This window comes from Melanerpes formicivorus, unplaced genomic scaffold (assembly GCF_026170545.1).
Source record: "Melanerpes formicivorus ecotype bairdi unplaced genomic scaffold, bMelFor1.0.p_v2 SCAF_7, whole genome shotgun sequence".
Lineage (NCBI taxonomy): Eukaryota > Metazoa > Chordata > Aves > Piciformes > Picidae > Melanerpes > Melanerpes formicivorus.
The window spans coordinates 9119573-9178615 of record NW_027142359.1 but is presented as its reverse complement, the minus strand read 5'-3'; the positions used below and the strand labels follow the sequence as shown (position 1 = coordinate 9178615).

The window sequence follows — 59043 nt, the reverse complement described above, 5'->3', positions numbered from 1 at the left end:
TGCAATGTTCAGTTCCTAATTAGATAGCTCAATGCAATTCTTGACCATGATAATGTGAGAGGATTATGGCCCCTTTCCTGGTGTTTATGCAAGGTACACCTCACCACATGCACTGACATGATACTCAACAATTTGATAACTTATGCCCCTTACACAGAAGTTTATAAGAGGAATGAAAGGATAGCTTCTCTTATTGGAAGTTTCAAAGGTTTTAAAAGAATCAGCAGAATCTGCCATAAGACAGATGAAGAAGGGAAGAGAATACATTTGCATTTGTTCTTCATATTTTAAGTCCTTTGAAGACTTCCTAAGCACCACACATGGAGAAGTTGCACAAATTCACATAATAATTCAGCTGGCACGAGCAAATCGAAGTCTTGATAAGATTAAACCCAGCTTCTGCAAGTCCAACTTTGAGTCATCTTACAACACAGGCCAAAATCTTAGCTTGCATTAAGCAGTATGTCTCTATACAAAGTGGCTGCAAAAATAATTACCTTGTAAATGTGTTCAGAACAGAACTGACATAGCGATATCACTCCTACACTCTAGAGACTCCAACTTTGATATACAATAACTTCATCATCCTGGAGCTGTTGCAAATTGAATTTGGACTCTAGCCATACACTGTCTGCAGCACTGACATCTTAGTTGTTGTTATCCTAGACAAAACCAGGATAACAGAAGGGCTGAAGCGTGCCATCTGATTAATAGTATGCATGATGATCCTGTGGAGAATTTCACATAAAGGTTCCCAACAAGAACCAGGCACCACTTTTACCTGACCTTCCCCAGAAGTTTTCTACAGTATCCACTCAACTTTTTAGGATGTGTTTGCAAGATATATTCTTGAAGAGTGGACTTTTTCTGGCTGTGTGATATTTACATAGCCTCCCTAGCAACATATTACCTATATTATTCAGTAATAACATCACACACTCTACCCATCACCCCATTCGGGTTTAATATTATCACACTTATTTAACAGTTGAGAAGCCATAAACTACCAGCTGTTAAAATTACCGGCCAAAGTTACGTATGAAACTCATGGAGGAGTCAAGACTCAAGTTGCTTATTGGAATAGGCTGCCCGAGGGGGTGGTGGAGTCGCCATCACTGGAGGTGCTCAGGAGAAGACTTGATGGGGTGCTTGGTTGCATGGTTTAGTTGATTAGGTGGTGTTGGATGATAGGTTGGACGTGATGATCTTGAAGGTCTTTTCCAACCTGGTCCAGTCTATTCTATTCTATTCTATTCTATTCTATTCTATTCTATTCTATTCTATTCTATTCTATTCTATTCTATTCTATTCTATTCTAAAGTCTTAGTGAGGCACTAAGAGGTGCATTAAGAGAAATATGTCCAGCAGCCCAAGGAAGGTTCTCCTCCCCCTCTACTCTGCCCTGGTGAGACCTCATCTGGAATATTGGATCCAGTTTTGGACCCCTAGTTCAAGAGGGACAGGCATCTAGTCAAGAGAGTCCAATGGAGGGCTACCAGGATGATTGAGGGACTGGAGCACTGCCTGATGAGGAAAGGCTGAGAGACCTGGGGCTAATTCAGTCTGGAGAAGATAAGACTGAGAGGGGATTTAATACATGGTTAGAAATATCTGAGAGCTGGTGTCAAGAGGGAGGGAACAGGCTCTTCTTACTTGTACCCTGTGATAGGATAAAGGGCAATGGATATAAACTACAACACAGGAGGCTCCACTTCAACATAAAGAGGAACTTCTTCACAGTGAGGGTCACAGAGCACTGGAATAGGCTCCCCAGAGGGGTTGTGGAGTCTCCTCCTCTGGAGACATTTAAGACTATATGTATTCCTGTGCAATCTGTGCTAGATTCTATGGTCCTGCTGTCAGGGGGGTTGGACTCAATGATCTCCTGAGGTCCCTTCCAACCCCTTAACATCCTGTGATCCTGTGAAGCATTAAAAAGAAAAAAAAAAAAAAAAAATCTTTCTGTGAGCAGATTCCACAATCAGCAAATTATTTCAGTACCCATTTTCTGTCAGTGAGCCGTTGCTCTGTAACTGAGAAAGACCACCTTCACAGAAATTACATAATGTCTTTGATTTCAGATTACTATCAGATATTTTCATATTCTCTGCTTGTAGTGCATCTAAACTACAAATCCCAGTAGTCTGTCAATTAGATAGTTGTCTGTAAGCACAAGTAAGGAAGAAGTAAAAGATATTCTGGTACTAAAAATTGGCTTTTCAAAGACTAATTATGAAGCCAATATTTTTACTGAGATATGTCATATACAATTTAGCCACTAAGTCATCAAAACAGCTGCATATCTGGCCTAAGGATGAGGAAGGAAATGTGTGACATAAAGCAAACTCTCTCAAGATATCTCCTCTCATCATAAACCTTTGAAAGCAGTTAATTGTCAACTACACAAAAGAAGCTAGGAGTTATACATAAGAAAGTTCAGATTTAAACAAAAAAAAACAACAAACAGAATCAGCCAAAGGGAAGAAATATACTCTGCTAGTATTTTCATTAGGCAGAAAAATCTAAGTGTCGTGGGATATAAAGCTGTGCATGTTGGAGAATTTCAGAACTGACAGAGCAATCTCAGCTCTACTGATTAACAAAAGAGGGCAGTTTAGTTCCTTTCAGCCATAGGGAAGGTCAGAAAGGGGTTGTTGTAGGCTTGCTGTGTGGAAAATATGGTCCATAAAAGCAGTTGCTACAGATAAAGAAGAAGATGATTTGAAGGGGAAACTCCAACTATGTAGGGCTGCCTAACGGCCAGGATGTAAGTTCTTCTGTTTCACTCTTCTGTCAAGCAGAGGTTGCTTGGTTTTGCTAGCTAAGATCACAGCACTGTGAGTAAGCCAAAGAAAAGACTAAAAGAATGGAAATTCCAGTTCTAGTGTTGTTCAGACCCATGCTAAAAGCAGTACTATAAATATGCTATAGTGCAATTTTACACCTATCATCTTATCTTGAGTTCTGTATCACAGAGAATCAGTCTGTGGCTTTCTAAAAGTTAATTTTGTAGCTACACCAATGTATTTAAATCCCAAGAATTATTTCCTATTCATGGCTCACCTAGAATAATTGTGATATACAGGAATATACACAGGTTATATTTGGCTTCAACACCTAAAATACAACATAATGGGATTTGATTGGCCATTGCCCCAAACTGTTTGGTTCTCCTGTGAGAATACAATTCTCAAAGAAAGAACCATGCTATTAGATCCTATATATTCAGATCATCTATCCTTGCATAAATTTATGAGAGAGATCATGTAAGGAGGGAGAAAAATCAAATTATTCTGGGGAAAGATGCAGTGAAATTCCTACATTTTTTGATTTTCATTGATTTACACACAACTAAGATATTCCATAGGAAAATAATAACTGATGAATAAGGAAATGATGATAAAGATATCATCAACCTTCATTCCTATTCTCTTTCTTTTCCACCTCTGCAGTCCTTTGCTAGGTCTAGTAAATGCTCCTAGCATTTGATATGAGCCCTCAAACCAAGAGTGCCCCTATGCAGATAGATATTTCCCTTCTAAATACATATTTCACTATCCCTGGCAGCTTGACTTAAATTAGATGGAAAAAGAAGTCTCATCATACTTGGCTTGGACCTTTCAGTGCCATCCCTAAACTGTCTCCCTAAATGGGGGATGGGGGCAAAAACTGTACTTCTCCCAAGGCTGTCTTAGCCCTAGAGCTAGTCAATTGTTCCCCTGGTTGAACCAGGATGGAGGTCTGGTCCTCTCACTGATAATGAGAGAGCAGCATCAGAGCAAACAGTTATGATCCCTGAAACATGACAAATGCCCATCCTTCTGAACAACCTCTCATAACACGTCAGGTAAGAATGCAGTAATTACTCAGTGACTGATTCTAGGTAGTCCAAAAGCTCTGCCCAGATCCCAAGCAATCTTACACTTTGCTGAGAGACACCAAGATTTCAAATACCCTTCACAGTCACTGCCATTGCCAACTTCCTTTCTATTAGAAGGAGTTTCAGTAGCTCTCTTCTGTAAGCCGTGCTACACAAAGGCATCAGATCACAGGAGTGCACTGGGCACGATGTGATCCTCAAACACTACAATGCAAACCATTTTATATTTTTGGCTTCTGAAGGCACCGTTACTTAGTGGTGGCCCTGCCTGGCCAAGTCTTATCACACTGTGTAGGCAAAACCAAGGCAGAGTAAGAAAAAATTCAGCTGAACTTACTTGACACAAATAGAACCAAATGGACAGCCTGGGCTGTACCTGCTCATTCAGCAGCTCACAGGGCATGAAGTCATTCATGAAAGCAATTGTGCTCAAGTGCAAAACTTTCCAAAACGGGCCACAGCATTTTCAATACATATAAGAAAGGGGAAGGATGAGCAACAACTGGATAGTACAAAGGTACTCATGTAGGCTAGATAAACATTAGGACTTCTGCATAGCCCTGTGCTCTACAATAGTTTTACCAGGAGGTGGTTTAGCATGTGTAACATCTTGGTCTTTTCAGTCGAGATTCTTGCCTTATTTTCCCCTTCCAAGTAACACTGACATCTGTTTCTCTGCGTGTGTGAGAAAGCAGGAAGGAGGGAGAACTCCATCACATGCTAATGCAGCTAAAAAGTCCCTTACTATTCTTTGGGGCAAAGCCAAGAAGCTGGTTCCTATTTGAATGAAAGGCAGGGAAAGTAGAGAATAGCCATAAAAAAACCACCACTATTTACGCTAGAGGCAGGAACAGCATGAACTCTTCATCCATGGAAGTGACTTTGAAACTTCGCTCATTCGCCACACAGAATGCTCCCAAAACTGTACTGCAGGGCTAGGAGAAAACAGTCTGGAAAGATGGAGGAAAGGCAAAAGTATCAGTAGCAAGTATACGAGCAGTAGTTTCATACAGACACAAGACAAATAAATTTCTGGTTTTAGTTGGATTGTTGCAGACTACTCCCAAAAGATCAGGCCTCCCTGTATCTACTATAAGGTATCAAGTAAAAGCTATGGTTACCCTGCATGCCAATACTTGCAGGGCCTGTGCCACCCAAAAACTATCATTCCTGGTGCTTGCTGTGTTTGATACTATAGGAACTGTGTCTGGATATGCCAGTGTTCTCCCTTCATATGATTTCATGCTGCTTGGTTTCACTCTGTGTTCACTTCCCTAAGATTTTACCCAAATGATGTGGCATTCATCTTCCTCAACCAACACAATTTCCAAATCCATATTTTCAAAGTTAATACGGTGTCACTTTGGCATTCATCACAAAGAATTTTATCAGGGTTGCTCCTTTGATTTTTTTATTGTTATTATTTATTTAATTCTGATTATGGTACCTTCTACTGGTACCTAAACCTGATGATTCTTTGTGTTATTGCATTTTCAAAGTGTTGTATAAAATAAGGTATTTTTCAAGAAATGTATTGTCGGCAACACACATTTTTTAATTTCTCTTTTTTGTCCAGAGTCTTTGAAAGAATAAGGCACAGACTACAGAACTCAATAAAAATTAAATTCTCTACATATTCCACACATTGCTTGGATGTAAAGTTATGCAGACTTACTCTATTTTGCTTCATTTTCCTCGCATGGAAGTCAGCTTATATGGCTCAGCTCAGTTACGCTGATATTCAGCATGGCTGCATATCAGAATTAAGCAGTTCCATGGACTCTGAAATCACACACCTTAGCAAACACTAATGTACACAGGAGAAATTCATCCCAAGGGCAACTCTATTTAAACCAAGGGAGATACCTCCATAATGAATTTCATCTTGTAAAATTAATCTGACAGCTTTATTGTGGAAATATTGTTAATGCTAAAGAATATTTGTTACAATACTTCTAATTTTTTTTGTTGAATATTTGTTGAGGAATCTATTTTGCACATGCTTTTTCAGGCTTGTTTGCAATTGCCAAAACTATTTCATGAAGAAAGAAAATATTTTTACTTAATATGTCATATTGGATCAGATTATTTTAAGGTCAAGAGTAAACAAAACAGTTCTTTGTGCAGGCATTCTGCTATGCTGCTATAAACCCTCAGGCAATAATGATTTGACATCTTCACTTCATATGTTGCCTGCATGATCTATGCTGTACCTGCTCAGGACAGAGGTCTTTTGGGATCCCTGAGGCACTGTTCACAATCTGGCCCAAAATGAGCAATAACTCTATTATAAGCTCTCAGAAGTGCCAGACAATTACTTCTTGCTTACCCATGAAATCATTCCAGGATAATCCTAGGCACAGCTACTGTGCAATGAATGCTCTTGAATAGCTGTGTTTAACATGCCCCCTTAGAATATGCTGCACTTAAACACTGGCAGCGTACCCACCAAGTCAGATTTGTGCTGAACATCTGCTCTTCCTCAAGGTTTTAAATGAATGCTGGATGCTGAGAATAGCTCAAGATTTATCTTCATTTACAGCATTCAAAAACTGCACAATTAATCAATTCATTTCACACTATGAAACACCAAATGAACATTTTTACCAGTAGTGTCTTTTCTTCATATCCTTCCATCTTCTTTCCATCATTCAGTTTGAAATGGAACATGAAAAGGAGGGACAAGATTTATTTGCTAACCATGGATTACTCCTTGCTGAACTCTCATTTACAAGAGTCCTTTAACAATGGTAGATTTTTCCCTCTTTTTGTCCAATTCTCCTTTTTTTTTATTTTCCTTCCAGTTTCAGTTCGGCTACTAACCTCTAGATGATCATATGACTTTGTCTCAGCAAATGAGCAACCACAGCTTTAAAAAGCAGGGAGCTGAATGCCAAGCAGGGAGCTGCGCTCTGCACAGTCACACTGAAACTCAGGGAGATTACCGCAGCTGGAGGTATTGAACAAGTTCCTTCTGTGCAAGCTCCCTCTATTATCTTCACCAAACCTACCCTGCCCTTAGCAAAACTGATTACTTGCTGATTTTTTTACTTATTGGCTAATCTGTGCCTTCTAGTTAATTTATCCCAAATTATATGCAAAATTATACACAGCTAAATGACAGTCTGCAAGAAATGTTTTCTTACACCTGCACTGTGCAGAAAGACATAATTGTGCCATATTTGCAGAAGGCCTCACAGAATATGAGTCAAAGGAATAGTAACACAAGCCAACACTAAAGATCCCACACAGAAAAAGAGGAAAATGCTTATAGCAACAATCTTTCCCAAAGTATTTCCATGATGGTTTCAAAATAGCACTCGTGCTTCATTACAATTTGTTGGATATTTCTTTATCTCTTGGACTCCATTTCCTGTGTGCTCTGTAGCATACTTAGAGACATGTCTGTTTGTACTGAACCTAGTGCTTGAAATAACCACACAGGGTGGGGATTTTTAACTTCTTTTTTGTCGTTGCTGTTGAAAGCACAACTGATGCTGAAGCAAGTCAGGACCAGCGTTAGGGTATCACAGTATCACAGTATAACTAAGGTTGGAAGAGACCTCGAGGAGTCTACTGAACCTGTGTTTTGGACTATCCTTCTACACTGATACACTTCTGAGAGAAACTACCAGTTAGTATGTGTCATAAATGAGTAGACCAATTTGCTTTCTGTGAGTTCTCTGTCCACCTTTTATTTTTTCCCAAGTAAGTACCTTCTGTGACATTATGTATTGCTTGCTTCCAGCAGTGTGTTCTTCTTCCTTCCAGCCTGCTTCCCACCTAGGATGCCTGATTCATTGTCATACACTATTAGCTGTGGTCTGCATGTCCTCACAGTGTTTTGCTATCTGTCAGATGACAGTGCTTATATCCAAGAGTATTTATATTCATTTTTGCCAGGGAAATAAGGGATAACTTTATACCAAATCCTTTCCTAACATCCAAAGTATTACTTCTTTTTTTTTTTTTTTTTTTTGATGGAAATGTATTTCCACATCTGATTGTAATTATTATGATACAAAAGCACAAAAAAAGCCTTTGAGCAAGGTATTTACAAGCATAAGCCACAAATATTTACCTAGAAGGCTGGTCTGCTTACAGTGATGCTGTTGGCATCTTCTGATAGCCCATCTCTTAGCCTTCTCCACATTTTGACATGATTTTTCTCTCTGGGGCTGTCCAAATGGGTTAGATAGATGTCTCCAAAGATAAGCATGTGGCAGGCATTACTTCTTCCTCAGTGGCTTGTCAAGAAACTACAGCTATAAAGCTAAAAGAGTACAGATCTCCATAATCATAACTCAAAGATCCATTTTTTAATTTGGAACCGTTAAGAAGCGAGACTGGACCAACAGACTTACCTTGCACCTCACAGTCTATGCCACATCTCTCACCCACAGTTTCCCCACCTGTAAGTTCTTGAATTTAAAAGTTTCACACACAGAGTGACACATCATAAACCATCTTAAAATGTGATAAGTTCATAATGCTGACTCTCAGGAAAAGTCTCTCTGAAGACACACTGGTTGCCTGTGTTTCTTCTCACACCGTAAAAACAACAAAATATTTAGCCCATGCAGCAAATTAGAAATTTCTTTAAAGAAAAGGACTTATCAAAACTGGAAAAAAACATTGACAAATTGGTCACTATTAGCAGAAGCAAACTTTTCTCAGAGTTTTCTGCAAAACTGAAAATCCCATGAAGCTACATCCTGGGACATACACTTTTTTGAGATGTATTTTAGAAGTCTTGTCCCAGAAACATTTTCTGTTCAGCCTTGTGAAAGTCCACATTCCTTGCTTATTTGATCCTTTAAGTAGAAGTGCTAAAATATATGATATTACCATCCACCTTCCTTGATTGGCATAAAATGAGTCAGTGTTTAAAGAAAGAAAAAAAAAAGAAAGATATATTTCATACTACAGGTAAGTAATGGAGGAAGTGGAAGGGGGAGATGTGAAAATGTATGTGATGCATTGCAGTAGCATGAAAAGAAGGTTACTTGCTGCATGTTATATGTAATTCTGGGTCAAATTATTCGTTGTCCGTAACAACGATTACAATAAATCCAGATTTACCAAATTTTCAGTCCTCTGCTGCCTCCAGACTGACTCTATCCTTTCTTTTGATCAAGGATTTTATTTATCTGGGGACACAGAAAGCACTTACTGCAGATTTAAAATGACAATGGAAGAGAGAATCTGAAGACAATACCAATTTATTCAGGAAAAATGGTATCTCCAATTAGGATCTACCAATTTGAGATGTCCTTGCTGATCTTTTTAGATGACATTAAATTGATTATTGTAGCACCTCTGCCAGAAGGACAGGCTGGGGGAGCTGGGGCTGCTCAGCCTGGAGAAGAGGAGGCTCCAGGGAGACCTAATATTAGCTTTCCAGTACCAGAAGGGGGCTACAAGAAGGATGGAAAGAGACTATTTGCAAAGGCCTGCAGTGATAGCAATGGCTTTAACTAGAAAGGAGCAGATTTAGATTGGATATTAGGAACAGGCTCTTTACTACGAGGGTGGTGGAACACTGAACCAGGTTGCCCAGGGAGCTGGTTTAGGCCCCATCCCTGGAGATATCCAAAGTGAAGGTCAACAGGGCTCTGGGCAGCATGATCTAGTTGAGGATGCCCCTGCTGACAGCAGAGGGGGTTGGATTGGATGATCTTCAGATGTCCCTTCTAACCCAGACCATTCTATGATTCTATGGTTTAGTCTTCTCCAAATTTCCAAATTTCTACAGTATTCAGAAAACTCAGTGAAAAATCATGCTACTTGGGTAGCCTGGTATTTAGTCTGAGTGAGGAGTGCAGGAAGTAAATCTGAGTAAAAGTCAAAGAGAGACACTAGCATTTCAATTTCATTAAAAGAATTAAAATCAGTATTATATAAAGTGATTTATGCAATTTCAAATGCTTCTCTATCACTTCTTGCTAATGGGAATAATTAAAGTCAGCTAACAGAGGAGCAGAAATATTGGAAATGTATACTTTTAAAGTAACAGCCAGGTAAACAGTAGGCTCTTGTGTGAGAAAAATTGTGGCAGAGAGCCAAGTAAATATTTCTGTGATTTAATGATAGGTAAGAGAAAAGACAGGAGTGGGAAATTAAACACTCTGAAGTAAAAATATTTGGTTTATTATTTTTGGTTTATAGCTTATTTTTATTTCACTGTAAGGTATTTTGTAATAAATAAAGACATTTAGCACAAATTGGCTATTTTAACTTGGGCAGAAAAACTCAAGAAACTTATTGCTGGGGCCTTACAGATACGTACAATCTGTTCATTGCCTACAATGAAAGGGGGTAGCCAAAAATAGACAAGAGAGGATGGTGGAAGAGAGAAAGCTTGTAATGTGTCATGCTGAAAGAGTAAAACACTATTGGATTTCTTTAGTTTAATTTAAAAAAAAAAAAAAAATTACCCTTTCCTACCTCAAAGAAATAACACAATTTCACAACAGCTAATTTTCCAATTTATGTTCATGTATACACTGCCAAAAATCTAGTCCCTGTCAGAAAATAAAAGGCCTCGTATCCCTATTGTTTCTTCAGTTTGTTTTAAAATCTGATTAAATGTTTGTGATACATACAGGCATAGCAAGTATAGCTCATAGCCGCCTTAGACTCAGGCTGACATACTGAGGCAATGTGCTCTTTCCCTCCCAAGATGAGCATAGAATACTTGCACATCCTCTTTCTGCCTCACAGCAAGACTTATTTCCTATGCTCAGTACATTAGGAAATATCACAGAAGACGAAACTCCATGCAACAATTGTTTAGCAAGAGGCTCTGCCTGGTGTATTCTGCTCATAACAAGACCTGCTTTAGAGTTTATGAAATTCTGGGATAAAACAGAGAGGCACTGTTTATAACTGGGGTTTATGCAAAACAAGATATTGCCAGTTCCTAGAGCAAAGTCAGTTTACGAGCTTCTAAACTGGTAAATGAAAATAAAGGGTTTTCCTCCAAAAAAAAATGCATAATGAGAAAGATATCAAGCACATTTCAGTTTGACATCTCAGCTTTATTTTTGGTTTGCTGATTTTCAGCAAGCTGCTCCACAACGATCAATGGAGATGAATTTTGGAGGGGTGAAGTTTCTGACAGATTTTATCCCCTCCTCCAGCATATTGTCATTTTAGGTAGAGGGGAACAACCACTATGGAAAATACAGATTCACAAAAGAGTTTTTGTAAGAAAAGCAATTAATTCATTCATTTTCCTTTCCTCCTCCTACATAATTTAAAGGCAGATGATGATAGTAAACAAAATAAGACCAGCATTGCCTCCACAGTCTCTGAGCCAGAAAATTCTTTGTGCTATTTCTTGCTCTTGGAACCTTCCCTTCTCCAAGTTGCCCACATTACCCTGAAAAAAAAAAAAAAAATAACTAGTGATGTCTAAACTTTCCCTCAGATAGCTCATCTTCTTAAATCATAAATTTTTAAGGTCAGACTTACACTTCCTTCCAGCTGGAAATAATATCTTTTACATACTATAATATTCAGGCAGTGAGACTGCCAGACACCAGTTCTGAGAAAACTGAGCTCCAACCAAGCCCTCAGCTTTGGAGTGATGTGGAGTGTTCAGTCTTCGTTCAATTTTGCTTGCATGAGGAACACAAGTAGGGTAAGAAAAGAGAAGTACCAAAACGAAGTGGGAAGAGCCTTTCTCAGATTTTCCCTGTTGTTTCCACAATAGCCTGTGTTCTGCTCTAAGGGGTAACAGGAAGTAGAACAAATGGTTTCTGAGAAAGTCTGGGTGTGATATATATATGCCCTAGCTCAGTGTTAGAAAGTTGGGCAGGCTCCAAATGCACAACCAGCCAACTGTGTGAACACTCTGAAGATCGTGCACCCTTATTTTTTTACCTATTTGAAGGAGTTTCATGGTTCCATTAATAGTCAAATTCATTAAGCTACGCTACTGCCAGCACTATTTTTTTATGCCGTGTTTATCGATAGTTTAAGCATCAGAAGCAAGTTTTAACTGCAACATCAGATGTTGCCTTTACTGCCAATTACACCACAAGAGATCAGTAGCACTATTTTCAATACTGTTAGATTAAGACTATTAGACCAAAAAAAATATACAAATTAAGTCAATATAGCTGAAAAATAATAAAAACTCCTGACATTTGCTTTCTGTTTTTGCCTCAGCTTGGCCTGCAAAGTGATACTTTGCTCAGCTTTCCAATCTGGTTTCACTTTCTGGTTCCTGTATGATAACTAGGAAGGCTCAGCAATTGGGCAAAGCTGCAAAATTCATAACTGAGGGCCTGAATATATTGTTCTTTTCTGGCTAAGTGAAATCTAAGCTGCATCAGTGAAATCACAATTTCACCCTCATGTTGCCTCTGGGAGATCACTTTGAAGATGGACTTTCTGAAGATCAGCTGAGGAATTTTGATGAAGCCCACTGTTGGTCCCTGAAGTTAAAAAATACTCTAGGAAAAGAAAAAAGCACCACTCCCCCACTCCTCAATCACAGTCTAACAAATTGATACCCTTTATGCCAGTGCATGTCTTCTTACCTTTGGATTGCTTGGATTAAAAGACTGTTTTCATGTTGTACATCAGAGGTACCAAGCTCCTTGTCAGCAGCCTGGCTTTGTATCTCAAGTGCCACAGGAGCCAGCTATTCATTACTGAAAATAGAATGGCATAGTGACAGACAAATACTAGCCAAATTCTCATCTAAGGATGACTTTAAAGATTCAGAAAAACTTTTTCAGTCAGTTGCCTCAGGTTCTTCTAAATTGATAAGCTGGTTTCTTAGCTCTTGTCATGATACATTGGATGATTTGAGGTTTGCACTGAACTAAAGCACACATGACACTGACTCCCAGGTCCTGCAGGACCAATGAACCCTGCTCTGGGGCAGTGGAGGGGTTGCAGAAGTGTGCAGAAATGTGAAGTTCTGTCCAGTCCAAGTGCTGAGAGCACATCTCTTGCTCCATCTGGCCCCTGACATCTTTTTCAGTTTTTTGATGTCTTCCAGTTGACAAGGCAGGACTTGAACATGTCATAGAGAACAAAATGGTCTCCATTAAATAGCCCTCCCTAACACCACTTTTCAGCAGTAGATTCAATGGGATGCACACTATGCCCTCAGTATGTTTTGGCTTGTGGTTCAACCACACATTTCAATCTACTTATTGTATACACAGTTAGTAGGACTTCTTCCTTCCCTTAACATTTAATAAGGTGTGAGATTGGATTTTCTACATTTCAAAAGTCAGAGCTGTGGCTTTATGGCCATTTCTGCAGCAATCTTTGGAATAATTTTAACATTTTTGTCTCTGACTACTTGACCAGTGCAGGAATCTACATTGTTCATTTCCTCAGATGGGACAACTACTGACAGCATCTTCTTTTTTCACCATGCGAGAGAAAAGTAGAGCATGAAGTAAAAAGTGGTGATAACAGAGCACTACAAGTGAAAGCAAGATGCTGGTAATAATCTCAGCAGTGAAAGCATGAACACTGGTGCAATGTGCTTCACTATTTCCAGCTCCCTTTAGCTGTTACATCGCTCTTCTCTACGTATGGTTCTACAAGCATTCGTGAAATCCCAAGCAGTGTTCCAAAGGAGCAGTGATACACAAATCCTCAGTATGTGTGTAGGTGTATATAGGAACATATCCACAAGTATATGCACATGTATGAAGCGCAAAATAGTTGTCATCTTTTAGAAGGAAGTGTAAAAGGTTCCTTTTGTGTTCCATGTTCCATAAAATCCTTTGTTTTAAGTAACTCATACTGCCCCAACTCAGCAAGGCTAATGTTCACATTTTGATGCTATAATTGTAGATAGCACTTAAACATTTAAAGCATCACTTCATGGGGCTTTAAGCACCAGAGGAAAATGCATATGTAGCAAGAGAACTGGTAACTAAGATTTATAGCTTAACCTTGAATTATTGGGAAATATTTTATAATATTCTGGATTTATGATTCTCCTTCCTGGAGACTTTGACTTTAAAAAATGAGGCTGGACTTCAAGAAGCAAGTTCACTTCTGGTTTTCTTAACAAGATGGTGTCCTTGAACTGTAGGAATCTTCTAACAATATGACATAAACCAGACAAGCCTTCAAGTAATCTGGGTGCTCCCTTAATTGTCTTACAGCTGAAGGCTTTGACTCCAAAATGAGGTACATGCTTCCTTATATCTGCAAATGTACAGAGACACTGAATGAAAATTCTACCTTGTATTGTGAAGCTTACTTAAGGTTAAGATATTCCTTTCCTCTGTATCTAAACTTTCAAAATACCTTTTCTGTTTCCAGATTTGTAGCATATGAAACCTTTCCACTCTAGAATATTGTAATTTTCTTTAGCTAGAATAGCCTTTCTTAGCTACAGAAAAAAATAATTCAGAGGCAAATTCTTTAAAGCCTTAAAGTCTCACACCGCACTTCTTCACTGTGAGGGTCACAGAGCGCTGGAACAGGCTCCCCAGAGAGGTTGTAGAGTCTCCTTCTCTGGAGACTTTCAAGACCCATCTGGATGCATTCCTGTGCACCCTGTGCTAGATTGTATGGTCCTTCTCTGGCAGGGGGGTTGGACTTGGTAATCTTCAGAGGTCCCTTCCAACCCCTAACATCCTGTGACCCTATGATACGTGAAACAGATTCCTTGCCCTGCAGTCTGACATATAACTTGTTCTTCAAGCTTACATACAACTATTCATTTGATGACTTAAACTGATAGACATGCTTATAACAAACTCTTTCCTCTATTTAGGAGTGAAAAACATGCCTATAGGCTATTACATTGTTTTATGTTACAGACCTTTGCACCTCTCAGTTATCTTAGTTATAAAAATATAGAGAATTGGAGCACATGATGAAGCAACAGATATTGAGAAAATAAAGTTTTGTCACTTTACACACACACACACAAAATTGAAAAGAAAAACAAACTAAAAGGGGCTGTTATTGCTGTTTTCAATTACCTGGTGGGTGGTTATAGAGAAGACAGTCAAATATTTCTCAGAATTGCAAAATGGAAAGATGAGGAACAACAGGTACAAAATACATCAAGGAAATTTATGTCTTAATATTAAGAAACAAATTTTCACATGGACAGTCATCCAATGGAATGAGTTGCCCAGAGCAGCTGTGGAGCATCCATCCTCAGAGCCAAAACTCAATTAGAAAAGGCTGTGAGCAACTCCCACTGAAGTAAGCCCTGCTCTAAGAAAGAGATACAGGCAGATGATGTTCTGAAGCTCTGCTAGCCTAGGTTTCTCTCTAACTCTGAACATATGAACCAGAAGAGTTTCAACAAGTATTTGGGGAAAGAAATGGGGGTTTGGTTTCTGAAATCTGGGGGTTGGGTTGCTTTGGGGGTTTTGAGAGATTGTTTTTTTTGTTGGTTGGTTTGTTTGTTTGTTTGTTGCTTTCAATAGCTTAAAAACTTGAAAGATTATTTTACAGCTACTTTCCTTAGTGTCCAGGAGAAACTACAAAACTCTCAGATTTTTTTGTGTGTGTGGGGGGGGGGGGGGTTGTTTGCTTTGTTGGTTTGGTTGGGGGATTTTTGTTTGGTTTGCTTTGCTTTGCTAGGAATAGATTTTAAATTATCAGAGGCTCCCTTTCGTATTTAGGGCCACTAACTGATCAGACAAAGAAAACCACTGAGGCATTAGGTGTATGTGTTTGAAATACCTGATATATTGAAATTCAAACAGGTTTTTTTTCAAGCAGAATTCCTAAGAAGGAATTGTGACAGGGAGTCTACATTATTTGCTTTGAAGAAAAAATTATGAGACCCATGAACCTTCAGAAGAACAACTCCTTCAAAAGGGCTCACCTCATGGCTGTATGGGATTTTGCAAAGTTAATGTATATACGTAAAGTGGAAAAACTTGCAAACTGTACTAGGCAATTTCTGGAAACAGTGGTGTAGTATCGAACAAAATGCTCCTGATTTTCCCTTTTTTGTTTTTCCCCTCAAAGAAACCCATTATTTCTTTCATCTACACTAAAACTATGGGCCAAATCCTGTAGTCCTTAAGAAGAAAAAAAATTAAAAAAAAAAAAAAAAAGGAAAAAAAAGGCATTTTACAGACCTCCTGCTGGTCTCCTGTACAGAGTAAATGAGTAGTCCAATGAGGTGAAGGGCACAAAGAAAAGGAGCTTTAAAATACAGTCCATATGGAGAGAAAAACTGCATATGAAATGCACCAAATAAACACTAGAGATCTATCAGAGCGTATTGGAGCAGCTTTTGCTGAGACACATGTAGCAATTTGTATGCACATGCCTACAAACACACTTCATTCCACATACAGCTACCCAGATTAAAATGCTTAAGCCCGTCTTGTTTTTAGACATAACACATTGAAACCCACATACCCTTTGACATGATTAGCAGATAGTTGCCTTGAGATAGTACCCTATAGTCTCTTATTGTTGCATCTTTCAGATCAGCTTTACAAACATATCAGAACTATATTCAGGAAGAGAAGGGCAGAAAAGATAAAAGATACAGATAAGCAAAAGTATCTACTTAGTCAGATCAAAGTGATCATTGCATGTATCATTTGGGGTTTTTTTCTTACAAAAAATTCACTTCAGTAATTCCACCTTTTGCAGCCCACCTTTATGTTTCTCCTTACCTCTAGAGTTAGCCCTAAGATGATACAGGGACAGGGGAAGAAACTTTAAAACTGCTTTTGCATTACAGAGTAGGGCTGATAGTGCTTTTTATCAGCATGTGTGTGCTGGACATTATGAAATTTTTTTTCCCAGCAAGTGGTCAGGCATTGGAATGTGCTGCCCAGGGAGGTGGTTGAATCACCAACCCTACATGTGTTTAAAGGTGGTTTGGATGCAGTGCTTGGGGATACGGTTTAGGGGTGAGCAGTATATTTTGATCTGGCAATGCTTTCCGATGCAGCAAGAACACCTAAAAGGCAAGATAAGGCTACCCAACATCTGCATTCATTCCCATTAAACTCCTTTAGTAACTAGGAATTTTTAATTAACTAAAAATTTGATTCCTTTTTAAAACTACAGTCAAGAATTTTAAAATATTACTATCAATCAGTTTCCTTTAAGTAAATTATGGAAGCCAAATGCTTCATACTGTTTAAAATCATGTTTCATACTTGAATAACAAAAATAGAAGAATCGAATTTTCCATGCATCATGCTCAGCATACAAATGCTATGAAAAAAAAAGCAAAGTTCTGTAGTTGCAAATATCAGCATAGCTGACTAAGAAAACTACAGACATGCAGACCTTCTAATTATTCTATGCATACTTAACAAGTTAGCTCTGAAATGCTAGGACTCTGTAGAGAAGTTACTTCTTGTGGATGGTGAATTCTGAGGGTGGCTGTGGGTCAACACAGTCTCAAGCTGTGCCAGAGAAAGTTCAGGCTCGAGGTGGGGAGAAAGTTCTTCATTGAGAGAGTCATTCACCATTGGAATGGGCTGCCCAGAGAGGTGGTGGAGTCACCGTCCCTGGAGGTGTTCAAGAGGGGATTGGATGTGGCACTTGGTGCCATGGTTTAGTCATGAGGTCTGTGGTGACAGGTTGGACTTGATGATCTCTGAGGTCTCTTCCAACCTTGGTGATTCTGTGATTCCATAACTGAATCCAGTTTTCTTTTAATATCTGGAGTTTATAGATTTGCATACAGAGCTATGACTGAAAGCAGTTTGCAGAACTGTGCATGAAGTTTGTTTGGAGCACCTTATGTTTTCCTTTTTGTCTTTTCTTGAAAATCCAGTCCTCCATAACTAATAGTATGTTTTTTTAATGTCTTTTTTTGCCTTAAACTTCCATTTGCTCTTTTGAGTTTTGTAAAATAAATTCTTTGACAAGGGAATGTATTAAGATGTTATTAATATTTGTGGGTGCAATAGTATCACAACATACATCTAGCCGCAGGCAGAAGTTTATTTTCCACACAAACCTTTGGTTTGTTGCTAACAAGCCTATCAGATACTGTCTACGGAGGGGGGAAGGCTCCCATAGCAAAGTCATCCCTTTATATTTTTAATCTGCAAATTGCAAAACAGCAAAAAAAAATTATAGAGGAAGTTAAAGTTACTGTAAAGTGTCAGGTTTTTTAACTTCTTACCGTAGCTCCCTTCCCACCCTTTGATTCACATACCTATTGACACAACTTCCTACGCAGTACAGCCTTTTTTGTCTTTAGTATCATTCTTGCTGTCATAACAAGCATTTCACTGGAACTGGAAAACATAAAAAGATAAAAAGAGTGAGAGGACCAGAAAAAAAACACTGATGTCAGATAGTACAATGAGAGGAGGTAGCTGTGGTAGTTTTAGGCTGTACCTTTAAAATTTTCCACAGATCTTGAACAGACAGTAGTAACATGTAAATAAATCACTATTGGATGTAAAAAGGAAAACAATGATAAGTTCTAAACAATCCATTAGACAGATAACAAATGTAAGCTAGTAATGAAAACAATCTTTCTCTCTTTTTGTTTCTTTGGCTCCAGCTGATGCTTCTCCTGGCTTTACTGACCTTGGCTGCATTGCTTTTGTTGTGACTGCTATTAACAACTTATCTGCTCGCTCTTTTGTCACTTTTGGGTCCAAGGGGAGTAAAGAAGTGGGGAGGGTGGGGGAGACAGAAGCTGTTGCAGCTCCCCTGTTTTTTTGGCCCGCAGGGGGGAGCTTGTGCTGTTTATTAATTGTAAATGTTGTATATTTTGTACATATTCATTGCTTTCTCATTGTAGATTGTAGTTTTGCTTGTAAATACAGCTTCATTTACTTCCAACTGGGCTGATCTGGCAAATTTCATGTTGGGGGGAATTTTCAACCCACCCCATTAGTTTATGCTTAGAAACAACAGGAAATTGATAGTGCTCTACTTGTAATGCTTTATACAGTCCCCAGTGTAATAATTGGACTATATAGGACATTTTTGGACGTATTATGCACATTATGAAAAATACATCAACCTGTTGCTATTAGAGCCAGTTTGCACAACATCCAAAAAGCCTGACACTGTAACACTAAACAGATATCATATGTACACATGTGAGTTTTTCCCACCCTACCTCACTGTAGCTCACAAGCAGAAAGCCTTGGCCTTTTATCACAATTTCCATCCTTCTTCCTAGGTAGGACTATAAAAGTCTGGCTAAAGGAGCAAGTAAGAGAAATGGCAGTGCTGTGCATACAGATGAGTGCAGTAGCCTGCCTGAAGGTTGTACTGAACATAAGGCTCTGGACAGCCAGCACAGAGAAAGCTGCTGTCACCTACAAAGTGCAGGTGTGGCTCTCCATACTATCACAGGCTATTGTACAAAGCCAAAGTCATCTTTGATCTGAAGGCAAGGAGGAGTTGAGTGGCCAGAAAGAGTCTGTAAAAGAATAATTTCTGAGATTCTGAGTACTTTGGAATAAGGTATTCACTCCTTCTAGAAAAGGGAGAGAAGTAAAATGGGCAGCTGAACTGCTGTAATATTCTGAATTTTAGGGCACACATCTATCAACACCTCTGCTATTAAGAGGAGGATCTCAGATGGCCTGGAAGGGAAAGATCCAAGAGGTCACACTGACAGAATAAAAGCTATTACTTGCTAGGCCTTTACTAAAGGATTTCAAGGGATTTAATTTAATTTCAAGAGGGCTTTGAGAGCCAATATTGTGTAGTCTTTTATCAAGGGATGCTTTGCCACAAGCATGAACATTCTTTTCTTTTTTAAGGTATCTTTTGAAATTTTTCAAAGCAATGATTTTTTCTTTTGAGACACTTCTGTTACAGCTTGTGCCATGCTCTGGGATAGAAGGTTTAATCCATGCTGCTTCTGCTGTCACCTTTAGTTTCAAAAAGGAACAGTGCAAATATCTACAATATCCTTAGGACAAAATACAGAGAATATTTTTGCGCTAATTCCAATTGTTTCTCTAGAAAAAGAAATCTTTCAGGCAGTTATTTCAGAGACAAATTACACAGAAGCTCAGAACTACCAAACTGATGATAATTTGTCTGCATTGCTCATGCTGATCACTTGCTAATTCTGGTTCCATGTTTTCCTCCACAAGTTCTCCCATAACATTTCCATCTTAAAGAGTGCTATGTACATAAAGCAATGATTTCAAAGCGATAGTAAATACTGATCAGTGGATGACACATTATGACATTGCCCAAAATATTCACCAGAGCTGGCTCAGAGAAAATTATCTGATGCAATTTTTTCTCAGTGGCAGCCCTGGAAATATAAAGTCTTAGATACATCTCTTTGCTGGACAAAGCAGCAAAACTCCTCACAGTGGGAAAATGTGAAAGGTGCTGTGCACAGACATGCTGGCATTTTTTAAACTCTCCACAGAGCAGCGTAAATCAATTGGCTTTTAAAGTAGTCTGATACTAGAAATCAAGACACATCTAACATGCTATAACTGTTCTTAGTTTAGCTAAGCTCTGAAATTAGTTGCAAGTGAAGTGTTTGACAGAAAACCAAAACTAATGGTTGATCACCTTTTTTTTCCAAGCTCCTAAGAGGGTCAAGTGCTTTAACATGATCCTCATCAACAGAATTATTTTCTGCAATGCAAAACTCAAACTCTTATGAGTTACCCACACTCTGGCTTCCCAAAAAAAAGAAAAAATGTGATTACTGCATGAAGCCTGACAAGAAAAGTTCTTTCTCCTCTAAGATGAGGAACTGCCTGACAGGCAAGATTTGCTACTCTTATAGCCATGTGAGGAGTGAGAGAAACAGAGAACAGAAATACCAGAGACATGATGTGGAGTGGTGAATAGGCTAAAATTAGCTAATGTTCCAATTTCTTTTATAAAGGGAGGTTATGTTTTCTGTTGTTGGGGGGGTGGGTTTGTTTGGTTGGTTGGTTTTTATTAAACCAAAAATCCTAGAAGACACTAAGAGATTTCATATCTCAGTGCACAAACACATCCTTGTGTATGTATGCTTGCAATAGCATAAGCACATATGTATGTTTCTTGGTTTAAAAATACCAATTTAAAAGCAGGTCTTACAAAATAAGGAGAAAAACAACCTCATCAGCTTCATAATTATATGAAGAACAATATCAGGAAATTTTACAGACTAGCTTAGCTAAGGCAAACCTACTCTGGCCTTAAAGACATATTGCCAGGATTTATCATTTTTGCATCCAGTTTTTGTGTCTTAACTTTCCAAACAATCACCTGATTCATGAAGGAAAAAAAAAAAAGGGGGGGTGGGGGTGGGGGTGGCGAAAGGCAGCAAGTTTTCCTTCTTCCTATTGTAGAATTAGTATTTTCACTACGAGGAAAGAATTCTTGTTATTCCTTTTATTCACTTTCAGTTTAAGCTGGTGTTGCTCAGCACTGGAATGAAATACAATGAAATGACTGAGTAGAAAACTAAGATTTTGTCAAAGGTCAGAAATAAGCCAAATGACCTTGATATATATACAAAGCAGCAGCACAGAAGCGCAGTACAGAGGACTTCAGGTTCAACTCCTCTAGGCTGCAAAGTTGAACTGCTTTCTTTGCAGCATCTTTGTTTATCTTGGTAAATCTAACTTAAGGCAGCACTGAAACTTTCTGATACACTACACTTGGTTTTCTTCAAGTGCATGCTGAGCTGTGACACAGTTGCAAGTTGTTGGTTAGCCTACATAGTTCAAAATACACCTACATGACTCCCCACTTCCCCTCCACGCCTGCCTGCACAAACACACACTGGTGAAGCTGAAAGCTTCTTTCAGGAAGGCAGCAATTCTAAAAAGTCATTGGGAGGATGTAGTAAGAGAAGAGGCATATTCTTTCTGCAGAAGGATGAGAAAGAAGCAGTAAATAGTTGCACTGAGAAAAAAAATGTAAAAAGAGAAAACATTAACTGAAATGAAACATTGCATGCTGGGTTGTGGGGATTGGAACAGAAATGGCAGATGAAACAAACAAAGGAGACTGCGCAAGTAAGCTCAAACCCTTGAAATGCGGTATAAAGACAACTTACTATCCAAGACAGTCCTAACTTTGCAGATAAGAAAGTAGAAAGAATTTAGACTAGTGAAAGGAATGCATGTTTGTTATTCTAGTGTAGCAGCAAGAGTGTTATCTTTACCGAAGTATTATGTCAATGTTAGAATAAGCTAATTGACACAGTTCTGGTCTTTGTAACTTTTATGCATTACATCACCAATCTTCAGGCAGGTATATAAGGCCCTCAGATGCTCTAAATAAATGTCTTCAATTATCACATTAGAGTCTGTGACCAGTCTGCCATGTCACTGGGTCTGGCTGGGATGGAGGTTGTGGATTTGTGACTAAAATTGTGTTGATAGCACACCGATACTTTAGGTGTTGCAGGGTGTCAAAACTTTCTCTGTTCCTCATTCTGCTCTCCCCCCAAGAGCAGGATGGGGTAGGCAAGAGGCTGGGAGCCAGGACAACAATCTGGGCTGACCAAAGGGGTATTGCATGACACGCAACTCCACACTCAGCAGTAAGACTCGGGATTCAGTTTTTCCACAGTAGCCACTACTTGGAGGCTGACTGAGTGTTGATCTGCACGTGGGAGGTGATGGTGTGCGTGGCCGTTGCATCACTTGGCCTTTCCCCAGCCCTTTCCCTGCATTTTTATTTAAGTGTTTTTATCTTGACCAACAAGTTTTCTCTCTTCTGTTCTTTTGATTCTCTCCCCATGCCACTGTGGGGGAATGAGCAATCTGCTGGACAGAGGGAGGCTTGCTTGCTGGCTGGGGTGACCATACCATACACTGAGAATAGGAAATAATCACAACTATACTAAAGGTCAAGTTAAAAATTAACATGGCCGTTTTAGGGACTGTGTAGGGTTTTTAACCTTTTTTTTTTTTAACAGTATTTACATTACCTGAATTATCACATGGGTTGGGGGTGGGGAGGGGGAGAACCCAACTTTTTTAAAATTATTTTTCTCCTGAGAGTTGAAGAGACTTACAAAAAAATAATTAAATACACAATTCATAGTGATTTTCTGTGAAAGTTATACCTGCTATAGTTTCAAGCATAATTACTCATATCCAGACACAGACCAAATTTAGGAAAAACTATGAGCTGGCTTTACAGGTATGTGTTCAATATAGGGTAAACAGACGCTATGCCAGATGAAGCTGGGGCTGTGTTGGCAGACTTGGCCAGCAGTCAATAAGCTCACCCAGACAGTATGGCATCAACCTTCCTTTGGCAATATTTTAATATTTATTCACTCTTGCTTACCTATTTGTTCCTCTGTTTTTCAGGCCTCTGAGTGAAATTCAGCCTGCTGAGATCAACTGCACTGATGCCAACAAAGCAAGACCATCACTGTCAGAAAATGCTGTGGTGAGAATCCTACCTCACAGACATAAGTACAACCTCAGTACAAATTTCACAACTATTTTTATTTATTCTTGTTGATGTTATTATTTAACATAAGCAAACATGATTATTTAATTCAGAGAGGAGAAGCCATGATATTGAGAAATGTGTGATGGCTTTCACCCCACACACATTAATTTATGCACCAAGACCTTTTGACCATAATGCTGACAGAAGCCCTCTACCCTTTCTCAAGATGGCAGATCTTACACCATTTAAAGATGCTCCATTTTCATCAGAAAAGCAGGCCCCATCATGATGTACAAAGCTACACAGGTGTGCATCCTGCTTTCCTTACTTAGACCTTTCTAGAGCAACAGAACAAAAGGCACACACCGACACACAAAAGCACCTGTGCCAGCTGCCCTATTTAACACATTATCATCAAATCAGTGTTGTTGCTTTGAAGCTGTGGCCTGAACAAAGCTTCTACTTAGTAGTCATAGCATCTCATTTGGAAAGAGTGTTATATTTTTATACAAAAAAAAAAAAAATGTTTATGCTTTGGGAAGCACAGAGTCACAGAGGCAATGCATGGGAGACCTTCAATTTAAACCCATTTCAACAAAAACTCTGCCTGCTCCCCTCCTACATACAGGAGAACCAGTTCATGCTTAAACCACAATAAAAAGGATGTCACAGCACTACCTTTACTGCTCAGCAGCAAATAGACTGAGAAGCTATATTCATGATCGGTAAGGCTCGATCTGAGAAACAGCAAGCAGTTTTTCTTTCTCTAAATAAAATAATCTGAACTACCTGGAGGCAACTTGCCTGCTGGCCCTGACTTTGCTGTTGCAGAGGGGAGACAGGAGCTGCACAGCCTCCATCTAAACTCGAAATGCCTGATTTAGAGTGCTTCTGCTGATTAAGCTGTGGATGAGCAGGGGAAGCTCATCAGGCTCTCTCACCCCTTGTAAAAGTCTTCATTGCCTTGTTCTAAGGCTTTGCTTTGGTGGAAGGAGAATGCCAGAACTGAGCCCATATTTCCTTTTCTGTTGGTGGGGATAACCAGAAAAGGTTCAAGCAAATTCTGAGGATCAAGATATCTGGATGAAATGCTGAGAAGAAAAGAGACAAGTCTTTAAATACATAAGAAACAAAACCCAAAAAACAGACAAAAACTTGTCTCTGCCCTCTCTCCCTCTGGTAGCAACTCTCCTCCCCCCATCACCAGTCACCACATCAGCTTCTCTTCTCTAATTAAACAAGTCTGGAGCTGACTTGGAAAGAAAGCCAGCAACTACTACACAGAGAAGTTTATTAGCTTGTGTGATGAAGTAGGAATCTCTTTGGTCAGTTGGTGGCTTAACCTACTTCATTTTAATGAACTATCCATGAAGTGGGAGACACAGAAGTACCATGTCAACATAGTCTGAGATCATCACCATCATCATGATGACAAGCTTTGAAATCAGTTCTAAGTAGCAGTACTTTGTGTGCAGTCCAACAAAATAGGTACAAGCTCCAGCCAAAATAAAAAATCATCTCCCCTGCAGAGGTGGGGCAGTTTCACACTGATGCCTAGGAAATTTTCCATAGTAGAAAGTGGTAGAATGCAAATAAAATTACCATTGGATGCAAAAGAAAAGTAATGATAAAGTCTAAATAATCCCATTGGTCTGATAACTCACATAAAGTTAGTTGTATAAACTAACTTGCTCTCTTTCTCAGCTCTTCACTCTAGCAGATAGTAGCTGGTGCTTCTGCTGGCTTGCTGACCTTGGCTGTGTTTCTTTGTTGTGGCTAAGTACTAACAAGCTACTCTCTCCTTTTCTCCTCTTTCTTCTTGTCCTGGGGGGCGATGGGGAAGCTATTAGGTAGTCGCTGGTTTCGTCCAGGGTGGTTCTTGTATTGTTTATAATTGTAAATATAGTATATTTTGTACATATTCATTGCATTTCATATTTCTAGATGGTAATTGTGCTTCTGAATAGAGCTTCAGTTGCTTTCAACAGAGCTGGTCTGACAAATTTTATTTTGGGGGTTAATTTCAACCCACCACAAGAGGCATTCTAGTACCTGCCTGATGCCATGAGGAGAGTCAGCATGGCATGTCACCACATTGCACATGAACTAACTACACAGAAAATTATAAACTGAGATTTTATTTTTTTTTAAATTCAGAAAAATATTGGAATTTGTGACCTGTAATACCTGCAGTTCAGCTGATCTGCTTAAGAAATATGTGGCTTCTTTAATAATGGAAAAGCTTTGTAATGTGTCCAGGGGTTCATTCTTTTTTCCATAAAAATTCACCTTATAGAACTATTTTCTGTGAAATATTAATTAAAATCAATAGCCTGTAAATATAAATATTCAGATCACTACTGAGGCCCACATAACATAATTACAGTATTGACAACTGCTCTGAAAAATCAAATGCTCTGACCTCTGATGCTTTCAGCCAAGTCCAGAGATTCTGAAACAGTTTTGTTTGCTAGAATTTTGTAACATTTCTCATAGCAATGAGACTTGCTTGACAAGACCCCTTGCCTGCAATGCACTTTTGATGTCTGAGACAAGCCTGACATTTCCACTTCCTATTTAATTTTTACGCTTTGAAGTTCTGAGACCAAGTTTCCTGCCCCAAGTAAACCAAATCTCTTCATTTTTTTACTTTCATTTTCCACTTCTGCATTTCTTTGACAGTCAGAACATTTGGAGCTGAGCCCCAGTGACACAACAGCCTTCCTAGCTCTACAGTTTCCATATTTTCTCTATGACTGATAACCACTGCTTCTTTTATGTATGAATAAAATAAACTTCAAGGCTGTGCATTAAGTTCTTCTAAAAATAGTGCTGTGTCAGCTACAGCAGACCTCTGATTTCAGTGCTGAAGATGAGGAGGTATCTCTCTCAGGTTTTGGATGAAGGAAGAAACCTGATGACTAATATGCTGTAAGAAACAGACATTTTCCCAAGAGGAAGCCTGAGTAGAATTTGACTACGCAACATCACGAATCAGAAAACAAAACTATTTCCTTTTCAAAGTTTTAGGGCTGCTGTGATTCAGAACACAGATGAAAATAGTAATAGGTCAAGATATTTCTCCCTCCTTTTTGCCTGAAGCCTGTAGCTACTGTAGGAGAAAAAGCCTCCAACTTCATAACAGTACAAAGTCACTCCTAAGGACCAGGTAACAGCCTTGCAGCAAGAGAGTACCATGACACAGCTGCCCTAGGAAGGCCCAGAAAAGAAAGGACCATTAAAAGAGAGAACCTAATAATCTGTATAAGTACACATTTGATATTTTTATGTATAGATAAACATATATATAATTGCAGCCAGAAAAACCCATTTCCACGAGAAGGTGATCTCTCCTACTCATACTATGCAGTATTAAAAAAAAAATAAAATAACGATCTATTTTAATACTGTATCTGGACACATAGCCCTTCTGGGCAATGTCCAAAGTACCTGTGACAAGAGGATTTCTTGTTTGGTTGGGCTTTTTTAAAAGAGGGATTCCAAATACAAACATGCTGCTTATTGATGCAGAGGCTCACAGGTATTCTTTCCTAATGCAGGGAACAAGATATGCATCCACAGCCATGGTTATGTATTTATTTGACTGTTGTATGGCTTAGGAAGACCAAGAACACAGAATCATCCCAAAATTGTCAGGGTTGGAAGGGACCTCTAGGATCATGTAGTTGCAAACCCCCTGCCATGGGCAGGGACACTTTCCACTAGATCACGTTGCCCAGAGCCACATCCAGCCTGGCCTTAAAAACCTCCAGGGATGAGGCTTCTACCACCTTCCTGGGCAACCTGTTCCAGTGTCTCACCACCCTCACGCTGAAGAACTTCTTCCTAACGTCTAATCTAAATCTGCCCTCCTCTATCTTGGATCCACTCTCTCCAGTCCTATCACTACCTGACACCCTGAAAAGTCCCTCATGAGCCTTCTTGAAGGCCCCTTTCAGATACTAGAAGGCCACACCATCAGTCAAATCTTTCAAGAGTCTGGATCTTAGAGCTAATCCCATAGCATCCCACCACAGCACACATCTTCCTCATGGAAGATTACACCTCAGCCACCACATGTTCTTTTAACCCATAGTCCCCAGTGGACTAATTTCCAATAAAGATTGTTGTGCTTTTGCTTTTTTTTTTTTTTTAAGTGAATAAAACTCTAAGAAATTATGCCAAGAACACCAAAGAGAAACCTACAACTGGTTCATTGTGTTCAACTAAAAGTACTTGTTGACTGAGTCCAATTCTTCACAATCCTGGGAAGTTTTATTAAGAGGACATTCCAAGAAATAATGGGTTTTATTTCCTCAGTTTCTCTGACAAGATTACCTATATTCTGTTTCACAATCAAAAATCAAATAAAACAAAACACACACACAAACAAAAAAAAAAACACCAACAAACAAGAACAACTGAATCAACAAATCCCCATTAAGCTACGAGCCATTTGGAGTGACTTTCTTTTCTTTTCCCAATGCATTAATCAGGCAACAGCTTTTCTGTGACCCTGAGAAGAGGAGAACCTTCCTTTCAACCTTGCTGCTGTGTTTACCTGATTGCAGTAGCACCTAGCAGCAATCCAGGCATTGCTGGCTGGTTTGGTATGATCTGGAAGGCTGTTGTAATAACAGACAGTAAAACAAAACCAAAACAAAATAAAAACAATTAAAAAAAAAAAAACCAAGAGCATGGCAGATGTATAAAACTCCCTTTAGCTCCAATCCCTGCAGAAGTTCAACAGCCTCAGCAATCAGCATGACCAGCCAGTCCCAGGGAATCCAGCAGCTGCTGCAGGCAGAAAAACGTGCCAAGGACAAACTGGAGGAAGCAAAAAAAAGTAAGTAACTGGCCTGCTTTTACTGCAGTTTTTAACTGTAAGCTGCTCAGAATCAAAGTGCTCAGACAAGACATTATTTCATCTGTGTGTCACAGCAGTGCTGCTCCTGCTTTTCCTTCTCTCTTCCACTAGTGCTGTGCCTTGACTGCAGCCAGGCATTTAACCAGACCTGAATATTCAGACTTGGCTTAAAATTGTGCACACACATACCTAATTACATTGAATAAGGTTTTCTTTGTTATACTCATCCTGACAACTAGATTAATTCTTGTTTATCTCAATGCCAATAGTGTCATTATCGCCTTCCTCAGATATTTAAACCAGGAGCCTATGTGCCCCTGGCTGCCAGCTCTAGAGGATGAGATTCTAAATTTTCTATTTCTCTTCATAGGTCTTGCATAAATTTTCCAGTGTTCCTCTTTTCTTACAATATCTAGTAACTTGCCTTCTAATCTCAGCTGAGCTTCAAAAAATATGTATATGAAAACAAAGGGAGAATTCAGAACAATGAGAGTAATTAAAGTCTTGAAACCACAAGCACTGTCAGTGCTGTAATAGGTCGTTAATATAAGTCTTATTACATGCCACAAGTAGCCAGTAAGTGATTAAATGTTCAATTTAAAATAAACACCTTGTTCACCAAATGTCTAAGTGCTCATGGCAAAGCATGCAAAGTTCTCCAATACTAATAAATTCAAATATATTTATTCCAGTCATATATAAGCAAAAAGTTAATAAATATGAACAATTATGGTGTCTGCTAGGATTATTTAAATCAAAGAAATAATTCTCTTGGCAGAGTCTTTCCATTACCTATTTCCTTCGTTTTCTGCATTCACCTCCCAGTGATTTCATGCAAACTATGATGACCTTATTCTCCAGAATGTAGGTACCAACCACATGAGTCACTGACCTGCATTAGCACTGAAGCATTAATACTGTTCCATGGAGTTATCTTGATTTAGAAGCTAGCAGCAGGAAACAACATTGTCCTGCTGGACTCAACTGAAATGTATGAAGATAATGTGTGGAGCAAGGCTACAAATGTAAAAACTTGTTTAAAAAATAAACAATCAAAAAAGAAAATGCACACACACATAAAGGGGGGGAAAAAAAGGCAAAATAAAAAGTTTCCATGACATCCTTGAATGTTTCAATATTCAGTATTTCACTATTTTCTAATAGTAATGTCACTATGCCAGCTTGGACATTTAACTATGCCAGAATAATTTAAACAGTTCCCTGGGAGGACAGAATGAGGGAGTTGGGACTGTTCAGTCTGAAAAAGAAAAGGCTCTGAGGAGACCTTATTGTGGCCTTCCAGTATCTGAAAGGGGCCTACAAGAAGGCTCATGAGGAACTTTTCAGGGTGTCACGTAGTCATAGGACTGGGGGGGAGTGGATCCAAGATAGAGGAGGGCAGATTTAGGTTAGATGTTAGGAAGAAGTTCTTCAGCGAGAGGGTGGTGAGACACTGGAACAGGTTGCCCAGGGAGGTGGGAGAAGCCTCATCCCTGGAGGTTTTTTAAGCCAGGCTGGATGTGGCTCTGGGCAATGTGATCTAGTGGAAAGTGTCCCTGCCCATGGCAGGGGGTTTGCAACTACATGATCCTTGAGGTCCCTTCCAACCCTAATAATTCTATGATTCTATGACAAGGAGAAAAGCCTATTTATGCCAAGTCAGAATTATTTCATAAGTCTCTTCTCCAAAATGAATCTGCAGTTAGATCAGCATAAAGGATTGTACACTTTGTCTCTGAGTAAAAAAACTCAGATAAAAGGAAACACACAAAATGCAGCCAATATAAACATTTCAACTGGTTAACCTCTACACACAGTTTGGTGAAACAAGGCAAGAACATACTGCTTCAACCCGGCAAATGCGAGCCCAGATCCACCTGTTACTGGTTAAGATCAGCAGCTTCTGCTCCAAGCCTGGCACTCTGCAGATCAGGGCTGCAAGTGAAAGCAATGAACCAATCCAGTAAGCGCTAATGCAGACCCATGCCTGCTAAAGTGTACCTATGACCTCCTTTGCCATCTCAAAGTCACTGCACAACACCACCAGAGGAATGAGAGGAATGAGTCTGACTATTCTCTTTACACTGTCACTTGAGAAGAATGAATAGCAGATTGTTCACAGGCACAACCAGGAAAAGTCATGCGCAAGAAAATGTGGTTGGCAAAACTCCCCTTATGCAAACCCTTTGGTGTTTACAGTTGATACTCACACGACCAGATCAAACTGTAGTGTGAACACACACCAGATTATATATAAACAGATAATGGGCCTAGGTTTTGCCGATGTGTGCAGTTGGTCATGATGCAAAATCCCCCTTGGACAACTGCAAATTCGCAAACAAAATTATAGACATGAAAGTAAGTGAAAATACAGTGTTAGGGCTCCTCTGTGTATGGCTTTTTTTTCCAGACTTCTTGCTCATTAACCTTTATCCTGGCTTGTAATATCTTTGCTATAATGTTGGCCAATGTTATTCATATCTGACAAATTATTCAAGGCTTGCTGGTAAATGCACACAGAAAAGGCTGAAACTTTAATTTAATTTACTTTAATTGATTCAATATAAAAAAGAGTCAGTCTGCAGTCCTTTGGCCTTTCATGCAAGGCACTGTCAGTTTTACTTTAAGCATAATTTGGACCCTGGAAATAACCAAGAGTTGTCAGAGCCAAGACACCAATTCCTGAAAATCATTTTGGGCAAATCAAAAGAGTGACTGAAGGAGCAGAGGAGGGCAAGGAAGCTGCTGGAGGACCTAGAGAACAAATCTTACAAAGAGTGACTGAAGGAGCTCAGGCTGTTTAGTTTGAAAAAGAAGCTGAGGGGAGACCTCATTGTTGTCTACAACTACCTGAAAGGACATTGTAGAGAGGCTGGTGCTGGTCTCTTCTCCCAGGTAATTAGTGACAGGTTGGCTTGCCTATCCTCCTGTAATTCTTGCTGGTTTTGTATGATCTTGGCTGAATTTCAAATCTTCGCCACCCAAGTGTGCAAGGTTGGATTTTTGACTCAGCTGTGCTCTAGAAAGAATCCCTTCAAGATCAGTAAAGACTTTGAAAAGGCAATCCTGTATTGCAAACAAGTGGTTAATAACAGACTGATTAATTAATTTTGGTTTATCTCTAGTGAGACAGCAGGTTAAGCTCTAGTTTCTGCTTAACTTGATCAGGTGGAGCATATGCACCAGCACATATGTTGGCAGTTGCCTATTCTGCCCACAACATTGTTGAACTAGCAGTAATTTACTCACAGCTTTTTCCACTTAATTAAATAGGAAGCAGCACGTTCCTGCTGTGCCAATCCTAAAGGCAGCAGGGAAAAATGAAATAGCTGCCACCCTACAGTGAAACCCTATAGATTGTGCTTCCTCCAGTGCACTCTCAAGATCTGACATGTATATATACACATACTTTTTGGTGCACTAGCTGTGCTGTCAGAGGCAAATTAACTGTTGTTTTCCAGTTAATCTCTTTCCATTCTCTGTATTGGAATGGATGTATTTATCTATCTGGTGGCCAAATATTCAACATATTTACTACAGATGGCCCCCCAGATGGAATTTGAAATTAAAATCCCACTGATTTTGAAATAATTTAATTTGCTGTAGAGATCCAGTTCCTCAGCTGGCAAAATTGGCAGAGCTTCACTGTAGTCACTCCTCCTCGCAACTTCCAGCTCCAGAGAATCAGCCCCCGGCTTAGCTCCTGAGGAAAATTCTATAAAAAGCTGATCAGCTCCAAATTTGGAGAGGAAAATAAGGGAAAGTTCAAAATACAGAGCTAAACCTGCTTTCAAGTTTTGCTGTCCAGACCAATGTCAGGCTCTTACACAATCCATCAGTTCACACCTACTCATCCCAAGACTTCATATACTGAGTGGCAGAAGCTGAGGGAATAGGTCCTAATGAAACAAATTAAAAAAATCTAAGAAAGTACATTCATGGTTTTAAACTGCCTCTCTGCCCCTTTAAAAATAATCACAGTGCCTCCACAGCAGAAAGACTCTGAAAAATAATTCCCTACACAAGAAAATACTGCACTGATGAATCAAGAGTCAGTAAAGCTATCTAGTTCCTCACTTGATACACACACACCCAGGTCCCATAATAAGCAGAACCACAAAATCAGTCCAGGAATCAAGATTTTTAAAAGGAAAGTCACATTTCAGGAATCTCTCTTTTTCTACTCACCCATTTGCAGATAATGACTTCAGAAGGAGTCATCAACTGGCCAAATAGTTTACCACTGGATGAGGCTTTCTACCCAGATGTATCAAAACCAACAGTCTTCCTCCCAAGATTTAGCTTCCTCATTGCACCGTGCTCAGTGGAAGTGTGCCACATCTGATAAGGTTTCAGAAGGCCAGCAGAGCTGTAACCACAGTGATGTATGAGCCTGGAGAAAACAAATCAGAAATACTAATGCTTGTCTCTCCTTTTACCCTTATCCTTTACATAACATCCCTGCTAGACCTAGGAACTACCTTATGCTCCATGCTTCAATGACTTAACATAGGCTTGATTTGACAAAACCTTAGGACTTTACTTACTACAAAGTTCACTTCACAGTGAACAACATTAAGTATGTAAACAACCCACCTTACAGATCACCATCGTATTTAAGAAGAAAGGGGGGGGAAAGACTTTTAAATCACTTTCATATTTTCATGCATTAGCAGAGAATACCATTTACCTCCTTTTTGCTCTGAATCACTTGCTTCTGAATTTAATAATTCTTAGGGCAATAGGGTGGGAAAGAAGAGGACAAAGCCTGAAGGTTGCAACTTGGTTTGATAGTAGTGAAGATATATCTTGCACACTTTGGAAGTCTGCCAGCTCTAAGCAGAATCCAGTTGGTGTGGGATTAAGGTATGCTGGCAACCAATCAATACAGCAAATCTTACAGAATAACGTCTTTTCCCCATCAGTGACAACTAAAATCTGTTTTCTAGCTGCTACTAGTGCTGATGAAGGAGAGAGAGAGATGTATTTAAACATCACACTGTGGTTTAAAAAAAAAAAAAACACACACAAAAAACCAACAACAAAACACCACACACACACCACACCCCAAAAAAAACAATCCTGCATTTGTGTTATGAGAAAATGTGTACTTGCAAAAAAGACTTCTGCTGTTAACACACCAAGAAGATTTTCATTTGATGCGTGCTTTCACGCAGGGAGCTGGTCTCTGAAGATGGGTACTGGCATGACTGGCTTTCAATCAAAAAGTACCCTGCCTAGATCACTTTGATGCCTCTGACCAGTTTTGTAGAAATAAAGCTGCTGATGACTTTGCTCAAAGCTTTGCCTTTTTTTAGTATGCTACATAAAATATTCTGTCCCTTTTTCCTGTGGAAAAGGATTTGGAGGTGATGATGAATGAGAAGCTGGTCATGAGCAGGCAGTGTGAGCCTGAAGCCCAGAAGGCCAATGGCATCCTGGGTTGCATCAAAAGATGCTTTGCCAGCAAATCCAGAGAGGTGATTCTGCCACTTTATTATGCTCTGGTAAGACCTCACCTGGAGTACTGTGTGCAGGTCTGGAGCCCTCAATATAGGAAAGACATGGACCTGATGGAGCAGGTCCAGAGGAGGGCCACAAAGATGATCAGGGGGTTAGAGCACCTCTGCTATGAGGACAGGCTGAGGGAATTGGGGGTGTTCAACCTGGAGAAGAGGAAGCTCCGGGAAGACCTAATAGCAGCCTTCCAGTACCTGAAGGGGGCCTACAGGAAGGATGTGGAGACTGTTTACAAGGGCCTGTGGTGACAGGAGAAGGGGCAAGAGCTTCAAACTAGAGAAGGGCAGATTTAGACTGGATATCAAGAAGAAGTTCTTAACTGTGAGTGTGGCGGAACACTGGAACAGGTTGCCCAGGGAGGTGGTTGAGGCCCCTTGCTTGCAGATATTCAAAGTGAGGCTCAACGAGGCCCTGGGCAACCTGATCTAGTTGAGGATGACCCTGCTGACTGCAGGGAGGTTGGACTGTGTGACCTTTGGATGTCCTTTCCGGCTCAGACCATCCTATGATTTTATCTCTGTTTTAGAGAGATTCATCTTTTGGGATTCTATGACAAGTGTGATGTCACTGTTTCTTCCAACCATTAGGAAAGGGAAAAAGGCTAAAGCAAGCCAAAGAAGAAGCCACAGCTGAGATAGACCACTACCGCTTGCAGAGGGAGAAGGAATTTAGAAGCAAGCAAACAAATGTAAGTAAGAAACCTGCATGTGTTCTTTAGTTGCATCAAGCTGCTCAATGGGAAAACCATTTGATTCTAACAGTTTTACATGGATTCTTCTATAAACCAACATGGTCATACTGATTAAACACAGGGATATCACCTATAATATGTATAGGCTTCATCCTGACTTTTTTTCCCAGGATTTGTAAGCATTTATAGAAGGAATTGTAAACTTTCACCACTCAAATTCAGATTGTATATCTGATTCATGCTTGAAGAAACATCTTATTTAAGGAAAAAATATCTCTGGATCCTCTTTGGATCTTCAGACCTGTCTCGGTCTGGAGACACAGTTCTTTTAAATATTCCCGTGTTGTGAAATTAGAGGCACAAACGAGGCCAAAATATCAACAGCTAGACTATTTATTACATAAACAAAGTGGAAATAAGAAGGGGAGAGGGAGAAAATGGAAAGGGAGAGAGAGAGGGAGAAGAGGGAAGGAATTAGAGTGAGAGAGAGAGAGAGATAAAAGGAGAAAGTCAGAAAGAGATTATATTACCAACAGTCAGGGGTGGAGAGAGTCCAAGGTGTGTTGTGTTGCCCCGTGATGTTCCAGCGTGTGGTGCCATCTTCTTTCTTCTGCTTTGACAGTGTCACTCAGGTCTTTTAATACAGTTTTTAGTCCTTAGGTCTGTATCCAAGTATTGTCCCTCAGGAATTCCAGGGGCAAGGAAATAATCCTTAGGTAAATATCCAGGTATCGTTCCCCCGGAAATCTTTCTATGTATTTCTGTGTGTTTGGGCAAGGTTCTGGATGGAGGTGGGGGGCCTCTGCCTCCTCCGTCTCCATCCAGACAAGCCCCCACACTCCTTACACATCAGGAAACAGGTGGTAAAAACCATTGTGTCACCCTTCCCAGGGTACTTGATGGGTGGAGATTATCTTGCCCTGAAGGCGTGATGGCTGAGTCCTTGGGTCCATTGTTGTAGTCCAGTGTTATCATGATGTAATCACAAGCTGATTTGCATCCAGGATTGGTAGACAGGATTCTTTGTACCTTCCTTCCAGTGGCTCTGCCCAACACATATCAGCTATTCTCTCAGGGAAGCAGCAAGTGATTTTATCTTTGTTGAGTCACACCAGGAGAGCCAACTTTTAGTCTCTCACAAGACCTCATTCCCATCTTGAAACCAGAGGTTTCAGCAAGGTGTATATTTCTGTAGAATCATAGAACCATAGAATTGTCAGGGCTGGAAGGGACCTCAAGGATCATCTAGTTCCAACCCCCCTACCATGGGCAGAGACACCTCATATTAGATCAGGTTGCTCAGAGCCACATCCAGCTTGGCTTTAAAAACCTCCAGGGATGGGGCTTCTACCACCTCCCTGGGCAACCTGTTCCAGTGTCTCACCATCCTCATGGTGAAGAACTTCTTCCTAAATATCATTATTATTAACCTGTTCCTGGAAGGCAGTCAAAGATTCCTGCTAAGCTACTGCAGAGGGAAGCCTGATGCCAAATTCAGTTTACTGGCTCAGGTAGTCAGACACAATTCTTTCTAATTCTTTGTCACGGTCTTATTTATCTATTCTTCCTCTTACTTTATGGTGCTATATCCAAACTGGTGGGTGTAAATTTTCTCATACTAGGAGACATTCTATATCAGTCCATAATGAACTAGAGCAGCAACAGAAACAGCTCTCTTTACAGAAGAAAAGTTTAAGGCCAGATTTCCAATCAATTTTCTTAGCATCAGTGGTGTTTGCACTCAGGTCTGAGACCACCAAATGCCAGAGGTGTCCTAGTTCTGAATTTTGTGGATTCCAAGGCATGTAATGTCTTAGCAAATTTAGAATGACATAAAACTGGTACGGCCAAGATAAGTGACAGACCTTCAAGGTCAGAGGAAATCATAGACTAAGCAGAGCATCATCTGCATGCTGACAAGGAGAAGGTCTTTTAATTCAGCTAAAGAAAGGGGTGGGAGAGGGAGGAAATTAAAAGAGTGAGAATGAGCTATCTCAATTTACAGTATTAGTACAAACTGAGAAAGCAGGTTCCCAGTCTACAGAGGCTCTTTTTAAAACTGTAATACTTTTCTTGAGGCTTTAAAAATTTATTTAGTAGCTGGATAACATGCAAGCATCTGGGATCTCTGGAAAGTAATTTTCCCCAGTTGGGGGGGGCGGGGGGGAAACAACAACCAAAACCAGCTTCATGAATCTGGTCTAAGCTATACAATCTTTTCCACATGGGACCCTTACAACTTGTCTAAAAGCTGAAATACAATGCCAGCTAAAAATAGTTACTGTAAAAAAAGCTATAACCTTTTCCTGATATTTACAGTTATGTCTATGTCTTGTATTTCTTCCAAATCGGAAAGTGTTTTACATCTGGACTGTAGACAACATTCTTACTGCATTGCCAGGTACCAATAAGTAGAATTGCAAAGGTAATTTGTGCAAAAGTCCAAAATTCAGTTTCTTCTCCTTCCTTAAAGGCAAATTTGGGCTGAAATTACAAGAAGAATAAAGCTAATGACTCCTGCCTTTTTGTGGTCATCCTCTAAGTATCTCAGTAACATCACAGGTTACCTTCAGTTGCCATTCCACCCCAGAGAACCATGGAAGGAACAAGGAGAATACATTACTTATTCCTTTCTTATTCTGTCAGCACGTCTTCTCTTCTTCCCTGTGGAATTCTTCAGCTGGAAGCCAGTTTCTCTGCTGATATCTGAAAGACTTTTCCATAAGGGAAGAATTTGAGGGATGTTGGGGCAGTGGGGGAGGAGAGAACAAAGTCATAGATTTGGAACGTGTGCATCTGTTTATAACATAACCTTGCTAAAATGTTCAAGTAAGTCTAGAGTCAATTAAATTCTAAGCGAATGTCCTGATATTAACTGTGCCAGAAGCTGTCTGGTATGTCGCCAGATAAGAAAATGCAACATTAAAAGACCTTGTCTGAGGCCTGTTGAAGGTTATACATCACTAACTGTTGAAGACATTTCAAGTATTCTGAAACTGTAATTATGCATTGTCAGGAAGGCTTTCCCACATTTTGGTCCTTACCCCCATGCACATTCACTCTTAGTGAGCCCACTGGTGACGGAACTTAGTTGACTAGTCATTAAAAATAGAAAAACAAAATAAAATGAGAGCTAAAAAAGATAAAATGTGTGCAGTGTTGCTCCCACAGCAAGCTGGGAAACTTTCATCACAAGGGATGATTCCCACTGCTAACGAGCATATGAAAAGATTCCCTTTAACCTGCTTTTGTGCATACAGTTCAACCTAGATCATACCTTACAGTTTATGACATGTTTGTGTTATGTTTATGCTAGATGATGAAGAAAAGCACAGTAAACTTGGTCATATATTACCCTTCATTTTGCTCAGAGGACTTTTCCTTTCCAGGTAATGGGCTCCCAAGGTAACTTCTCTGCTAAAATAGAAGACCAAACGACAGAAACCATCCAAACCATCACTAGCAGCTACCATAAGAACATGGAGAGTGTGATGAAAAAGCTTTTGAGCATGATATGTGACATCAACCCTGAAGTACACCCAAACTTCAGGCATGCAATTTAAGATCCACTGATATGCTGGGAAAGGGTGTTAGTAAAAAAAAAAAAAAAAACAGCCTTCCTTCTTAATTGTATAAGTATTTCCTCATTTATTTCGTGTGTACATGTGACCAAAAAAAAACAAAACACCAAAACCCACAACACTAAAGCCAAAAGCACACGGCTCCACACAGGCTTTTGATGTGACAAGAATTTTACAGGGTTTCACAAGATTTGCTGGAGTGCTGTTGGTAGCTAAGCCCCTGTCATTTAGATGGGAGCAAGTCAGCAACAGCAGAATAAATGATTATTGACATCAGCAGCTTTTCAGTGTGAGTCTTTATTCCTTTTCTCTTATAAAGTGTTCTGTCCCAGGATACAACCTTGTATAAAGTTTGTTTATCCCAATTTGTTATTGTGCTTCAGGTCACATGAAAGAGAACATCACAAAAACTTAAAGTATTTCCATTCCCTGATGCACACTGTGTTCAGGTTATAGAACACATGGGAACTCTAGTTTTTATCCAAAACTAATAGGTCAAAAGACTTTCATGTTTTGTGTGACCATTTAAAGCAAAATATAGCTTCCTTGTACACAGTTGTGTTCAAATTCCATTCTCCAAGTATTGTCCTGTTGCTTAACTACACCACAAATTTTATACAGATTTAAGTCTGAAAAATGAGAACAGGAACAATCATTACATACAAAATTGGCCTGGTTCAAGGTGCAGAGTAGCACATCCGTCATTACCTATAGAGTTAGGTCAAAACCATAGGAATCCACTGGCTCAACCTCTACACCAGTCATACTAAGTGTTACCTTATTCCACAGATTGATCATGGAAATCATGTCACTTAGAGCTCAGTTCTGCTGCCCTAGGTGACCTTGGGTAATAGTACCCTCTGCAGTGGCACAGATTTCCCTTGGAATAGATTCTAGTAAGTTAGGAAAATACAATATAGTCTGGTGCTTTCAAGGTGAAGTCCATTAAATCTGACGGAAGGCACTGACAAATAGATGTTAGTCAATTAGAGGGTAGAAAGGCTCTGCAGAGGGACCTCGACCGACTGGAAAGATGGGCAGAGTCCAATGGGATGGCTTTCAACAAGTCCAAGTGCCGAGTGCTGCACTTTGGCTATGGCAATCCCATGCAGAGGTATAGGCTGGGGTCGGAGTGGCTGGAGAGCTCCCAGACAGAGAGGGACCTGGGTGTGCTGATCGACAGCCACCTGAATATGAGCCAGCAGTGTGCTCAGGTGGCCAGGAGGGCCAATAGCATTCTGGCCTGCATTAGGAATAGTGTGGCCAGCAGGAGCAGGGAGGTCATAGTGCCCCTGTACTCTGCTCTGGTTAGGCCGCACCTTGAGTACTGTGTCCAGTTCTGGGCTCCTCAGTTTAAGAAGGACATTGAGACACTTGAGCGTGTCCAGAGAAGGGCAACAAGGCTGGTGAGAGGCCTTGAACACAAGCCCTATGAGGAGAGGCTGAGGGAGCTGGGATTGTTTAGCCTGAAGAAGAGGAGGCTCAGGGGTGACCTTATTGCCCTCTACAACTACCTGAAGGGTGGTTGTAGCCAGGAGGGAGTTGGCCTCTTCTCCCAGGCAACCAGCACCAGAACAAGGGGACACAGTCTCAAGCTGCGCCAGGGGAGGTTCAGACTCGAGGTGAGGAGGAAGTTCTTCACCGAGCGAGTCATTCGGCATTGGAATGGGTTGCCCAGGGAGGTGGTTGAGTCATCGACCCTGGAGGCGTTCAAGGGGAGATTGGACGTGGCACTTGGTGCCATGGTCTAGTCATGGGGTCTGCGGTGTCAGGTTGGACTCGATGATCCTCGAGGTCCTTTCCAACCTAAGTGATACTGTGATACTGTGACTGTGAAATAGGGGGTCTGGCACATACCTGTATGATGAACCTCATTCAATGCCTTGTCACCACTACAAAATTACACTGAATTAGAAACGAAGCTTGAGAAATTGCAGTGACTAGCAAATAATAGCAATGCTTTTCAGTTCAGGTAGACACAGACAAATCATTTCAATTTCACAGCAGTTAGTCATAGACAATCTCCTGTTCCAGCAAGGTTTACACAGCTGACATGCTGTCATGTGTAAAATGACCATAAAGCTGTAGTCAACTTAATGTCAGCAAACATGGCTCCTCAAGGCTGTGCCTGGATGCTACATAATCTCTAAGCACAGGCTGCAAACAGTCCCTTGTATTTAGTTATACTCTGGGGACAGAAGGATGCTGAGGAATGGGGAAGAGACTAGAAATCCTACAGACATCAGCTGAAAGGCCCATTTATTTAGGAGCACTTGGAATCAGGCTGCAATAAGCTTTGTTTTAATGTGGGGATGAAAGAACTCCAGTCCCTCTCTGCACAGGAGCCAAAGCAGGCACCTTGCTGCACAGCACAGGGCACTTTTCCTCATGGTCACACATGCCTCTGGTTTGGGTCACAGCTGCAGTCCCAGCACAGTGCTCAACTGTGAAGCACATATTCTCTGTGAACTTAAAGCAGTCACCAAGATCACAGAATCACAGAATCAAACAGGTTGGGAGAGACCTCCAAGATCATCAAGTCCAACCTATCACCCCACCTTATCTAATCAACGAGACCATGGCACTAAGTGCCTCATCCAGTCTCTTCTTAAACACCTCCAGGGACACTGACCCCACCACCTCCCTGGGAAGCCCATTCCAATGGCAAATCTCTCTTTCTGGGAAGAACTTCTTTCTAAGATCAAGCTAAACTTCTCCCTGTAAAGCTTGAGACTGTGTCTTCTTGTTCTATTGCTGGTTGTCAGGGAGAAAAGACCAACCCCCACCTGGCTACAACCTCCCTTCCGGGAGTTGTAGACAGCAATAGGGTCTCCCCTGAGCCTCCTCTTCTCCAAGCTAAGTAGCCTCAGCTCCCTCAGCCTCTCCTCACAGGACTTGTGCTCCAGACCCCTCGCCAGCTTTGTTGCCCTTCTCTGGACCCATTCAAGCAACTCAAAATCATTCTTAAACTGAGGAGCCCAGAACTCAAGGTGTGGCCTAACCAGTGCTGAGTACACGGGCACAATGACTTCCCTGCTCCTGCTGACCACACTATTCTTGATGCAGGCCAGTATGCCATTGGCCTTCTTGGCCACCTGGGCACACTGCTGGCTCATGTTCAGCCTACTCTCAACCAGTACCTTCAGGTCCCTTTCTGCCTGGCTGCTCTGCAGCCACTCTGTCCCAAGCCTGTCCCTGCTTATCTTTCACAAGGACTCGCTGCAATGATCAGGACTGTTCTGCTTTCCCTACCAGGCTACCCCAGCATGCCTTCCACCAGTTTTCACTTCTAAACATAGGTGAAAGTTGCAGGTTCAGCTGCAGAATTCAGGAGGCCAGTGACCCAAATTGCATCAAGCCAAGCTTTGCTTCCCTCCATTGCCCTGCTTCTTTTTATAGTATTTCCCCCTTTCTCACATTGACCAAATCTGCTCTCTGTCACCAACTGCTTCTCTTGCAAAGATAGAATAGAATAGAATAGAACAGAACAGAACAGAACAGAACAGAACAGAACAGAACAGAACAGAACAGAATAGAATAGAATAGAATAGAATAGAATAGAATAGAATAGAATAGAATAGAATAGAATAGACCAGGTTGGAAGAGACCTTCAAGATCATGGTGTCCAACCTATCATCCAACACCACCCAACCAACTAAACCATGCAACCAAGCATGTCTCCTCCTGAACACCTCCAGTGATGGTGAATCCACCACGTCCCCAGGCGGCCCATTCCAATGGGCAATCACTCTCTCTGTGTAAAACTTCCTCCTGACCTCCAGCCTGAACCTCCCCTGGTGCAGCCTGAGACTGTGCCCTCTTGTTCTGGTGCTGGCTGCCTGGGAGAAGAGACCAACCTCTGCCTGTCCTCCTTTCAAAGCTACTCTCTACTCTTCTGTTCCTAACTGCCATAAGGACATCTCTTATTTAAAGCTTCTTTAAAATATGTTATCCCTCTAAAACACCCTCCTTGAGAGAAACCTGAGCACATGGTGGGGAACAGCACAGGACAGTGTGAATAAGCTCTGTCTAGAAGGGACAGAGCAGCTGTGCCATCTCTCATGCAGTGACACTGCACTGCAATCATGGCAATGACTTGCCTGTGCCCTAGCTGTCACTGCATACTTGATACATAAATTGGGTCTTAAGTACCCAACCTTTCTGAATGTGATTATTTTCTTTATCTGTGGCCAGAATTATGAGCTATTGCTCATGAAAAAGGAATTAATTTATTATGCTTGGCTCTTTGATCTTGAGAGATATAAATGGGAGTGCTTCAAGCACTCTGTGTGTCTGCTTTCTTCTACATTCATTTCTATTTCTGGACAAAGAATTGATGGTTATGTCACCACTTTCAGCTGGGCAGAGGTGAAGGCCAACTTAGATTTCATCTCATTTGTCAAGTTATTGGCTTTTTTTTTTTAATGAAAAGTGTGAAGTACCAGCTGCATCAATGGAATATGGGGGTGCCAAGAAAATGCCTGCTGAATTTACAAGTGCACAAAATCTGTTTTATGTGATATTTGCATATCAGAACAATGGCAAATAATCATTCCATGCAGAAGAAAAAGATACTATAGAAACAAGGAGGTTTAATTTCAAAATGCTCTCAAATGTATAATGAAGCAAAACTGGTTACCTGCCATGGATGACTGGTTAGGTCACCCTTAAGCCAAACAAGTCGTCAAGGTTTAACCAAACAAGAGTTCAGTCTGTAAGGGCTCTGATAACACACGCCCTTCCTCTCCTCTTACTGTGACTCACGTTCCTACCTTGTACTCAACCTGTTGCAGTGCCCAGGGAGGTGCCCAATGTGTGCAGTGTTGATCCCACAGCAAGCTGGGAAACTTTCATCACAAGGGATGATTCCTACTGCTAACGAGCACACGAAAGGATTCCCTTTAACCTGCTTTTGTGCATACAGTTCAACCTAGATCATACCTTACAGTTTATGACATGTTTGTGTTATGTTTATGCTAGATGATGAAGAAAAGCACAGTAAACTTGGTCATATATTACCCTTCATTTTGCTCAGAGGACTTTTCCTTTCCAGGTAATGGGCTCCCAAGGTAACTTCTCTGCTAAAATAGAAGAGCAAATGACAGAAACCATCCAAACCATCACTAGCAGCTACCACAAGAACATGGAGAGTGTGATGAAAAAGCTTTTGAGCATGATATGTGACATCAACCCTGAAGTACACCCAAACTTCAGGCATGCAATTTAAGATCCGCTGATGTGCTGGGAAAGGGTGTTAGTAAAAAAAAATAGCCAGACTCAAAGGAGTAACTACTGTCCTTCCCCCACCAGTAATAACTATATATAGCTATTAGCATTTACAGTATTTCAGTTAGTATCATCTTATTATCAATAAATCAATAAACAATGAAATTAATGGAAATTATTCAAGGTTTATGTCTAATTCCATCACAATCAAAGATATTCACAGTGTTAGGACTGAAACAAGACAACTGGAGAATTTCCTAGACTGGATGAAATGTACACTGGCCTTCAAGAGGGGGTTAACAAGGCTGTCACTGTCTGAAAAAGAGTTGTACAGCTTCTAAATCCACTGATTATAAAGTGCCTAAAACAATGAGTAGTGGAAACAGACTAGAGGAAAGTGCAATAATTGTTTTACACAACTGGGCTGAATTTCTCTGACTGTTTTTCCCTCAGTGTTCTCCTGTGTGTTATAATATATGAGGATGTAGTAATGTGATTCCCATTCACAGGTCATGAGGAAAGATCTCTGAATCCATGCTGGTAAGACTGAATTCCTTTCAAGTCTAGATAAAGCAAACCAAAACAGACAGAGAACAAATTCTATGCTCTATGTAGAGGCTTTCTATTGAATTTCCCATGGATTTCTGAAGAGTTTGGAAGCTGAGATTTGGGAAGAGAAAAACAGAAGTTAGCCTATTACATAGAGTAATGTACTAACTGAAATTAGATTTCCTTCCCTGTATATGGTTGCATCCATTACTTTTTCCATATCAAGATACACTTAGAATCATGGAATGGTCTGGGTTGGAAGAGACCTCCAAAGGTGATCTTGTCCAACCCCCTCTGCAGTAGGCAGGGGCATTCTCAACTAGATCAGGCTGCCCAGAGCCTGGGCAGGTTTATATAATCTGTAAAATGTAAGCCATTCTTGTAAATGATCACATACAAGGAATAAGCATATGTGCAAAGTTCTTGGCAGGACAAAGTATTTCTGTCCATGACTTAAAAGGTTTAGCAGTTCAAGGGTTGTGAGCAATGACTTCCTATGGGACAAGATGACTTGCTGTTGCAGAGCTCAGGAACTTCAACAGGATAGAATCACATAAATATTTGCATTGGAAAGGACCCTCAGGATCACCAAGTGCAACCCAGGACCCTACTCTACAGGGTTCACCCTTAAACCATATACCCAAGCACCACATCCAAACCACCTTCAAACACATTCAGGGTTTGTGACTCAACCACCTCCCTGGGCAGCACATTCCAACACCTGAACACTCTTGCTGGGAAAAAAAAAATGTTTCCTAATGTCCAGTCTAAACCTGCCCGGTCATATCTTGAGGCCATTCCCTCTTGTTCTATCACTAATTACCTGGGAGAAGAGACCAGCATCAACCTCTCCACAGCATCCTTTCAGGTAGTTGTAGAGAACAATGAGGCCTCCCCTCAGCCTCCTCTTTTCCAAACTAACCATCCCCAGCTCCTTCAGTTGCTCTTCATCAGATTTATTCTCCAGGCCTTTCAGAGCTTCCTTGCCCTCCTCTGCACTGGCTCCAGCACCTCCATATCTCTCTTGTATTGAGGTGCCCAAAACTGGACACAATATTCAAGGTGTGGCCTCACCAGAGCTGAGTACAAGGGGACAACAGACTGCCATGAGATACAACCACAAGAGATGTGAACCTGCAGATACAGCAGCCTTGCCCAGATACAAGCAGCCTTGCCCAGAAAGATTCTTAACTGCAGACAAAGCAGGAAAGTCATCTCTGCATAAGGATTCACTGAGCAACCCTGCAGCAAGGGTCCATGACAAACTATGAGAAGATAGCCAGGCAGGGTGAGTGTTCAGATTGAGCATGGGGATTAAATCTAAACATGTTTTTAGGCTACCTTCCAACATTAGCAGTGGCTATTTGGCCAGGTAGGTTATACTGTCATCAATTAAAGACATAGCTACTGTGAAATAGGAAAAGTTCTTCAAAAGGAACGAATCTTACCCCTATTGTCCACTTCATGGCAAGACATTACCTTCAACTGGAATGTCTCTTAACTGAGAGTACTTTATCTTTCAATTAGGGATTTGGGCTTTTTCTCAAATGTATGCAGATTAATCAGAGGTTACCTAAACACAATTATTCTTCAGCCCAGACATCTTTCAGGTTGATACTCTAGGATTTCCCCATCAAATTAACCCATGGAAAGGTACCTGTGTGGCATCTCATGGTCACTTTCTCCTTACCAAGGACATTCTCTGACTGTCCAACATCTGAACAGGGACCAAGGTGCTACTGAAAATAAACATAACATGAAGAAGAACTTTTTCACTGTGAGGGTTACAGAGCAGTGGAATAGGCTCCCCAGAGGGGTTGTGCAGTCTCCTTCTCTGGAGACCTTCAAGACCCATCTAGATGCATTCCTGTGCAACCTGTGCTAGATTCTATGGTCCTGCTCTGGCAGGGGGTTTGGACTCAATGATCTCCTGAGGTCCCTTCCAGTCCCTAACAACCCAAGCCTGTGATAAGAGGGAAGGATACTGGGCAAATACTTTGGGTTGAGTGCAGCAGTTCCGGTTCTTTTCCACCCCCAGAACACACCACAGTCACATGTTGACTAAGTAGGAAACCTGAATGTTGTGTGAAGTTCTGCTCTGTTTCATGTATGCCATGCATATACTTCACAATTATTTCCTCCAGCTGACCACAAAAATGGTGGAAATGCCTGTCACACAATACACAAGTGTCCTATATTCCTGCCAGGTTGACAGTGGCCTGTCCTTCACAGATTTGATTATTCCACATTTTATGACAGCATAAAGCACTTCAGACCCTGAACCTTCCCTGAGGAATGTTAACGCTTGTTGGAAATACATGACCCAACCAGTATGGCTACAGAACACTTGGAAAATGTTACATTGGAGTACTATTAACACACTCTATTGCACTTACAGGACATGACTGCATGTGGAAAACCTGATGACTTGCAAGCTTATTAACTTACTGAGGGTCCTCATTGCTTTTATGAAAGATATGCCACAACTACATTACCTGACCCAGGATGACTCCTGAAAGTCCCTCTTGCCCCAGGTATCTGATATATTCATAGGTACATCAGGCCCCAATATGCCCCCAAATTTCCATGTCACTTCTGGAAATGCAGAAAATTTGAGTAGAGCTGTACTCCAAAAACTGCTACTTCAGTTTAAAACAAGCTTTCCATTTCAGGCCAGAAAAATTACCTCAATATTATACAATCAGAGAATGGTCCAGGCTGGAAGGGATCTGGAAAGAGTCATGTAGTCCCATGCCCCCTGCAATAAACAGGGACGTCCTCAGCTGGACCAAATAGAACCAAATTTGCATAACCTCTTCTCTATATTTCAATGTAAATATTTATTTTACACTCTGTGGCACTGATTTGGTGTAGAAATAGACAGACAGGTAACAACAGATTTATAAAACAAATTGATTCAAACCACACACATGTCACTTTGGAAAATAATTACAGCATTTTGTGGCAGTGCTCCTTCCATTCAGACTTACTTGTGGGAAAGAACACAAATACATGAGTAATCTCATTGTTGGCAGTGGGATAATTCACACTTGTGCTTAAAACTCAGAAAAGGTGAAGTGTGGTGGCAGTTCAAAGCACAGAAGTGAGACATACTGTCAAGGACTAGAGGAAACGGTTTTAAGCTGTTCCAGGGTGGCTGGACACTAAGAAATATTTCTTCACTGAAACATCAAACCTGGGAATGGTCTGCCCAGGGCAGTGGTGGAGTCACCATGCCTGGAGGTGTTCAAGCGGAGTGTGGACCTGGCACTTGGGGACATGGTTTAGTGCTGACCCTTCAGTGCTGGGTTGAGGGTTGGAGTGGATGAGCTTTGAGGGGCTGCTGGCTTCTTCCTTCATCTATTTGTTTATTACAGGTTGCCCAGGGAGGTGGTTGAGGCCTCATCCCTGGAGATATTTAAGGTGAGGCTTGACAGGGCTCTGGGCAATCTGATCTAGTCAGGATGTCTTTCCTGACTGCAGAGGGGGTTGGACTGGATGACCTTTGGAGGTCCCTTCCAGCCCAGACCATTCTATGACTCAGTGAGGTCTCTTCCAACTGAATGTATTCTGTGATTCTGTGACAAGGTACCGGTACACCAGAGGTGCTAGAAATGGACTCTGATCCATACATTTTCTCTGCACCCTCTGCCTCACACTGGCACAACTTTTCTGCCAGCCCAGGAATGTATGCTGTGGCTTTTTCATAATCTCAGGAGCTACGCTGCAATCTCTGTTATAAATCTGGCTCACCATGCATCAGAAGGCTGCGCTTCATCTCTTACTTGTGGTTTCCTAGCTGATAGCAACAGTGAAGAATGTTTAATAAATTAAATAACCATGCCTTATATCAGATTAACACTTCTTGCTAACATATCTACTAATGCCGGTTTCAAGGAAAGAAAACAGCATTGTTTCCTATTAACACTTAGCTGCTCTGTCTGCATGAGCTATGGGAAATATTTCTCGTGGCACAGGTTGCCAAACCTGTTCAGCACATTTCTTATAATGGCTTTTCCATTTAGTTCTGGAGTAAGAAAATTAATATTCAGCACCTTTTTGTTTAAAAACCATTTTTCTTCCATATTGTTTCTTAAATACCCTTTGGAGTCACTCATAAACATTAAGTGACCTTAAGACAATTATTTGCTTCAAGATATAGAGTCTGCAAACTCTTCACACATTTCTTTAAGTACTTCAATTCCTACTAACTTACACAATTTTTACTTACAGATACATATGTGCATATGACCACAACTATTCCCATATGTATCACAATGTTAGGGTCTGGAATGGACCTCGAAAGATCATTTAGCACAACCTCCCTGACAGAGCAGGATCATGTAGATCAGGTCACACAAGAATGTATCCAAGTGGGGTTTGAATGTCTCCAGAAAAGGAGACTCCACAACTTTTCTAGGCAGCCTGTTCCAGTGCTTTGTCACCCTCACAGTGATTCCGTATATTCATGTGGAAACTCGTATGCTCCAGCTTGCACCCATTGCCTCTTGTCATATAGCTGGACATCACTGAGAAGAGCCTGGTTCCATCCTCCTGACACTCACTCTTCACATCTTCGTAAACATTAATGAGGTCAGTCTCCTCTTCTCCACACTAAAGATATTCAGCTCCCTCAGCCATTACTCATAAGGGAGGTGTTCCACTCCCTTTTACATTAAAAAACAACAAAAGAAAATTACAGTGGGTTTCACTAATAATTCAGTTTCTGGGGTTTCCCATTTTTTTTTCCCTACCCTAGGAAAAAAAGAAATAAAACCTTCTTTCCTACCCACTGTGCCAAATTCAAGTCTGTGTGAGTCATCAGTTTTCTCCATAATCAATCACTGCTAAAAATAGTCAGCGTTCACCATAAAGGTTTTCAGACCTGACCTAGAAGAATGATCTCCAAAGCTAAAACAGGTTTCTGGAAATACTCCTTCCAAACTTTTGGTTATCTGTAAACATTGTGAGAAAAACATCTTAAACTTGATTGACAGCTGCTGCCAATCACTGTGAGAGGGAGAATACCAAAAGAGAAACAATCAGTTCAGCTTTGTGAAAAATCCCAGAGTGCTGCACTGGTCTAAATCTCAGGCACTTACTGTGTTGTGTTGTTCCATAGCATCCCAGCACTTCTGCTCTGCTGATGCTACTGCTCCTATCTGAAATCAGATTCAATAAAAGACTGACCTTGGGAAGGAGAGAGTTGGCAGAGTAGTAAGACACGAGAATAAAGGTGATGTGCATGGTCACAGGTTGTGTTACCTCCAAGTGCAGTCACTGTCCCCCACTATCAATGAAACAGGCTGCAGAGTACACCAGGGCCTGAAACAATTTCAAAGCAGGAGTATCAGTAAAAAATGGCATTTTCTGAGAAAACTTTTCATGAAAAGCATTTTAATCAGCTCAAGCTCTAAAGTGTGATGTGGCACTATTCTCAATGAGAATAACTTTAAGGAAGAGCTCACTCTGAAGCACACTGTGATACCCTCTGGAATATTGCTTGCTTGAACAGAACAAATGGGTATGACCGTGTTCAATGCAACATGAAAATTTGTCACGGCTTTGGTCTGTACAGAAATTCAGTCATTCCACTGTATGTATTATACAATATAGATGTAGTATATATAACTATATTGTGTGTATATATATCATATGGTGCTTTAAAAATGTGGTTGTGGCTTGTTTGAGCACTAAGACCAATATTTATACTCTTTGGTGATTAAGAAAGATGTCACATTCAGAAGAAAATATGTTCTACGCAGAAGCATGTGGATTTGTCAGCTAACACAGAATACAGTCATATATACTAATACCTTATTAAATGATCTGTGCATAGTAAAAATCAAGTCCCCATTGTGCTTTCAGAATGAAAATATCTTTTCTCTCCTCAAAATGGTAAATAAAGTTGTATCCTACATACAAACATGGACACAATATCTTGTGCAGCATTTAAATTCAACTCGATATTCATTCTCTAATACTAGATGAGGAAAGATAAGTTTAGATGCATACTACTTAAGGCAGCATGCAATTAAAATTCAAAGCATTAACAAAAAGCTTCACAATGCTGTTTATGGCTGAGATGCAGGTATAAAGTTTAATGAGCCTCTTTGTTTTTGCAGCCCCCCGTGACTCGTTCCAACTCTTTTAACTATGCTTTTTGCCTTGTAAACTTCAGGTCCATAAGAGGTTAAGATCAGCATTGAAGGTACATACAACATAACAAGGGTGTCTGAATTTGTGTTTCACTGCCTTGGTTCTGCTCAGCTGCTCTTGTGAGGCGAGAGTCTTGCAGAGTACTAACAGCAATCAGGTTCAGAAGTCAGCCAATAAACTGGCACTGCAGCACTTACAAATATTTGCCTAAGAAAAACATTGGTAGCACATGCACAAGCATTTGCTGACCATATAGGCTGCTACTGGAGTTCAGATTTCAGCATGTGTATGAAAGAGCTGGGAACTGAAAGAACAATCTTAAGGGAGACATACAAACAAAATGAAGCACACTCCAACAACACAAGTTTGTAAGAGGTCCAACTCTTGGTTTAAAACCTGAGGCTAACACACTAAAGACATTTCTACAGGTGAAATATGCACCTCCTCTGCACTGCAGTGTCTTTCGCCAACTATTTGGGTGCTCTATAGATTTTTGTGTGGATTTGTTTCTAATACAAATGAGGCAGAGGACTTCTATTTTCCATGGATCACACTGCTGACATGACTGAAGAGCTTGAAGTCATCTCCATAATTATAGGAATGAATTTGTCTCCCTTTCACAAAATCCTTCCTCAAATTAAACATATCTACCATAGCAAGGGAGTACAGATGCCAGAGTAATTGATTCATTGGTTATTTTCCTTCTCATACCTACTACTGCCATAGTGAAGAAGGGGGGAGACGTAAGGGGGAAGGGGGGAATATTAAAAAAAAACAAACCAAAAACACACACACCAGCAAAACCCAAAAGACTCAAAAATTTTCCTGATGTTCTACTTCCATCAGGCCAACATTTTCTCTCACATGAAACACAATCTGCTTTTCTTTACTTCTAATGCATCCTAATTTAGTTCCACCATAACTTCCTCAATTTCTATTTAATGGATCTAGTAGCTGGATCCATTAAATAGACCCAGACTACTGACTATCATATTACCTAATAACATCTCAATAATGTCTCTCTCTTAGCCCTACTCATCTGCTGTCATGTTGTGCTACAAAATGATGGAAACAGCCCCTCAGTCCTGAGTCCCACCCTCACTGCAGTCCTGGACTATGACTGTGGCACCTAAGAAATACCAAACCCAAATTCTAACTACTAAACAACAGAGTCTGTGATTCTTGCGTGCCAAGCTCTAAACAAATTGAGGAGCAACAGTCCCTGCCTCAAGCAGGTTTGCAAGTCTGCTGCATGTGTTTGGGTGCCAAGGAATACATTCAGAGCATCAACCCCCTAATGCCTGTGCTCACCTGCCTTTCCTGAAGTATCATGCAACAATTGTTTACAGCCTGATTGTGCTGACACAGCTCTACCAAATTGCTTAGGACTTGAAGAAAATGTTTGCTAAAAATCAGCTTAGACTGCAAAGAGGAGCAGGCTGAACCGGGGCATTAGGCTTTTCTAAATTAAGAAGCAGTAGGTAACTCTAACCCATCTCTCTCATATACGGCAGGAAAGGAGAATATTCCTTGCATTTGTCCCTAGGGCAGGATTTAAAAGGCAAATTATTAACACACACACACCAAAAAAAAAAAAAAAAAAAAAAAGGAGTAAAATAAAATCCCATTTCCATTGTTTTTACCGAAAGACTTTCCTTCAACAAGTCTGACCTGGATTAAAAATAATGACCCTCCAAATTCCAAACCTTCTTCATATAAATACCAGCTATTCATTTATAGCATCATTTGGTTCAGTTCTCAACTTGTAGCTGGCTCCCCACCACCTGCCATTAACAGCTTGTGCAAAGCTGAAGCTAATTGCACAAAGAGAGGAGGAAATCATCAAAGTTAATTCTAAACCAACCTATCATCAATCGTGCCCATCTGTAAGCTGGCACTGCACTGCTGGTAGGCAGACTAACCTGTCAGATATATAAAGAACGGAAGGGTCTACTGCTTTGCCATTCCTGCTGGCCAATCTTATTAAAACAGCACTACCTGTACAATAATTAGATGTGGGAAATAATGGGTACTGCTCTAGGTCTGCCCTCTCTTTATCTGACTCAATATTTCAAGAGAAAATGATCCAGTGGCCTCTAGTCCTGACCTTCTATCAAGCGTTCCCAAGATCTGCAGCTCAGCTTTTCTAATCTTACCTTGACTCCTCTTTGGTGACCACCCCCCCCTTGCAGACTTCCCCAATTACCTCAATATTTGCAACATTCCCTAAAGCACCACTGCATGGAACACTGTTACCTCTTATCTATTTTCCTCTATTAACCTTGGGAACGTTGGCAAGCTATTATATGGGAAATCACTGTGCTTACAGAAAAGGCATTGTGCTTTAAAAGTGCATGTGGAAATTGTTTGCCATTTCACATACATTTTGCATTTTCTTCTAAAGGAAAAAGCACTAGAGATTTCAGAAGCAAAGCCAACATACCTCAATTAAGCCTCTTGGCTTTTTCACATTCAGTGAAGTATTCATACCTTTTTTAAAGACGTTTCTACTTGGTCATATCTTTTTTTGCCCACACATTTCCTGATGTTCATGTTTCATAGAGAGTCCTTCAAAAAGCAAAAGCCACCCAGGGATGAAGATGTCCTGAATCTCTAACTCAAGTTTTCCAGGTCAACTGCCAGATTCCTAGGTTGGTGATGCTGTGCATCTGCCTGGGGATGGGAAGCAGACTCCTGATGAGCGGGATACTTCAGGAGAAATAGATAGTTCAGCAGAGAAGGAGCAGTCACCACAGAAGAGACAATAATAGCATGAGACAGTAGTTAAAGCTGCAAGAGAGATCTGCAGGAGCAAAGCTCATCCTCATTCATGTATAGGCAGTAGAACCAGCAAACTATTCACATAATTATTTATTTTCTAATCAAAATGTTTTGAGATTTTAAAAATCTGAAATCCAGAAATAGTATCCCTTAAAGACAGGTGGAATCAGGTCTTCCCCCCTCCCCCCCCCCCCCCCCCCCCCCCGAAGATTTCAGGTTTTTTAAACTGCAGACTTGGAAGTGCAATCAGATTTATAACATTACTGATTCTGGGAAAAAAAAAAAGGGGGGGGGGGGGGGGGAAAGAATTTGTTTGCTTCACAAACAAACCATAACGTTTTGATCCATTGCTTTCAGTTACTGATTTATATTTTTTAAATGGAAATATATGTATATATTCCACAAGAGCCTTCCAGATTTCCACAAAGATCGAAATGGTTTTGAAAATTCTCTCTCTTTTTGAGTGGCAGAGCAGTGGCAGAGGTGTGCAAACGTTCTGAGCACAGAGGGAAGGATAAATCCTTGGGGCTATTCTGTACATTTGGGGCATGATTTCAGAAGCTGTGTTGTTTAGACCCTGCAGAGAAAAACACGGATCCAAAAGTAGTAACGGTAATTTAGAGGTGTGGAAAGCAAAAATAAAATCCAGCTATTTGGTGCTTTATATGTTTAAAGGTGTTATTTAATCACATAATTAAACAGTATTTTAAGTAATGCTATCCCCGACTAGTACTCGGTGGTGATTCCATCTCTAATCAGTAGATGGCACCAAGAATTCGTCAAACAGAACAGAGACCAGACAGGTATAAATGTATCGCAGAGGGAGAAAAAAAAAAAAAATAAATAGAGGAAAAAAAGCATACACCCAACTTGACACACATAAATCAGGAATTAAATTCAGAGGCTGTAACTTTCCTCCCTTTCCACCTCTCCAAAACCAAAATCAGCTATGGAGCACACTGTGCTACCGCCTGATGCACAAAGGGCAGCTATACCTAAATGTCCTCAGGTTTGCCCTGTCAGTGACCTACATTGTCTGACAACCTTCTGCAAGATTAAAACAAAAATAAAAATAAAAACAAAACCAAGCCCACAACCCCCAAAACCCAACAACCCAAACCGAAGAGAGAAAAACAAACAGACAAAAAAAACCCACTAACCTTGTCCTGTCCTCTGTCCTCCCCTTGCTCTGAATGATGGTATCTCTGGAGAGGACCTCCCCTCCTCTCAGCTGGAAGATGGACCCACGAGCAACCCTCTGGGGAGCTCCAAGGAGAAGCTGGCAGGCAGGGTTGCAGATCCAGCCCCAGAGTCAAGCTGGCATTTGGAAAGCCTCGCCTGGGGCTTCTGCTCCATGGACAAAACCCCTTCAGCTCTGATAGTGTAGTGTGCATGCACATGCATGCAGGAGGGCATGAGTCCATCCAGCCAACCACAACCTGTTAGCAACTTCTAGGCTGAGAGAAAACAGGTGTAGAAAAGTTTAAGATACTTTTTTTTTTTTTCTCCTCCCACCCATACAGCAAACTTTCTGCTTAGGATTCACAGGCTGGTAGAGGAAGTCTCCCTATCCCCCTCAGCAGCATCCTACATCCTGGACAGAGCAGGGTGTGAGCCAGCAGCCCCACATCAGAGCCTGCTACCTGTAGAGTGAACTTGCCAAGAGGCAAGCTCTCTTCAAAGGAGCAGTTTGGGTGTTTCCTTTTCCCCCAGCCCAGACGTGCTCATCCTAACCTGCACCGAGCAGACAGCTATTTTGGCAAGCACAGAGCTGGAACCCACCTGGAAACCCTTCCAGCCCCACACGCTCCCACAGTGCTTCACTGGTGGATGCAGAGAGCAGAGGGAAGGTGCACCCCTGCACACACGCCAAATGATGTGCAAGATGTGCTCAACCCCAGAAAAAAAATCTCTGCTGCCTTAAATATGGGCTTTCCATGTTCTTACATATGAACAGCGAGTGTGAAAATCCTGCCTGTCCATCTGTTCCTCAAAGATTTGTTTCTTTTGCTGCGTGTTAGAATTTCTCTCCAAACCTTCTTCAGCAGCACAAATCACATCATTGGCATTTATAGGTTAAGTGCATAGTATGCTGCTGACATCATCTAAGCACAGTAACAGGCACAGTTAGATTGTCTATGGATAGTTTTCATGCTATGAACTTCAAGCTCCATTTATCTTGTTTTCAATGAACAATAATTAAAGTCTGCAGTTACAGAGGTACTGCTCTGAAAAGCAATGGCTCTGCCATGTCAAGTACAGACATTTTTTACCAGAATAGAGTTCATTCAACTGTTTCAACCATGGCAGAGAAGTGAATACTCCAACATTTAAAATTTAGAGTGGCAAGCAATGCAATTTACTGCAAGATGATCTTGCTTTGCATTGCATGGCATCATCTTGTACCAAGCCCAAGGAAGAAATGCTGTAAATTTTTGCCAGCTCAGGCTCCGCACGTCTGGTTGCTGCAAAGTGATTTTTCTTCCTGGCCATTCTTTGTTATTTTCCTAGCCTGCCTAACAGACACAGCTCGGGAATTACCAATACCATGAACAGTGACACAATTGATTAAGTATGAGCGATACCAGCTTGGGTTTTGTGTTCAGAGCTCTGTAATGGCAGCACAAGGGGCTTGGCTTGTTGAGCAAGAAGGGCTTTGTCAGTTGTCCCTAGAGCAAGGCACAAGTGAACTTGATGCAGAAGGCAGTGAACATACTGTCAGAAGCCATATTCACAGGGGAAAGGCAGAAAAATAGAGATTAAATGACAATGCAGAATCAAGGAATTAAATCATCCCTGAGGCTCAGATATTCCAGGCTTCCCCGAGACACCTGCTAGAGGCACAGGGGAGGACCTGGAATGAGTCCCTGTGGAGGCTGTACCATCACACTAAGGCAAAACCTGCAAAATCAATTGTGTCTGTTCTAAAAATCTGGCCCGTCAAACTTTGTGTCTGGCTGCACGCCCACTTTTCAGCCTGTTATCCAGTCTGCAATCTGGACTGAAAAACAACAGTAGGATTGCTTTTAGTCCAACTTTTTTTCCACTGTTTTTCTCTCTGTGCAGGAGCATAACTCCTGCCTGGCATCCTGCTGCAATAGTGTGGTTCACTTCCAAGTGGTTACAAGAAGAAAGGACAATAATAGCTTGCTAAAAATTAAAGGAGGCTATGCAGACCACTTACACACTGCTAACTGGGTAACTACATCACCTTCCTGAGGGATGGGAGAGACCCTGCACCCATACCTGCCCTTTCAACAGTGGGCCCAAATCACTGCAGCAGGGTACTCTGCTCCGGAGCATCTTCACCTGGATGCTCTTCCAGTTTACATGGACTGGCGAAATATTTTTTGGCTGGGAAGACAGTAACAAGAGATTTCTGATTTTCACCTGGGAAATACAACCCCAGCTCCAGCCCTAGTGCCAGGGAAAATTTAAGTTTTTTCCAGAGAAAGAGCTTGAAGAAGAAAAACTGAACTGATCAGCTCAGTCTGTAGCAGTCTGAGACCTACTGTATCCTCCCAGGCTGACATAGAGACACCTTTGCTGTGAACTCTGGTCAGCATCAGATAGAAAGCTTAAAGCATGATATTATCCAAGAACAGCCTAAATGCTTGCATGAGAGTGAACAGCAACACTTCAAAGTCTTGGTAAATAAGCCCTAAATCCAATTACAGCAACTTACTTCTTCATTACAGCAAATAAGAAATACTTCTGTGGAGTAATGTTTCAGGCTGGCTATTGGTGTGGGAAACTTCTTGTTACTTTTGATGTAGTAATACATGGTGACACTGGACAGTGGTCACCTTATAGTGCTGTATGGCTCTTTCTACCACCACCAGCATACAGCCTCTTTGAAACATCCCTTGGGTTGATACCAAGCTCAGAAACCTTGTGCTCAGCTCTCTGTCAAAAACACTGCCATTTTATTCTTGAATCTTTACTTTTTTTTTCACATCTCCTGTCTGCAGAATGGGAGTGACAATAATAATGACTTCAAACGGAAAATTGTATTCATGGGTAGCCTCTCATTTTCCAAACAGCTTCAGGTACAATTAATCTGTTCTCCCGCTTCTCCAGTTATTTATTTAGCTCAGAAACATCAAAGCAGGAAAGGTTGCAAACAATTAGCATCGTCCTGTTGCCAATGTCCTATTGACAATCCTCTGAGCTCGCAAGGAGGTCCCTCCATACCGCTGATGCTCTCCATGGATACAGAGCTGTGACCATGCAACAGCAAGACACTAGCTTATGTTTGCATGATATCAGGGACTGTGGGGTCTTAATTAAAACCTGAGGCCTCTAACCCCCACCAGTATGAGAAATAATCCTTAATTGGTGCCAAAGCTTCCGCAGGCCATTTGCAATGTCTTCACCAAACTGGTTTCCTGTGCCTGCTTATAATAGAAGGGTGAGCTATGAAACAAGAGCCATCACCTGCTCACTAGTCCATCTGAAACACAGAAAGCCATGACTGCTGCTCTGCTCAAAAATACCAAACCAAACCCCAAACAAAAAAAAAACCAAAAAAAACCCACCAAAAACATGGAAATATCACAGAATTCAATATCAAGGAGAAAGCAGCCAGTGGCAACTTTAACAAATTAAGGTAATTCATTTCACTTGTTATCAATATGGGATTGTTTCCCTATATAATGTTCTCTTCACCAAACAAGTTTTCCTGTGCAATTTTCTCCCAGCTTCAAATGGGATATAATCTTTTATTAAAACTAGCTGCTTAAGTGGGTTGGGGGGAACAAAAAACCCCTAACTATTCTCTTCAGCATGGCTCAGAAAAATAACATTATTTGAACCATGGTGTATTAACAGAATATCATTGGGAATTTTGCTTGCCTAGAAAGGATACAGAATCACAGAATTGTCAGGGTTAGAAGGGACTTCAAGGATCACCTGTCTCCAACCCCCCTTCCACGGGCAGGGACACTTTCCACTAGATCAGGTTGCCTAGAGCCACATCCAGCCTGGCCTTAAAAACTTCCAGGGATGGGGAAGAACTTCCTTATGGTGAAGAACTTCTTTCTAATGTCTAATCTAAATCTGCCCTCCTCTAGTTTGGATCTGTTCCCCCTAGTCCCATCACTACCTGACATCCTAAAAAGTCCCTCACCAGCTTTCTTGTAGGCCCCCTTCAGATACTGGAAGGCCACCAAAATACCTCATTAAGACACCCAGTGTGCAGGTCTGCTGCCTTGTTTCTCGTGCACATCTTGCTTCTTCCTACAGGAAGGCCCTAAGGCTGGCACCACCCTGCTGCTTCACCACCTCGCCACCTCCCTTGTAATAGGCTAATATGCCTTCAGCACTAGTCTGAGAGTTTCACAACTGCTGATATTTTAGAGTTTTCTGGGTACCTGCAGCCAGTTGTTGTTTAGACATCTTGTATATTAACAGAGAGAATGACTGATCATGAGCCTGAAACACTGTCCGTAAGAAATGTTGTTCAGCCCTTGCAAGCAGAGCTAAGTAATTCAGGGAGAATGTTTGACAAATGCCAACATGGCATGTGTGAATTTTTGTTTATGTTTCAGATGAAGACAACAAGGCCAAATTAATCAGATATGTATTGCAATTTAGCCACTATCTCTGGTGATAACTGACACAGCTTTTACAGCAAACCCACATCTCTCTTCGTTTCACTCAGAGTTTAAAATTACCATGGGTAGTTCATGGTGAACAGCCTTTTGCTTGCCAGACCTTCTTCCAAGGGCTTATTTACATATTTTGATTTATATTTAAAGTTTAAAAAAAAAGTTTCCCTTTAAGTTCTCTACCCCTCATTCCTTGCTCTGAAATGCAGAGTCCCTCCAGGGCCCTTTTCAGCTAGTGCTCCACTTTCACACTGCAGCTACCCTTGTTTTTCTAGGCCTTTCCTAGAAGGACTTCACAAGGAATGGGAGGAACAAGTCACTTGGCAGCAGACACAGGGTTGACTGCATCCTGACAGCTGCAGAAGATGATGGAAACTAATCTCACCAGCCTTGGCAGGCTTGGGGTCTATCCACTAGTAAAACACAAATAATCTTCAAAGTATACCTGGGCTGTGGAGAAGCCAGAGGTTTGAAGTTTCTTCACAAAAACATAGGAGCTCTACCACATGTTAGCACCAGAGCCTGGTCAATTCTACCTGAGAGATGTGGACATCTTCAACCTATGCAACCTTGGCACTGTGAATAGCTGATCAAAATTCTGCATTTGATTGCAAGGAAGCACCTAACTTCTCAAATCAGCTAATGCCAGCAGGAGCCGAGAAAATCTGTAGCTGTGTAACAGCAATTTGAATGCCAATTCCAGAAGTAAACTGTATGTATTATACTAACAAAATGCACTTTTTGACATAGTCCATACTTAGACACCTCACAGACCCTTAATGTCTTGGGGTTTTCCCTTGGTGAGGGTTGTTTTCTGGGTTTGGCAATATTTAATTTACAGGAAG

At 40.8% G+C, this 59043-nt stretch overlaps 1 protein-coding gene and 1 long non-coding RNA gene across 3 annotated transcripts; one reads left to right on the top strand and one right to left on the bottom strand.

The window, feature by feature from the left end:
• Positions 1–11128: 11128 nt before the first annotated feature.
• Positions 11129–32430, bottom strand: LOC137442331 (uncharacterized). The gene is made up of 4 exons (XR_010987634.1): positions 32271–32430; positions 18027–18108; positions 12430–12543; positions 11129–11264 (listed from the first exon to the last, which is right to left on the bottom strand). It is a non-coding gene; the product is annotated as an uncharacterized lncRNA (long non-coding RNA).
• ATP6V1G3 (ATPase H+ transporting V1 subunit G3) lies at positions 27839–43012 on the top strand. Of its 2 annotated transcripts, XM_068140906.1 has the most exons (4): positions 27839–28061; positions 34190–34290; positions 37683–37843; positions 42928–43012. In XM_068140906.1, the coding sequence occupies exons 1-4, from the start codon at positions 27920–27922 to the stop codon at positions 42929–42931; spliced, it is 408 nt and encodes a 135-aa protein (XP_067997007.1). In that variant the 5' UTR covers positions 27839–27919; the 3' UTR covers positions 42932–43012. The 2 variants fall into 2 exon arrangements, with proteins under 2 accessions (XP_067997007.1, XP_067997006.1); XM_068140905.1 differs by lacking the exon at positions 42928–43012 and having other exon boundaries at positions 27841–28061; positions 37683–38159.
• Positions 43013–59043: the final 16031 nt, after the last annotated feature.

Bases quoted from the DNA above. Each gene is read 5' to 3' on its own strand.
- ATP6V1G3 (XM_068140905.1), top strand. From the start codon at position 27,920: ATGTATAAAACTCCCTTTAGCTCCAATCCCTGCAGAAGTTCAACAGCC. The intron at 28,062-34,189 runs GTAAGTAACTGG...TCCAACCATTAG, and splicing joins ACTGGAGGAAGCAAAAAAAA to GAAAGGGAAAAAGGCTAAAG. The intron at 34,291-37,682 runs GTAAGTAAGAAA...TTTCCTTTCCAG, and splicing joins TTAGAAGCAAGCAAACAAAT to GTAATGGGCTCCCAAGGTAA.